This window comes from Ursus arctos, chromosome X (assembly GCF_023065955.2).
Source record: "Ursus arctos isolate Adak ecotype North America chromosome X, UrsArc2.0, whole genome shotgun sequence".
NCBI classification, from domain to species: Eukaryota; Metazoa; Chordata; class Mammalia; order Carnivora; family Ursidae; genus Ursus; species Ursus arctos.
The window spans coordinates 32,190,383-32,249,691 of NC_079873.1; the positions used below are offsets into that span (position 1 = coordinate 32,190,383).

Sequence of the window (59,309 nt, forward strand, 5' to 3'; positions counted from 1 at the left end):
GTCAGTAAAAATGGCCAAAGCAAATTTATTATATAAAGGAGAGGGGAATTCACAGAAAAGATAATGAAGATGAATAGTTTGGGGATTAAGATAAATCATTCCACTTTCTATTAAAGCTAAGGTTATCAGAAAATAGAAATCCTTTTATTTTTGAAACTAGTATAAATTGATCATTCTATTCCATTCTATCAATGATCTTTTCTGGCTTCTTTTTAAGAGTTTGTTTTTTGTTTAAGTTTAGTGTCCACTAATCTCCTTTCCATCCAGTTAGGAAACTCAGGTTTTTCAGTTGCCCTAAGAGCTCCAGTTGAGAATGCAGTCATTCCCCATTTGCTTCCTTGTACCCCCCTGTAACTGTGACTCTGTTCTTAGTTTCCGGCATGATATCTACCACATAGGAAGTGCTCGGTTAGTATTTCTTCAAAGTAAAAGCCAGGTATGAAACTGTGTTTAGGAAACAAATGTAACACAAGCATTTACAGCCCATGGGCAGACAACTTTACAGTGCTTTTATGCAGTTTTTTTTTAAGTATTTACTCATACTACTAAAATTGACTCTTGGTGTTGATATTCTCTACCAACCACCTTATTTAAGTCTGATCTGCCTTGAGGCCTCTGAGAAAGCAGGGGGACCCCGTCCGTTTGTTATGCCTGTCTCATGTCCACCTCTTCCAAGTGCTCTGACTGCACCCTTTCTCTGGTCTGTAACCTGTCCCATTCTTTTCAGTAATCAGCCCAACGACTGGTATGGTGGGTAGGCTCTAAGATGGCCCCCATGACCCTTACCTCCTGGTCTCCACGCTGTCATCCTGAGTATGAGTAGACCCTGTGACTCGCTTCTAACCAACAGAATGTGTCGAAGGGGACAAAATACCACTTCCATGATTATGCTACCTAAGACTGTGATCCCTGTCTTGCTAGCAGCCCCCATTAACTCTTTTGCTGTGTCTGATGGAGGAAGCCACCATACGGAAAGGCCTTTCGTCAGAATAAGAGTGCTATTAGTTTCTATCGCTACATAACAAATTATCATAAACTTAGTGGATTAAAACTACATATATTTATTATCTCGTAATTTTCATGGGTCAGAAGCGTGGGCAGTGCTGAGCCTGCGTCCTCTGCTTGGGGCCTCACAAGTCTGCAGTCAAGGTGTTAGCCAGAGCTATGGTTTAATCTGAGGATTGGGTTCCTCTTCCAGCCTCACTCGTTATTTGCAGAATTCAGTGCCTTGCAGTTGGAGGACCGAGGCCCGCACATCCTAGAGGTTTCCCACAATTCCCTGGGCATGGCCCTCTCTGTAATAGGGCAGTTTGCGCTTCTTCAAAGCCAAAAGGAGAGCATCTCAACTACTCTGAATTGCTCTGACTTCTTCCATGTCTGACCTCTAGAGCCTCTTTGAAAGGGCTCACCTGATTAGGTCAGACCCATCTAGGATTATTTCCCTTTTGCTTAGAAGTTAACTGATTTGGAATTTTAATTACATCTGCAAAATGTCTCACCTTTCCCATGTAATGGAACCTAAGCAAAAGAGTGGTATTTCATCATCCTCACTGCTCCTGCTGATACTCAAGGGGAAAGGAGTATTCAGGGCAGGCATACCCACCGACGGGAACCATGGGGGCCATCTTAGAATTCTGCCTACCACAACTGGCATGTCTCAGTACTATCTGCGAGCTGCATTTCCACTTGGCTCCTATAGCTTACATTTCGGCAAGGTATTCTGTAATACTGTACTACTACTATAACGGCAACAGCAAAATTAAAGTCCCCCTCAAGGTAATATTCACACAGGAAACTATTTTGTAAGACTTCAAGATCATATCTCCTCTAGACTAACACCCCCTTGCGTGAAACACAAGAATGGAGTTTCTTTTCCTGTCCTCAAATGGGGCAATGGCCACGGTGATTGAAGAATACGTGTGTTAGGAGCTATAATGGTGAAAATGAAGGTGGCTTGCTCCACTGAATGACCGGTACCTGTGAGCATGGGGCAGCAATGTTTCTGCCTGAGGAGACATAACAGCTTTACCCTCCTTATTCCCTGTGGCAGAGCACTGTGTGATGGAGCCAACCTTGCTCATCACGGCCAGTGCCACAGACAGCTGGAGCGAGCAAGCCCGGCTCCGTTTGGCTGTGCTACGGTGGCGACCGGTGGCAGGTGAAACACTCCAGATCAGCCCACAGAATCTGACCTGTTTCCGTGCCACGTCGCCTCCCTAAAGAAAAGTGTGGGAGGCAAAGAAATTTCGACAGTTTCTCCATGAAGACGTACTGTTTACACAGTGGCCCTGATATTTTCCCTACTCGGAGGTAAATGAGGTTTGTGTCTCACAATATTTTAAACATAAACAGATTTTTCTGGCCCCCATTCTGTCAACTGATAGAGAACTCCAAGTACCTCTACATTTTATTCAGACTCATACATTTAAACAGTGGAAACGACCAGATATAGTTTATTAAAATGTTCATTAAAAACAATTTTGACTCAGTTCTTTAAAATTGCAAATACATTAAAAACCGTCACAGTGTCATGAGATTGTAAATATTGCCTTATGAAGTTATAAAGAAGTTGTTTAGTAAAAACTATGAAATGTTTTAATTTAAACTTCACATATAAAAATATATATTTTATTGCAACACTGAACAGTTAAGGCCACAACACTTGAAGGAGAGTTTGAGATACGCATATTTTGAAATTGTTTGTCAAAAATATTAGCATAAATAAATACCAAAACTGGTCGTAACAGTCAAACCAAATAAAACTTATTATTAACTTATATCTTTAGAAGTTTGTTATCAGAAACTTTCCTTCAGAAGTCATAATGTTTTCAAGTATAAATTACAATGTGCTTGGTGACCACGGAAACATAAATATATATTTATAGTATTATACAAGATTTTGACCTTCTCTCCATATTTGGGGGTGAAGTATCCTGATGATTTTGCCCCATGTGGTTCTGGTTGGCATCTTTCTTACTGCTTTTAAAAGCTATTTGATCTCCTATTGGTTTTATCTCTGGGAGTGGCTCATTATTACTCTGCATACTTTTCTGACTCGTCAATGACATCCTTTTAAAGAGGAAAATCTAGAAAAAAACCCACACACACAAAGAATTCATTTCAGTAAGTGAATAGTCACTTAATAGTATTTAGGGGGTATAATTTTCAACTAGTCTTAACATTATTCCATCACATCTTTACGGGGCACCATGTGTACAGATGTACATTCTCAGTGTCCTTCCGCCTCTTCTTTTACCAATGGCAATCATGATTCCTCCCTGAAATGAGACCTTTCAGGGTTTAACTTTCAACACTGTCAGTGCCTTGGTAATACATTATCATTTTTCTTTAAAGAGCAAATTGAGTATTTCAGTTTGTTGTGTCGTTGAGAGAAAAAAAGATGAAAACCAGGACATTCTGGAGGAGGACATACTTCCCATTCCTACAGATCAGAACCTCTGGCAAAATGTTAGCGCCGCCAGATGATGCATTTGGGAGCCCCAGGGGTCTGAGTGGGCAGGTGGGTATATGGATCTGCTGCCAAGGCTATGCATAGGCAGACAACAGCCAGAGGGAGGAGAGTCGACGCCACAATCCAGGGACGGCAGGCAGGCAGAAAGGAGAACAGAAGAAAAGAGACTGAGGAAGAGCCAAGTGTGAGATGCAGGCAGAGGAAGAGGAGCCAGCACTGGGGACAGAGCTTTGTAGAAACAAGATCAGGAAAGAGAGGCACCTCAGGATTGAGGGAGGAAAATGTATCAAGAAGGGAGTGCCCAATAAGGCAAATACAGAAGAAATTGAGGAAGACGGCAATGGAAAAGTCTCATGGGATTTAAGCCCTTTGAGGATGTGGCCAGAGAAAATAAGATTTCTGAAGAGTGATAACACATACATTGGTTTTGACAAGATGCCAAAAACAAAAAACAGGTGAGGACTTGGCTTCTTTGGAAACCAAAATGATGTGAATAATAGCTGGCCTTTAGTCTTAAAGAACGGAGGAACTAAAGTGAAAAGTGGCGACCCAAAAAGTCAGAGGCTACAAAAAGGGTCTGTGGACTAAGATGGGGGAACTCCTGTTTCGTTTCTGCTACTGTGGAGGAATCCATATCTTGAAAAATTCTGCTACTACAAAATACCAAGAAATGCTGAGTAAGTGCAAAAAACATAATTTCATAATGTGTAAGTAAGTTGACAAAACAAAATGAAGGGAGATCCCCATGGGCCAAAAAATGAAGAGGGAGCAGGAAACCTCAGAGGTGAGGGAGCAATGAAATGGAATTTATTGATCTCACAACTTAGACTCATTCTGTTAACGTATATTTGATCTCACAAAATGTGGACACTTGGAACTGAGACCCCTCCACAAAGTAGGGACCCTCCAAGAACTATGCCCTTAATGTAAGCCCACCTACAAACATTGGGAGATGACAGAATAACATGGCTCTCCTGGTTTAGGCTTTGAGTGAAGGAGAACCATGTTTTCCTAATGAGAGGCTGAGGTTCCCATTTACTTTACTGGTGGTATAGGTGGGAAAGCCCTAACTGAGAAGTTAACTGAAAGCGGTACTGGAATGGTAAGACCCAGGGGAGCTAACAGAGGCTAATACAAATTCTCTATGGATGGATTTGCCTTAATGTAAGTCTTAAAGGGGTTCCACAAAAAGTCCCAGTTGAACATGAACTCACAATCCGAATTTCAAAACACATAAGGAAACAAGATAGTACTAGCAAGTTAACCAAAGCAACAAACAGATTTAGATTCCTAAGGATGTCTGACATTGGAATAACTAAATATACAATATAAAATAAGTATGCTTAAATTATTTAAAGGACTAGAATAAAAAAACATGAGCACAAAACAAGATACTAGCTTTTAAAAATGATTGATCTGAAAAAGAATCAAGATAGAATTTCATTTTGAAATGTGAAAAATATAATCACTGAAATAAAAACGCAATAGGTGGGTTGAAAAGATTAGTCCCAGCTGTAAGGAAACTATGGAATCAAAGAGCTCTGAGATATGAAAGCTCTGAAATTCCCCCAAAATATTACTTAGACATGGACAACGGGAAAGTAACACTGAAAGACACGGACAAAAGAATGAAAAGTTTTGTATGGGAATTCCAAAGAGGAAAGAGGAAATATTCAAAGATATAATGGATGATAATTTTCTTAAAATGATGAATAACTTGAATTCTCAGATTCAAGAGTCATAATGAATTAGAAGAAAGTTAAAGCAAAAAAATTCCCACCCAGGCATCTCATAGTGAACTGAAGTACATCAAAGATAAACAATGTAAAAAACCAGGCAGGGAGAAATGATATACGAAGTTATCAGCAATTATACTAAAGCAAATTTCTTAATAGGAACAATGGGAGCAGATATCAAAAGAAAATAACTGCCAACCAGCCATATGATCATTCATTTGCAAGTGAACAGAAACTAAAAAAGTTAACTACAAAAAGAAATCTATGACAGGAACTTCCAAAGGATTTCTTCAGGGAGAAGAAAAAGAACCCCAAGAAGGATATCTGAGATGTAAAACAGAACAGTGAGGAAGAAAATGGTATAACAAAAAATAGTAACGTTTGACTGGTGAGGCCAAAAAACTAAAATATGGGATACAATAACATTTGAAATGGGAAGGAAGCGGTGATAGGAGAGAAAAACTCTTCTAAGATCTTGGTATTATTTGGGGAAAAGACAGGAACATTAACTAGCTTTAGATTTTAGGTATGTATGCTAAAAAATTTAAAGGCAAAATCCAGCTTATAGGCCCTTTACAAGAGACTCATCTAAAACACAAGTAAAAGACTGAAGAAAGATGTATCAAAGTGCTAACCAAAGGAAAGCTAGTACAGCTCTATTAATAACAGGTAAACTTCAGCATCTTTTTAGAGATAGGGAAGGGAAGAATACAAATAGTAAGATGATAGACTTAAAGGTAACTGCATTAATGATCAGGTTAAATATAAATGGGCTAAATGCTCCAATTAAAAGACAGGGATTTTCGGGTTAGATAAAAAAGCAAAACCCATCTACATGCTGCCTAAATCAAATGCACTTCAAATATAAAATCACAAATGAGTTAAAAGTAAAAGGATGGAAAGAGATATAACATGATAACTCTAATAAAAAGAAAGCTAGAGTGGCTATGTAATATCAGACCAAGCAGATTTCAGAGCAAATTTTATCAGGGATAAAGAAGTCATTTCATGATAAAGGGGTCAATTAAGAGACTATAACAATCCTAAATGTTACAGAACCTAATAAGAGCTTTAAAATACATAAAGCAAAAACTAATAGAAGTACAAGGAGAAATAGAAAAATCCACAATTGTATTTAGGGATTTTAATACCCTCTCTCAATAATAGATACTACAAGTAGACAGAAAATCAGGAAGGATAGTAAATACTTAACAATATCAACCAACTTGATGCAACTGACATTGATATGACACTCTACCCAACAACAGCATGCTTCTCAACCTTCTCAAGTGCACATGGAACACTAACCGAGACAGACCTGATTCTGGGCCATAAAACAGGTCTCAATAAATTTAAAAGGACTCAGGTCATCCTAAGTATGTTTTCCAATCACAATGTAATTAAATTAGAAATTAATATCAGAAACTGCAACGGAAAATACCCAAGTATGTTGAAATTAAATAACCCATGAGTCAAAGAAGAAATCAGAAAATATTTTGAACTGAATAAAAATGAAAACACAACATATCAAGTACTTCAGAGAAAATTTATAGCACAAAAAGCCTGTATTAAAAAATAAGAAAAGTCTCAAATCAGTGATCTCAACTTCCATGTTAAGAAACTAGAAAAAGAAGAGCAAATTAACCCAAAGAAAGTAGAAGAAAGGAAATAATAAAGATTTGAGTGCACATAAAATATAAAACAATACAGAAAAATTGATGAAACCAAAAACTAGTTCTTTGAAAAGATCAATAAAACTGATAAACTTCTAACCAGTTAATCAGGGAATAAAAAACAGAAGACATAAAATAAACCTGACGAAATCCGTGCAAGACCTGTACACTAAAAACTACAAACATTGCTAAGAAAAATATAAGACTTCCATAAATGGAGAAAAATCTTCATGAGTTAGGAGACTTAATATTGTTAAGATGTTAATTCTTCCCAAATTCATCTGTAGGTTCCAAGCAATCCTAATCAACATCCCAGCAGGCATTTTTCCCCAGTAATTGACAAACTGATTTTAAAAATTCATATGGAAATGCAAAGGGCCTAGAATAGCCTAAACAAGTTTGAAAAATAACAAAGTTGACGGAGTAACACTTCCTGATTTCAAGACTTATGAAGGTGCAGTAATCAAGATAATATGGGACTGGCACAAGATAAACAGATTGTAGGAACAGAATACAGACTCCAGAAATGTGCCCACACATGGAAAAGTTAACTGATTTCTGTGAAGGCAATTCAGTAGAGAAAAGGCAGTCTTTTTTCAACACATGGTGCCAGAACAATCGATGTCTATATAAAAAAAAAAAGAACTTCAATTCATACCCTCACCATATAAAAAATTAACTCAGAATACTACTCAGCAATATAAAGGAATGAACTATTGATACATGCACGGATGGATTTCAGAACAATTATGCTGAACAAAGGAAGCCAAACAAAAAGAGTAGATAGTGTAGGATTTCACTTATATAAAAATCTAGAACTTACAAAATAACGTATTATGATAGGAGGAAGACCAGTGGTTTGCTGAGGATAGCAGGGGGGCAGGGGGAAACGACAGGGATCACAAACAGGCACAAAGAAACCTCTGCCAATCATGGCACTGTTTACTCTCGGGTGATTATGGTTTCACAGGTGTATGCATATGTCACAAGTAATCAAACTACAGACTTTCAATATGTGTCATTTATTATATGTCAATTATACCTCAATAAAGCTCTTTTTAAAAAGCAGGGGAGTCATTATTGGGTGACCTGAGAGAGACTGTCTGAGGTTTTAAGCTTGGGAAAAACACAGCGAATGACAGAAGACCGTAGGCATCATCTACCTCAAACTGTCCTCACACGAGAGCCTAGCTAACAGCGTACTTGAGGCGAGCGCGCTCATCTGTAGCTTGCAGTGGGGACAAAGCACACCGTCAGAGAAAAGGTAGAAACTAGGAAAGGCAAGAATTCACAAGCATACTTTTTTGGTGGAGACATGCTCATCTCAGCGTCTTTTATTTATGGTAGTGACAGTGAATAAAAAATCTATTGACTGTGAACTGGCATGGGGAACTATCCAGGGAGTCTGCCATGTTGCAGCTAGTTTCTGAGGGAAGGCACTGGATCTTTAACCTCTGTATCTGCAGTCTCTGGCCTTGTGCCTGGCACATTAAGAGATAACTGATTAGTATATGCTAAATAAATACATGAATAAACTAACTCTATAATGTATAGAAATTATTTTTAATAGCTAAAAAGTTTATTACTTTTTTTCATTAGCTACCTTAGGTAGAAATGAAGCCAATGCCACATTCTTCCCAGTGGCTAACTGTGGGTCCAAATAATCGGCAGTGGCTACTGTTTGGAAAAGTAGTATTTGGTAATTTCTAGATATAATAATCACCTACCAAAAAGATGGCCGCCGCCAGTTAAAAGCATAGGTCCTAATCTGTCTATCTGAAACATTTAAAATCACCAAAACAAAATTCAGTGGTGAATTCTGTTTTGCAGATGCCAAGAGTACAACTCTTTCTTTTCTTTTTTTGGGGGGGATTATCTTTGCAGTGTCTGTCTAAATACCCAGGGGGTGGGGGGATGAGAATGAAAAATCTCAAACATGTTTCTTTTGATATGAGTTAATGCATCATTTACTTTCCAAGCCTTAAAAACAGTTTGATTTGTTTGGCTTGGATGGTATAAATAGTTTAGAAACACTCGAGATTAAAAAAGGTCGTGTGGGATTGACTAAAAGAAAATCTCACCTAAATCATCTATTTCCTTTTTAAAATATGTAGAATAACACAAGGACATGTACATTTACTGAAGTACATTTTCCCATTAGATATAATTGGGAATTTGAGCAGAATCCCAGTTTAAGACCACATTCTTCAGCCTGGCACCTGCAGCCTGCTGTATCCTGGCCTGACCTCACCTTTGTCCTGTCCACTGGGCCAGTGCTTGGGCCCCTGCCTGGCCTGCTCTTACTGGAGCATGCCACTCTGCTTCCCACATGGCATTTCTCCCCTGGCTCAGCCCTCTCTCCTAGTCCTGTGGATCCAAGTCCTCTCACTGATGGGCAACACTATGCTAAAAACTGGACAGCCTGAAAAAGCCCCGAAACTTGATCATGTGTTCTAGAACACGCGTTTTCCTTCGCTCTGAGTTATGTTTTGAATTTTTTCTTCTTCTGCTTCCCTTCATTTTTTCCTCTTAGGTTCTTCTGTCTCCTGACTCCTTTACTTTTCATCTCCCTCCCTCATATATGACTTTCTTTTCCAGAGTCTTTCCCTAAGCTCTTATAATTGGAAGAAAGTCTTCGTAGGATCGCTATGAAGCATAGTAGAGTATCTGTTAAAAGTTCTTTTCTACTAGACAGAGAATCTGTTCCTAACACTTAATGATACATGTTATAATTCTAAGGAGAGTAATTCTGAGAGTACCTTTCGAGCCAGGTCACAGATATCTCTAAACATAAAGGCATTTTTTAATAAAGATAAGAATACTCACGAAGTAATTTTTAGTGAAAGATAACAACGGGGGACCTGTGCCAAAATTTTAGCTTGAAATTTCTGAAGTAATTCTAAAAGGAATTTCAGAGTCGCTGAAGACAGGCTGTTTACTACTCTAAAGGCTGGTCCTGGTTTTACCCTCTCCTGTCCTCTTTCTTACCTCCTTATGTTTTATAGCTCATCATCAACCAGAAATATTTACTAAGCATTTACCATGGCCCATGTACCAGGGGCTGTGCTACCTGCTAAGGATCCATTGGAAAGCAAAACAGAAAATAGTTTCTGTCCCATAGAGCTGAAAGCCAGTGGAGAGAGAGAGTCATAAAGCAAATAAATGTACACTTCGCTATGAAATTGCCAATTACAATAAATACAAAGAAGGATGAGAAAAGGGTGTTACATGACAGAATAGTAATGGGACATAATTTATCTAAGTGCAGCTGGTCACAAAAGGCCTCTAGGTAGAAATAACTACTTTAAGCCAAAACCTGAAGGCTGAATAGGAATTAACAAGGCCTTTCATTGATCTTTTCCTCCACATTTCCTCCTAACACTTCTACCTGGAAATGTCCTCTCATGATTACAGAAAGTTCTCCTGGAAATGGAAAGAGTAACTTCCAAGAAGAAGAAACGTATCTCTCAGACTATTAACAACTCCAAAACAGGTATTCGGCAGGAAAGGCTGACGTAGCGCGTGGTCTCTCTTCCTAAGCATGGACATCCCTATTTTTGCATTCATCTTGTTTCTTGGTTTTGCCTTACTTTCTTCTAGACTCTTATGATGATTATACTCTTATAATTTAAGCAGAAAGTTCTTTTGTGTACCTTCTCCTGTAAGTTGAAGCAGCGTAAATGGGATTATTGAAAGGAACATGCTATTAAGTTCTGGCAGGGCAACCTGACTCCATCTAAAGTCCAGTAAATAAATAGTTATGTTAAAATGTGAAACATCACTTGAGATTCTTCACATGTTTTGGGACCATAAAAGCTCATATTAGGGAGGTAAATTATGTGCATCACTATACGAAAAGTAAAAGTAGCAATTCGATACTTTGGTCTTAACACTAAAATGAAAAATAAATTTCACTTACCTTCTTTGATTTTTTGATGTCTTTACTTGATGTTGATTCACTATCTTCCAGGACTTCTGAAGCACTGCTCCTTGCACGGTCATGCATGTTTCCTACAACAGAATATATTTAGAAATATGTTTTTCTAAGTAATGAGAAAAAGAGAAGTCCTGATGCCCTCAGTGCAACTCTATCAAGCCTGACTTATGGGGTCATACTAAAGAGAGCGTACTACCACCACTGGAGCAGTAGACAAGGTCTACACTGCATAGTTCCTAAAAGGCCGAGTTAAGACAAAAAGCCCAGAATGACCTGACCAATGCTGGAGATGTTTGCATGACCAGTACCCAAACGCAGCTACAAAGGTAACAGTAAGTGTTGGGAAAGACTTCCGTAAAATATAAATTACCCTTTTGAATTAACTTAGTTATAATTAAATTCTTTGTACTCAAATGGACATGTTACTTTTTGATGTTTTGAACGGATCCACATGTTATATAACTGAATAATAATCTTTAAAGTATACTCATGAAGCATATGCATTCTTATAATTTTATATTATCAACTTACATCTTACTTTTAATTAGTTGTTAAGAATACTTACAGATAATAAATAATTAACATTTTGCTTAAAATATTCTAAAACTTACTACTCTGTTGAAGTTAGAAGGAAAAAAGTATGAAGGGAACTATTCCTCCTCCTGCCTAAGTTCAGATATCTACTACTATGAATGGTTATTTTTAATGAGAACACAGCAAAAAGCACACTTTGATGTGATGGTATGGAAACATAATATGAGGGTTGTACAGCAAAAAAACCCCAGATGATTTGGCTGTAGAAAATGTAGGTCTCAAGGGTAATCATAGTCCCCTCTATTCTGTGGCACCTGTTCTCTGACACCAACAGCTAGGCCTGGGAAAGGACCTGTCTTAAATGTCCACGATAAGATCAAAGACACAGGTCTGAGCCCTGGGGGAAATAATGGGATGTCCAGCCTTGGCTCCAGGCCAGCCTGGTCTTTAGCAATGGGGTCTTGCAATGCCCACCAGAGATGTAAATTGAGATGTGGGACAAAAGCCCAACTGAATACCACTGGTTGAAAAGAAAAAAAAAAGGCAGAGAAAAGGCTGTCCTGAACCACTTAACACTGATACGTGAGTGGCCGTGAGCGATGTGAATATTTTATATGAAGCTGTGGTGGTGATTAATGAGAACAAGTATGCCTGTGTCACGTATTTCATCGCTTGTTGTGAGGCTCACGTGACAGTACAGAGTAGGAAATAGAATACATGTGTGCAAGCTCTAATGCTTCAAGTGTAGCACACGCGTGCGGACGTATGCATGCACGCATGTGTGTATGTGAAGGTATCTGGCCTTTTGAAGTCAAATGTGTTCACACCTTTTGGATTTTCATTGTATTCACAAATAGCCCGTTCCTCTTGGTTGGTTTTCTTGTCCTATAAACAATAAAGAAACAATATAATAAAAAACATAATTGTGATGGGCCGGAAAATGTCATCTAGGTTTTAGGCAAGGGCTCTGGAGTCAGCCTCTAGCCAACAACATAAACACGTGACTACTGCTTCGTGCTGGGCTTTTGCCTCAGATGCTGAGTGACTGCTAATGTCCCTTCTAGCTTCAAGTTTTTTCATTCCAAAAAGTTGTATGATTTAAGAATTCGACTCAAAGAAGATTCAGGAACGTTAGCTGGTATATGAATTGGCTCAACATTTTACACTGTCAAACTGAAGTTTTAAGAATTCTATATTAAAGAATTTCAGGGACCACCCAAACTGGAACTCATAAATATTCCTTATAAATCTTTCCCTCCTTCTGAAAGAAAACACTAACTGCTAGAAACTTTTTTTTTCTTCTCAGTGAGAGGAGAGAGTCTTCAGAAAGAAATTAAGGAAGAAAATGATCTTGATAGCACATCCCCATTTTGTAAATTAAAAATACATGCACATGAAACAACACAGGTTTACAAGTACACATTCAAATAAAAGGACAAACATGTTTCAGTGGTTGGCTGTGTTATGGAAAAGGAGAACTAAAAGGGAATCAATTTAAATAAAGAGGAGCCTTGCATAGACCAAAGATGCAAGTGATTTATCGACAAGAAGGTATGATTAACTCAGTGCTCTGTGCAAGAGGTACAAAAACTGAAAATGAAAATGAATTGACATAGTGTCATTCAGTTTGGGTTTCTGAATTCCACAGCTGTGAAATTAACCCAGAGCAGCGCTAGCAAATGAATGATTTCAAACCCACCAACTGTCTTCTAGCAGTGTCCCTCTTGGACAAAACTGCCAAATGGAAGAGATGTTTCTGGAATTCCTAGCTCCACTTTTAGGATGACTTCCTCTTCCTCAGTAATAGCTCCTCCTTTTCCTCCTTTAATTCCTTTCTTCCTCACCACATCTACACAGAACTGATCCCAGCCTCAAACACTGCTGTGAACAGCTTTCATGTGTCCACATACATGTACATATACACATGTATTTATGTGCACACACTCGCCCCATTTCTGCCACAGTATAGGGCTCCTAACTTTCTAATTTCATCATTTCAAGGACCCAGTGCTGAACTTCTCAGTTAATTTCTCAACAGTATATTGTACTGGCCCGTATCAGTTCATTTCCACTCAAGTGGGAAACAGAACGCTACCAAGAAGTGTGGAAAGGATGTTAGAAACAAAGTGTGCCTGATTCATAAATCTGCCAAAGCTTTTCCTACAGCACACGAGCCATATTATTCAGAGTATTTCTGCTCCCAAAGGAAGGTGGAGTCTGCCCTCTGCAGGAACCACGGAACCCATATGACCGCTCTTAGACAGGATCTCAGGATTTAAGCACATATCATCATACCTTTTTGGTGGTGTCAATCAATACCTTTTCAACTGAGTTGTCATTGGCTTCATCCACTGGTATGTTCTTCTTGCCTTCCGGATATTCATCAATTTCCTCATCCAGGTCCTCTAGTTCTTCATCTTCCGAAAATTCGTGATCCTGTGTCGAAATTGATAATCAGGGAAGAGATAAGATTTTCTTTTTGTAAAAAAAAAAACAGATTTGATATTGCGGTCATAAATAATTTATACCATCTCAAAGAACACATAGAATATGAATTCAAATACTGAAGGCAAAGAAATAAAATGCTGCATAACCTATCGTGCATATCGAGTTACTATATTACCAAGGCTTTTCTGCACATTGATCTATTTCAACATTTTCAATGACTAGGATTCCCAAAATTCTATTAGTGTCTACTGCAAGGTTAAAACGGAAAAAAATTAAATATGCTTTCTGAGCTGTCTCAAAAGAATGCTTTTAACTTTAGAGAAGTTAAAAAGCTTTCTACTGTAGCATTATAACATAATCATATCTATATATTATGTTCATTTTCCAAAACATAGGGATTTAAAATCACTTCAGAAGTACAATTCACTGATACTCATGAGAAAGAACTAAGTATAATTACTTACATTCTAGGAAGAAGATAAAGGGACACAGGCAGTTTAAATGGTTTGCTCTTGGTTATTTAAAGCAGAGGGAAAACCAGAGGCAGAACTTAAGTCTATCTGGCTCCTGCCCAACTAATCCAAATTAGAAGACAGCCTGTCTATGGATTTAATAGAGTAAATCATGTACTACTAAGTATAGGCAGAAAATATTAGTTATAGTCTTTATTCTTTTTTTTAAAGATTTTATTTATTTATCTGACAGAGAGAGACAGCCAGCGAGAGAGGGAACACAAGCAGGGGAAGTGGGAGAGGAAGAAGCAGGCTCCCAGCAGAGGAGCCTGATGTGGGGTCGATCCCAGAACGCCGGGATCACGCCCTGAGCCGAAGGCAGACGCTTAATGACTGCGCCACCCAGGCGCCCCAGTTATAGTCTTTATTCTATCCTGAGATTTTTTTTTTTTTTGCAGTTTCATGTTTTGGGTGGAATACTGCTTATTTTTTGTCATTAAGAGATCAGGCTCCTTATTGGACTTTTTTTCTTATGCTTTTCATTTTTGCTCTTCACTAGTGGCCCCTAAAATAGGTGAGAAAGTAAGTAATTAGTGTCCTTTACTCCCCTGAAGAATGTTTTTACAAAGTTCACCTCGGCCGTACTTGCTTCACACAATATACACCCTTTATATCCCTTCAACACAGTAACTAGCTTCTCATGGTCACCTTCCTAGTTGCTGTTTGGCTAAGGATGAGCTGGACACCCAAAAGAATCTTTAGTGGGTGGTTTGACAATAATACCTCTCATAATTAACTCACCCTTCTTCTGGCAAAAGAGTTCAGGCTAGGGAGAGGATACGTTTATATTTCACACCTTTGTAACAGATGTAAGTGGCATCCTCAGGCCAATAGCACCAAGGGTGTGCCTTAATAGCATTTTCACTAAGGACAAGCAATCCAGAAGTGAAGCCTGGAGATTTAAGAGTTTCGGCAGTTACGCTGGGAGGGCTTGACTTAGGTTAAGCAAAGGTCATGAGGCAGTGCATGCAGGAAGGGAATGCAAGAGAGGAAATCAGGGTACCAGGGTAGATAGCTGCACGTTTAGGTTGGGTAGGGTTAACTATGAGGTAGTTACCATTTACCAATAATTTCTAAAGCTTTCTTTTTTTTCTGCATAATTTCCCCTCTAAGTGACTTATATTGTATATTATACCTAGCCAGAGGCATATATGAGAAAGTAAAATGATCAGAGACTACTCTGGAGGGGAATGGGAAGCAAGATTACTAGATTTAAGATTTATGGCTGATAGATAGATGTATTCATGAATGTATATAAACGAAGGCCAATTGGAAAGAACAGTGTTCCCAAAACAGAGAATTTCAGACTCTGTCAGTCTGTCTCCCATAGGGAGGGGTCAGTGAGCTGTGTTCCAGCAAAATCCTCTTCTCTTGGAGAATTCTGCTACTTTACCACCTGGGTCAACTCCAATCGTGCTAGTTAACTAAGATATTAATGTAATCATAGGACAATATCGTGCTATGATAAAAAGGAACATGACATTTTATCTTATTTTAGGAATAACCAAAACACCCATCTCTTTTTATAATGACCTATAAATTTACTTAAAACTTTACGAAAATCAGTAACAATGAATAACTGCTGGAATGGTATCATTTTCTAAATTTGAGAAAGCTCTTAGAAAACATTTTCACTAGAAATCACATCAATTGTAGAACTTTGCACATAAGCACATTTAGAATTAATCTAGTCACATCTGGACAACTACTTTAAATCACAGTACTTACCTTCAAACCGAAACAATTTAGGAGAGATTGGCAGAATACTGTCATTTTACAAAGAGAAAGGGCAAAGTTTAAATACATTCTTGGCACCAGAACCACATAAGACGTTAAGTAGTCTAGAATGGTCAATGGAAACACATCTTGTGTTGGAACCACAGAACGAAGTGAATGAGCCTGGCTCTCACAAAGGGACCGTTGTCTCACCGGTCAAGCATAGCACAGGGAGCTGCAGTCTTGGGTCTGGCCCAGGGCCACGTTTCTTATGGGAAATATCAAGAGACCAAACATTCTTGAGGTTTCAGTTTGCTTGAGAATACGACTACATTGCATACTTGAAAAACGAGAGGTTGCTCTCAGAAATTGGCATCGCGGTCACCCGGGGGGGGGGGGTGGACGGGAAATACCTGGAAGAGGGTTTGAAGGGAAGCCCCTGGGGAGTGCCCTACCTTGACCTGGGTGTTGACTGCGTGGGCGTGTTCACTTTGTGGAAAATCCACTGAGCTATACACGCACAAGATACACTCTTTTCTAGATGTATTATATTTCAATAGTTGTAAACAAGTTTTTAAAAGGGACTATAAAGTGTAAAATTTTGTGCTACAATTCTCAATTTGAGATACCTCAACGTTTAAAATCTCAATTTCAAGGTTTTTTAGGGTAAGAAGGGTTAACAGGGAAGTTCATGTTTATACTATCCTAGAACTCACTGAGGCAGGAGAGAGTGGGAAGGACATTGAATACAGAGACCGAAGTACTGCTTTCCAAGCTTTGCACCATCAGTCACAGCCTGAGCAAGGTGCCTCATAATATTACTTTACAGTCTCTCTGTAAAATGGGAAAACGACAACAGCAATACCTACCTTGGAGGGTTTGTATCAAAATTAAAAAGATTATTTACAGAGAAAACAATGCAAGCAAACAATGCGCATCTGTATTCAAATATAAGTGACTTTAAGACTCCCTAGTATACACTGAGGACCATCAAAAAACAAGATGCTCGGACACCTTTTGGCTGTAATGTCCCAGATCTTATCACTAGAAAACAGTTGATTTAAAGTGTTTGCTTATTTGTTCTCCCCTCTTGCACAGCGCCCTTTACTCTCTGCCAGGAGCCCAGCAGCTAGAGCAAGCATGGGAAGAAGGCAGGGCCGTCAGGAGCAGCCTAGGACGACAGCGAAGTGGAGGGGCGCCTTGGCTGCACTGGGGGCCAGTGCTGCCTCAGGGCCAAGTCCAGCCTGGAAAACACTGTTACAGTATAAAGTTTCCCAGTATTTCAATGTTGGCAACGGATTCAAATGTTGCAAAAATCACTGTGTATACCAAAGTGAGTCTGCAAGCCAGGTTGCAACTAAGGGCTCCCAGTTTGACCTCCAAATAATTGCCTTCTAATGTCACCTCGAACTTATAACTTAATGTCACTTGTAACCTCTAATCTTCTTCTCCTTTCTATGCACCAGTCCCTCCTAATCTGGTATTTTTGCCACCAAATCCATTCCAGTTTGACTCTGACCAAGCAGGCCTGCAAAAGTGGCTATGATGCTGAGAAACAGAACTTCTTGCTGATAGGCAGTTTTACTCTTTATGTGTGAGTTATTTTTTAATCTATTTTGATAAAAACATTAGGACACGGGGAAGTTTGTTGTCCCATACCATCAGCCTTTCAATATGCTTCAAACGTTGAGAGGCAGTACTGGACCCACATATGGCGTGCACTTTCGCTCCACCCCGTATTTAAGGGGGTTATCATTATGGTTACTTACTTCGTTCCCACACATCTACCAATTTGAGGGGGAGTAGCTATGTTGTAGTTAAACATCAGGTTCACAGGCTAGACTCACGCACATGTCAGTGACCTGGGGATTCCGGAGGGTAGTTTCGCATCTGACTTGATGTGGTCAGAGGGGATAATTAGAGGGACACAGGTTACATTTGCTGAGTACCCCTAACATGTTTCGTGTGTTAACTAAACTATCCAAAGACCCCTCCCTTTATAAAAAACAAATAAGTAAGAGTCAGGTTAAAAAAAAAAGAAAAGCTTTTCCAGGTGTCCACACAGCTAATCCGTGAAAGGCTGGGGTTTGAATCCAGGCCTCCTGGGCGCCAGTGCCCAGCTCTGCTCAAATATGTGAAGACCAGAACAGCTGCCCTCAGAGTTGTCCCCTCTACATGCTGAAACTGAGAGCACTGTTGATAAGCTCACTTCGACAACACCCTGTGTGTACGTATCCTTGTATATAGTCATAGCAAGGGCAAGTCTCAGGTGTTTTTATCCCAGGGCACCAGAGGCCCTGACTCTAAGGTGGGCTTCCTGCAGCACCCTTTGCTGGCCATGTGGGCTCTGGCCAGCCTTCTGCCGGGCCTCTCCAGACCTCTCTGCAGCCCGTCACCACGCCTTCCTTGGCTTGGGCGGCACCTCTCTTGCCTAGAAAGTGTCCCTACCCCACCTCCTTCTCAGACTTCCCTTTCTCAACCTTCCCATTACCTACTGAGGTTTCCTCAAACTCTGTCTTCAGTTCTCCTCTTCTCATACTGTGAGAGCTGCCTCTCACTCAACTCCACGGTTTTAACAACCCAGAAAAGCTGGCGATACCCAGCAATCTCCCCGGAGCTCCAGGCCCAGATATGTACCTGTCCCCTGAACATCTGGATCCACAAGCCCCAAGCAGGCTCCTAAACCCGCGCCTACTCCTCTGTTCTCAGCCTTGGCCACTGGAACCCTCTCCACCAGGTTCTTCACACAGACGCAAGAAAAGCTTGGTCTTTTCCCTCCCCCCAGGTTACATCTCTTTACTAAGCCCTCCAATTCTATCCCTAAAGCTCTCGAGAACACATGTCCCCAACTCTCTGTCCACACTGTCCTAGTCCCTTCTTCTGTCTCTGCCTGCTCTCCTCGAGCTGCCTTCTAACTGGCACCTCTGGCTCTGGTCTTGTTGCTCTCCAACCCACTCTCCATATTGCTGCCAGACCGTTACAAAAGCCCAAGTGTGATCACCTTACTCTTGCTGTTTAATTTCTTTCACAAACACATACGGTGCTTTGCCTCTCTATCCCGAACCAAAAGGTACTCTAAGTTGCAGTCACACTGAAATACTCTCATGACTCCCATCAACCGGGAAAGCCCTGCCTCTGCTGCTTGCATGGTTAGCTTTTACTTCTCACGACTCAGTTGACATTTCCCCAGTGCTCCCCGGAAGCCCTTTCCTAGCCTGTCTCTGTGGCTGCTGTAGTACCACTCCTGAAATGCTCTATTATATGGGTAAGGTTTCTGGTCAGCTGATAGAAACAGCCGAGAGTTCCCTGAGATCAGGAACTGTATCTTACTCTCGGCATACTCAAGGCATAAAACCACTGTCGTCTTCTTAATTAAGGGACTTCATGAAGGACAGCCATAGATTTGTTTTCAGATCGTATTTTTATCTTCGGGTAGCCCTGGCTAAAAAGAACACGGAAGGCGGCGGGGAGGAAGGTCAGGTAACGAAAGGGCATTGTTAAGCCATAGTTCAAGTCGGGGCCACGGGAACTCCTTTTACCTGCTGTTCTTTCAAGACATCTGTACCTACCTAATGTCTGACTGTACGCAGCCCTCATTTCTTGAGCTCTCCCTGATTTGGGAAAGCTTACATTCCCTTTTGGGTGCTTGGTACCCGCCTATTTGTTGAATGAATGGTATGTACGAAATATTAAGTGACAGGTCAGGTACAACGGAAGGAATGAAGGAAGAAGGAATTACAGCACCCTCCTCTATGGTAGCATTTTATCTATGTGTAGCGCAAGTTTACCTCTATGATGAAATTACAGAAAACATTTCATTGCACTCACCTCAAGGGCGGCTTTCGGCAGCAGCCAATGTCTCTGTGACACTCCTTTGTAGCTCACCGGAAAATATTTTTCTGCCAGAGTCCTCATTTGAAACTGTAACTCAACGGATTCTACACACACCTCACACCGGCCTCAGTAATAACCAGTGAGAAACTACAATAAAAGCTTAACCAACCGGCAGATGGGGACAATAAAAAGGGAACCAGTTATTCCAATCTGTTGACCCAAGTACTAATTCACATCTCAAAATGACGAGGCCTGGTGCTCCTGACCAGAACACTATGCCTGCCCGAGCTACCGCCTCGAAAAGAGCACACAACACTTTTTTTGGCCAGGGAAATGTGAAGAAATGGGTAGGAAATGCTGTTTAAAAGTGGCTCTCTACACCAGTTCAAATACTGAGGCGGGCACATGTTCAGAACACCATTTCAGTACTTCTGGCTGGGGAGGTCTCACCTTTGACATTAACAACTTGAGGGTTATTGTTTCTTTTCTCCCTGAAGGCTTTTTCTTTATGAACTCCATTCTATCATTCATCTCAGTTAATCATTTTAAGTCAACTTTTAAAATAACCATGTTGGGCCCTAGCATTAACAACACAGTGCCCACACTTTATCAAAGTACCAATTCCATTTCACTGACACTCACTGAATGTGGTAGAATTTGGTAGAACCCTGCAATGCCAAATTAGCGTGCTTGGTTAGTTAGGGGAAGCGACCCGAGATCCCTGCAGCTAAAACAAAATCTACGGTTGCTCCTAGAGTTTCCTCTAGTGTCTCCCCTCATATTCTTTCTCACAGAGAATCAAATGTGCAAAGGATCCGACTACACGAAATTCACAGGACGTTTACCATGGAGATCCTCCTTGCTAAAAGTATAAGAAATCCCTCATGCCCAAGATATGGAAGGGACTGGGGTGGGAAATCAGTTGAAAAGGAAGCTGTGAATAAAGAGCAATCAAACGATCTAGCTGTATGTTAAATACTGAAAATTTTAAGGGAAGATCGAATTTACGCTAATAGAAATCTAGCCTCTCGAAAATTCAATACCTAATGTTAGTTTCTCTTTCCACAAACGATTACTGCAGACGTTTACATTTTATTTTACTTGAAACATTCTGACAAGCAACAAACAGAATTACAGAATAGGCAATGAAGAACACGCAGAGGGTACATAATAGACGCTGGGAATGAGGATTCTGATAGTACAGTTAAAGCTCAGAAGTTATAGTTTAGAAATACAGAATGATAGAAGACAAGAGACATTAAAGCTCTTCCTAAGTTTTTAAGAGTAAAGAACAATATATAATTTAGAGAAAACTCAACTAATTTTAAAGTGCAATTTTTCTTCCTTAAAAAACTTTTATGCAAATGACAAACACGATGGGAGTAAATCAGCCTGTTCGCAGGAAAGAATCCGAGAGTCGGGAGGGACTATAGTTCTGGCATCTAATCCGCTCCATTTTATATGTGAGGAAACAGTCCACGAGGAGCTCTGCCTGGCCAATAAATACTTACAAGTTTTACACACTTCCCGAATGTATGTTTAGGTTCACCTCCATTTCATGAGATATAATGCCATTTGTGCAGACAGTAACTAAAAGACGTCACATTAAGATCTAAGCTCTGAATCCGGCTGTCACTTGGTTGCAAAAAGGACACATAAAAGGTGAAAAAAGAGCACTACTTCTTTAAAATGTGAATTCTTCATTTTAGCTTTACAATACCATCCATCTTATAAAACTATTCTATGTAGTAGGCAAATTATAATCAGAGAGCAAAGGAATTCATAAGAAATGTTTTTACAGCCCTGAAGGATTTGTGCCATCTTTAAAGGGACCAGTTTGTATATACAAAAGCAACATTCTTACAGTACACTCCTTATTTCCTAAATCTGACTTTAATGAGGAATATAGAATGTTAATTATCTGCTATGACCTTTTGATATTTTCTAGTGACAGATTTATAAATTTGGGGGGGGAATATAACAAAATATTAGTTTAAGAGGAGCCAAATTTACCAGTGCTTTCTGTCGCCTTTATCAGTCGTACTGTACCACACATAAAGTAACTGCGGCAAACAAGCAATTAAATGCCTATTACATGTAAGATGCTCAGACTGTGGGCCGGCCAACAGCTTTAACGTTTGTTAAATTTAAAACTGAAATTTTTAAAAATTTAAAAAGGTTGACAAACTTTGAAATTTAAAGTCTGTTACTTCAATTCTAAATAATGTGGTAATACATTATTCCAGAATTTTTTGGAACCCAGCGGCCCATTTTCTAAAAGTTGTTTTGACTGCACTGGCATTTTGAACCTCTGAACCTCACGCTTGTTCCCCTTTCCCTCTGTGTTAGTAACCAACTTTTGGGGATATGCCTTATCTCTGTCATATTTCACAGATCCTCTCATTTTGCTTGCTTTGTTGGACTCTTTTCCTTCACCCGGTCTTCCCTGCTTTTCACTCTCTCCATCTCCTGTCTCCTCGTATTTCCCCTCTTCTTCCTCCATGTCCTCCTCTTCCCTCTCCCTCACTCCCCACTCTGCTTCTTCCCCCTCCCCCTCCTCTTCCCCCTCCCCTTCTTTCTCCTCCTCCTCTCTTTCCTCCTCCTCCTCTCCTTCCTCCTCTTCCCCCTCTCCTTCCTCCTCACCCTCCCATTCTTCCTCTTCCTCCACCACCTCATCTTCTCCCTCTCCTTCCTCTTCTCCCTCCCCCTCTCCTTCCTCTCCTGCTTCCCCCTCTTCTTCCTTTTCCCCTTCCCCTGCTTCTCCTTCTTCTTCCCCTTCTCCTTCCTCCTCCCCCTGTCCCTCTCCTTCCTCTTCCCCCTCTCCTTCCCCCTTCCCCTCCCATTCTTCCTCTTCTTCCCCTAACTCCTCTTCTCCCTCTCCTTCCTCTTCTCCCTCCCCCTCTCCTTCCTCTTCTCCCTCCCCCTCTCCTTCCTCTTCTCCCTCCCCTTCTCCTTCCTCCCCCTCTCCTTCCTCTTCTCCCTCCCCCTCTCCTTCCTCCCCTCCTTCCCCCTCTTCTTCCTCCCCTTCCACTGCTTCTCCTTCTTCTTCCCCCTCTCCTTCTTCCTCTCCTTCACTTTCTCCTTCCTTCCCTTCCCACTCTCCTTCCTCCTCTGCTTCCTCCTCTCCTTTCTCTGCTTCTCCCTCTTCCTCCTCCTCCCCTTCACCTTCTCTTTTCTTCCCTTCCCCCTCTCTTTCCTCCTCCATTTCCCACTCTCCTTCCTCCACCCCTTCCCCCTCTCCTTCCTCCCCTTCTCCCTCTCCTTCCTCTTCTGCTTCCTCCTCTTTCTCTGCTTCTCCCTCTCTTTCCCCCTCCCCTTCACCTTCTCTTTTCTTCCCTTCTTCCTCTCCTTCTTCCTCCACTCCCCCCTCTCCTTCTTCTTCCTCCTCTGCTTCCCCCTCTTCTTCCTTTCCTTCCCCCTCTCCTTCCTCCTCCTCTCCTTCTTCTTCCCTCTCTCCCTGTCCTTCCTCTTGTCCTTCTTCCTCTTTCCTTTCTCCCTCCTCCTTGCCTTCTTCCTCCTCCTCTTCCTCTTCCCTGTCTTCTTCCCCTCCTCTCCCCCCATCCCCTTCCTTCTCATTGTCATCTCTTTGCTCCTCCCCTTCCCCTTCCTCCATCCCTTTGTTTCTTTCTTCCTGATGGCCTCCTTCCCCCTCCTCTTGCACCTGGCCTTCCTCCTCTTCTAGGTCCTTCTCTCCCTTACCCAGGCCCCCCATTTCTCCTCCTCCCTTTTCTCCCTCCTCTTCCCCCTCCTCACTTTGTCTCTGTTCCACTCCTGAATTACCCTCCCGCTGGATTCCCTCACCTCCACCTCCTGCCTTTCCCTTGCCTTCACTCACCTCTGCTCTGTCTGTCAGGTCCGCTGACAGGATCTCTACTTCTTCCTGTTTTCCTGCAGGCACCTTCACATTTTCCTCACTTGCCTCTACCTCTTGCTCGTCTATGCCACTTCCTTCTGAATCCTCCTCTCCTTCCTGCTCTTCGGGGATCTCTGACAAGTGGTCACACTTAAAATCATATTTTGCCATGAATTTGGACATTTTGTGTTCCATCTCTTCCACATGTCCTTGTTCGAAAAATTTTCTGCTATACCACAAGTTTTGCTCGGTTTCCACTTCGTCATCCTCTTTCTCACCACTACTAAATTCTACTGACTCGGGCTGCTCGAAGCCATCAATGGTACCTTGCTGACTTGCACTTTCGCCTTCCAAGTCTGGCTCCTCTATAGAATCTCTTTCACTGTCAAAGATCATATCTTGCTTGTTCCTCTTACTGTCCTTAACAAAATCTTTACTGTCTTCATCCTCAATATTCACGTCTCTATTTGGTAAGCTGTCAAAGAACATATTAATATTTCTTAAATTCTCTTCACTTTGTCTCCTAGCCTTCAGACCTGCCACTTCCGCCAGCTCAGTTTCCTTCTCAGAGATTGTTTCTTCTGTGTCTGGATCGTTCTGCCTTTGGCCTCCATCACATGCCTTTGCTATCGCCTTACTGTCAGGTGGATAAATACTATGCTTACTTTCACGTCTAAATAGCTCTCTTTGCATGCGCTCTGCACGGGTGTCAGGCCGAGGCCCAGGCTGGCCTGAGTCATTACCTACGTCCTCATCTGAAAATGCTTCCATAGTCAGAGCTGCTTGCATCGCGTACATTCCTTTTGCCAAAAGTTGTTTATAGGCTTTCCCCTCTTTCACTGTTTTGGACATCTCTTCACTTGCAAATCCTTTACTATCATCATTTTCAGAGTGAGCTGTACGCTGCTTCAGTTTCTCAATTGTTTCTTGTTTCTGTAAATTTTTGAAGTAATCGTCATACTACTATTAGTGGACAAAGGTAACTTATCTACTACAAAACACTGCCAAGATTTTGCATTACTCTAAGTTTCGCTAGCAGAATAAAAATGTCCAGTTTTACCAGACAGTTTGCTCAGATTTGGCTTTGGCTGGAGATAACTGAGGCCACTCTCTACATCTGTAGTGCATCGGATTCTGACGTGGCACACGTGTCCGCATCTAACACACACATGCTCACTACCTGCTCTCATGTTGCCACCACTCACACAGGACCATCAGTATGTCTTCTCTACCCCTTTTCTTAATCTGAATCGAGTCTTAAATAGAATACATTTCCAGACTAATTCTGGAAAATACTGGTAAAAAAATGTACACTTCTCTTGCATACGGTCAGGTTCAGTTTCTTTTTTTCCTACCTTCCCTATTATTTTAATTGTCAACTTTTGATTGGTCTTTTAATTCCGTGAAATTCACAGAATTAAAGAAAATAAATGAAAATATGGAATTGTTAAATATTAGAAAAAAATGAATAGCTTACTTCTAGAAGAAAAATCTGAAAACTACACATGAAATCTTTTTATCGGCATACTAACAGGTTTCTTTTCAAAACAAATCTTTGAGTTTTCAAATTTTTGACCCTCTTCCTTTTATCTATTGTATTCTTTAATTATAATAACTTGCACACATGAAACTAACCACCATGTGGAAAAAATACCTAGGGTAAAATGTAAGATTTTTATAAAAACTATGAAATTAAACAATGCGATTTGAATGATACATTAAGAATATGCAATTTATTTCCTGTTGGACGAAATAAGGCAAAAATCAAATTGTTGACCTAAATTCTATAAGCTAATAAATTGAAATATTTGATGAATCTGGGTCTGTGGAGAGTAAAACCTCACTAAATCAAGTGTTATAAACTGTCGTGAGTGCTAGGCCTAGGAAGAGGTCATTTTTTGCCAAAAAAAAAAAATTAACAGCATAATTTAAACATTAATATATGGAAATACTGTAATAAATCTTTTTTTCATTCAAGTCTGGTTGGGCCTCTACTTAAGAGGACTATGTGAAGTATAAAATATATATCTGTTTAAAAGGAAGTGCTTTCCTTCTATTTGTTCTAGGTCCTATTCTTTAAAAAGTCACAATTCTTTCAAGAGCGCTAAAGTGAGGCAGAGGCCCAGTTGCCAGAAATGAGTTCTAAATGTATGTGTCTTTATTTCCCTAGCACAATCAAATAGCACAGAAGCAGCAGAGCTCCGAGTCTAAGAGAAGAGGAAGGAGAGACACAGGAAAGATGTCTTCTTGGAAGTGTAGTCAGTCAATAAAGTCAGTCAACCTTCGCTGAGTTTCTACACGGGTTAGGACAACAGTTCTCCCATATTCAAAAGGAATGCTGTAACTCACCACGCCTCTCAGTAAAACAGAGATAAAACTAACAAAGACTGGCACTAAATTTTTATAATTCAGCAAGATTCTCTTGCATTTCAGTGACTTCGACTTTAAGGATTTTTAGCTTAATAACGTGGCAAAGGCACTGGAAGTATAAATAAAATATTGTCTATAAGCCTTCTTCCTTCAATTTATATTTCTCCAAGTTAGTTTTCTAATCCCCAAACCCCTCCTTCCTTTCACCCCACTTGTCCTTAAAGCCAGGAGAAGCAAAGGATTTCAGGGCAGGCCTTTATCTCTCTAGGGTTGTGAAAACCACCAACTATTCCTTCCTCTTGCTATTCATTAAAAGTCTCTCTTTATCACCCATGCCTGGTTTCTGATTAATTTCCAAATGCTTAATTTTGTTTTTATGCTACTGATTCTGTGATAGATTAAAGCCCATTCCACACACTGAAAAAGCAATTATCAAATATTTTCACTAAAACCATCATATTATAGAGCTAAAAAAGATGTTAATATCATCTTTGAGGACAACATGGTAACTCAACCAAAGTCATGCTCAACCTAGGTCTGAGAACCATTCTGATAAACAGTAGCCTCTTCTAATACTTACAAACTGCCATAATAGTCCTTTGCTCTGATGGTAAGAAATTCGGCTACTATGACTTGTTAGTGACGTCAAAAAGCAAATTCCAGCAATGAAATCCCTTTATATATCCGAGATACATACCAACAGAACCGACCCAAGCTGAGGCTATCTACAATGTATTCCTCCTTTAAAATCTAAAGAAAATGAATACTTCTCTCTCATGTATTCTTTCCAGAAAACTTTCAAGAAAAAATATAAACCATTCTCACCTACCATAATGAAAATAACTCTCTATATTATACCTTTTGTTTTTGAATTGGTGATAATTTTAACGACTTCTCATTGGAATTCAGGCTCATCATATGTGTCTGCAATAAATAAAAAATATATGCTCTAAAAAGAATAAAGACTATATATCAGATTATATATTTATTCATTCTTATATATAAAATGAACACAAAACAGTTCAGACAGTATATAATCTACTCTCAACTGCACACTAATGATACAGGGCTCAAAATTAATTGTATGTAATCTATACTTCAATAAAATAATAAACATATAATATATAAAAATAACAAACATAATGACACCAAAACCTTTTTTTAATGCAAGTAACAGCACAGGATGTACACATATATGAATACATGAGGAACTGAAATCCAAACATATCTATATAGATAAATAAGAAAACCATTACCATATTTAAGACATCAGTAGTTTCTCCAAGGCTTTCTGAATCTGCTGCTGAAGAATTGTCTGTCTCTTTCCCTTTGGCCATTTTTTCCTGAAAATAATCTGAGTAAAAGGGAAAAGAGAAAACCAGCTTTCAATGGAAAATTGAAAGACAACTAGAGAATAAATTATTCTGTAATATAAAGTGCAGGCATAATTTTACTAAAGTCCTTTAACCTCATGTTAAGGGAATTGAACAGAATTCATTCATAGTGATAAGAGGTTTTAAAGTCTCTTTCTGCAAGTTTAAAGACTTCAGTCCTGATGACACAGCACCTGCTTCCTTCATACGAACAGGCAAACACTATTCCTTTGGGAGAAATATTACCCAGGTGTCAAGCACTGTAACAGTCCGTCCCCAAAAAGGGCCCAGGTGACCCACATCCTCCTGATATGGGTCCCCTTGTGTCGTTCCCTTCCACATTTTACCAGGTTGTTCTGTATGGCCAACAAAACAAAGCAGCCATAATTGTGACCTTACCGCAGTTTATATCTCGGTCCCCCTACTCTGTCTTTCTTGCATCACTTTCTCCAGGGGAAGCCATGCTAGGAGCATTCCTAGGGAGAAGTCCACACACTGAGGAAGTAAAACGTCCTGCCAATGGCCACGCAAGTGAGCGTGGAAGACCATCCATCCTTCAGCCCCAGTGGAGCCTTCAGGTGACTACAGTACCATCTGACAGCATGATTGCAACTGCATGAGGCACTCTGAGCCAGAACCCCTCAGCTAGGCTGCTCCTGGGTTCTTGACCCTCACAAACTCTGTGAGATGAGTTTTAAGGCCACTTATGTGAAAAATCAGATAACTAGTACAAGCACCTAGAAACTTTCATGGGAAACTGCAAGGTTATTATGTCATCGAGCAGGTAACTAAAGCTTACAAGCTCTACTTGACCTTACATTTTTCTCAATTACTACACCCTCATTTAGTACCCACGTGTTTATTTGAGAGGAGATCCTCAACGAAGTCCTCGCTAAAAATGCCAGCCTCACTGATCTTGCCCTTGTAAATTCATTCAATTCAAAGGAGCAAGTAATCAGTTTGTGTTTATTTCATGTGAGGTGCTATGTGCAAGATAATCAACTTAATTAATGGCTCATTCTTAATGAACTTATCATCTAAAGGGAATATAAAATATAGGATATATTGGCATGCGAAATCACACCCGAATGTTGGAAATCAGGAAATGTTTCACTCAAGGGGTACGGGGAAGAGTGAGTAGATTTTTGAGAGGTAGAGGTGAATGGAGAAGAAAGTGAAGCCCAGTGCTAACAGAAGCAGCAGAATGGCTTGTACTGAAGACTGACCATGTGCAGGGAACACATCCTCTCACATGTGTCGAGTTACCTCCATGACAACAAGAGAGGTAAGCAGCGTAACCCCACTTCACAAACGAATAAGTAAAGTGCCAAGTGTCGGTCTCAGGTTTGTCTTGACTTCACAGCCTTTTCCACGAAGTCTGACTGTGAAGAGCTCAGTTTGATCAGAATTAAGAGTTGGGAAACTTTCTCTGTAAAAGGCCATCTAGTAAACATTTTAGGCTTTGTGGCCATATATAGTCTCCGCCCTAATGACTCAAACTCTGCCACTATCGTGTAAAAGCAGCCATAGGCAATACATAAAGGAATGGCATGACTAGGTTCCAATAAAACTTAATTTACAAAAACAAGTGGCTGGCTAGATATGACTCATGAGCCGTACTTTACAGACCTGTGACCTGCATTAAGGTTATAAGAAAAAGATTACTGAGAGATGAAGCTACAAAAGCAGGTGAGAGTTACATGGGGAAACTTACACTTACTTTCACAAATATTAGGGATTCTCAGAAGCCACTGGAGCAGATGGGAACTAGAACTGTGCCTGAGGAAGATTAATGAAGAAAGTGCTAAAGGGGACAGACAGAAGAGGGCAGAGAATGGAGGTTTGGAAAAATAGATAGCAGACCATGGAAGCTCATGGCCTTGCCTTACACTTGACTGAGAAAATAGAAGTCATCAGACCTGATCTGCCTTATCTTCCCCCCAACAAATGTACACATTTACCTCCATTTTCCTGTTGAAATATAGGATTTGTCTTTCCTCTTACCAAAGACTGCTCTGTATGCCAGCCTCGCCTCTCCTCTCCAGAGCTTTGCACCTTTGGTGATGCTCTCTCTCTCGTGTGCTACCAGTCTGTCTGGGACTACAGGCTTATGTCCGTTAGCATACAAAAATGCTCTACTATTTCCCATTGACCCCGCATCTCCCTCTAGCTGCCAGCCCTTTTCTCCACTCTTCATGACCAAAATATGCAAAAGAATTCTCTACACACCCTATGTCCTCTTCACTTCCTCATTTCCCATTCATGCCTCAACTCTTAGCCCTCTGGTTTCTGCTCTCTTCTTCTCCTGAAGCTACTCTTGTCAAGATCGCGGGTACACCCCACGATGCCAAATCCATGGGCTGCTTCTTTGGGCTTTCTCTTTGACCTCTGAGCAGTCCTTTGAACTCATGACCCTACTCTTCTGATACCGCTCCTCTTGCCCTACTAGCTGACAGGGCTGAGGAAAGCTGCTTTGCTGGCTCTTCCTCCCTTACCCTCTAAACGTTAGATGTTCTTCGGGCCGAATCCTGGGCTCTTTTCTCTTGCTACTCTGCTTTCTAACACGTGATTTCACCAAGTCCCATGGATTGTCAATACCAACTCTGTGTTATCAGGTTCCAAACGTATCTCCCTAGCTCAGACCTCTCTTCCAAACTTCAAGCTTGCATCTTCAACTGCCTGCTGCATATTTCTGCTTGGATGTCTCGCAGGTATCTCAAGTTTGATTTTTTTCTTCCTCAAGCTTGTCAACCATCCTCTTGCCTAGGAATCATCCTTGATTCTTCCCTTTCCTTCACCTCTATGTGTAAATCCAGTTAGTTCTAGGTCTCAAATGCACTTCCAATCTGCCCCCTTCTCTCCATCTCCACAGCAAACACCCTGGACTACACACCATCATCTCTTGCAAAGGGCTCTTAAGTATTCTTCCTACCTTTAGTCTTTCCTCCCTACAGTCCACACAGAGGCAAAAGTAAGCATCTTAAAATGTAAATTGGATTGGAGCACATCACTCCACAGATTCAAACCCTTTAATGACTTAAGAAAAACACTCGAATCAAATAGGCTTCTCACAGCCTATAAAATCATGAATATGTTTTCACTCTTTTCTCCAACGTCTTATCTAGCCTTTTCCCGTACTCTCTAGCTCCAATGGTCTTCTTTCCTTTTCTTACAAACTGCCTCCAAACCTTTGCCTGTATTATTTTCTTTGCCTAGAACGCATATAACCTCTCTCTTCATGTGGCTGTCTTTCTTATCCTTTGTGTTTTAGCTTAAATATCACCTTCTCAGCAAGGTCTTCCCTGACCTTCCTCCCTCCACAATAAACACTAGTCTGCAAATAATTTAGAAAAAGTCATGTTATATGTTAGATATAACTTTCAGAATACTTTTAAGACAGTTTTAGTAAACAGTCACAAAAAGATAAGGAATAGCTTTTCCTTTGGCTCTAGCTACAAAACTCTGTATATGATCACATTCAAATCTCTTGAAGTAGGAAACAACTTCCCCCAAACCATAAACCTCTCTTTTCCTTGTACACAGTTGTCAGACTCCACTTTTTCCATGTACAGGCCTGAAGAGTGTTAGTGATGCTTATCTCAAAAGGAAACATACAAAAGTTCTGTGTGAGATGCAAGAAACCGGCTCATTATCAGGGATCAGGGGCGTCTGGGTGACTCAGTCAGTGAAATGTCTGACTCTTGATTTTGGTTCAGGTCATGATTTGGGGGTCCTGAGAGGAGGCTCTGCATTCAGCATGAAGCGTGCTTGAGATCCTCTCCCTCTGCCCCTCCCCCCCACTCACATTCTCTCTCTAAAATAAATAAAATAAACCTTTGGGAAAAAAATACAGTTAAGAAACCAGCTTATGATCAAGGTCCTAGTTATAGGTAATATTCTATTCCCATGGCCCACAAGTCTTGCTTTTACTACCTCAAATCTTGCCTGGGTTCTTGATCCCAAAGATACTAAAAATTATCTGTGCCATGATTCTTAACCCCAGGTACCCAAATGATCTTAATTCTAAACCTACTGTTTACTCGGATCTCTTGATCCTGGCTTCTTGTCCTACCCCTACTATTCAAGCATGTGCCCTGCAGTAACATATACACACTCCTAAGATACACAAATGCCTATAAATAAAATTATTTACAAGAGGTGTATAATAACCAAAGAGCTGGGATTACATTTTAAAATATAATGCATATCTAAAAGGCGCTGAGGTAGAAGTGTGACTAATAACCATGACTGTAACTATAAAGAGGTTCCTAGAGGTGCTACGCTCAATGCTAAGTATTTTATATACCCTATCTCATGTAATCTCAGTCACTCTAAAGAAGTATTATTAAACTCATTTCAAAGATAGGAAAACTGAGGGTTAGAGAAATTAAGTAACTTTTCCAAAGTCAGTCACACAGTTAATAAATGTCAGAGCTGGCATCTGACCCCAGATCAACTTAACTCCATACCCCATGCTCTTTTTTTCTTTTTTCTTTTCTTTTTCTTGAGAGAGAGAGAGAGAATGCATGAGAGTGGTGGGGGGAGGGGGAGCATTGGGTGAGGAGCAGAGGGAGAGGGAGAGAGAAAATCTTAAGAGGGCTCCACACTGGGCAGTGCTAGATCCCACAACCCTGAGATCATGACCTGAGCCAAAATCAAGAGTTAGACACTTAACTGACTGAGCCACCCAGGTGCCCGCATACCCCATGTTCTTGACCCCTACTGTATCCTGTCTAAATGCAAGACTTCACATAGGTCCAGAAGATCTGCATTCAAATCCGGCTTTCCTCATTTATAAGCTGAGTAACCTTGGCCAAGTCAGTCTCTTCAAGCCTTGCTTCTCTCATCTATCAAAATGAAGAGTTTAGAATTCCCACCTATTTCATGGAGTTGCTTCAGGGGTTAAAGGAGATAATGTAAGAGAAGGTATTACATATGTTATACATTGCTCTATAAAAATACGCTGCTATTGTTACATGGAATTTTTAGGGTCACTGATGATGCTTTGTATTTGTTGTAAGAGTATTCCTGGACTTGAACTCAAATGAGAGATGTCAGCCTCCAACTAGGAAGAAAACAATTCAATTGTCAAGAACATCCTAAGATAAACATGACACCAATAGGAATAAAGGGTCCACTTTTCCTATGAGCAGGCAGAGTATCAACTGTTACCTGGTTCTGCTGGCTGCACGGGGTCCTCCTTTTCAAGTACCATTCTCCCTGGCCAATTACTTGCAGACATATAGAAAGGAAGTGGGCTGGGGGAAAAGCAGACAGGTGGCACAGAAGTCCCTTCAATTGGAGGTAGTGTTCGTGTCATTTGAAAAGAATCGGGTGATTTCTCCTTTAAAATAAACAGGTTAAATAAACTGTTACATGATGTTATATGTTTAGTATTGATAGAAACTACCCCCCAGTTGCTAAAAATATTTAAGAGAGAGACTTCAAAGTTGCCCACCATCCCACATTCATTTTTAAATTACCCCCAAGGACTCAAAGATGTTTTGTTCTGTTATCTCTGTATCTAAGTTGCTCTAAATTGTTAATTTAGAAGCCTGTTTTTAACATGACAGGAGAAAGTGTATGTGTATTCTCTCTGCTTTCCTTAGGAAACAAAAAATTAGTCAGGAGACCTAAACAAACAATAACTACAAAATGCTGCTTTTTCTCAGTCTTTCCATATATACTTTTCATAACAAAAAGCCAAACTTAACCTTTTAACTTCAGAGAGAATATGTTTTGGAACTTAAAGTAACTTATTAAAAAAAAGGAAGGTCTCCTTTAAACATTACTTGGCATTTTCTTTTTGTTTTTTTAAACATTAAGTGTCACTGAAGTAATAATTTAAAAGCACAATGAGAACCTCTAAATTTAAATGAGAAAGAACATTCCCTATCTCGAACTGAAGTCCTTATTTCTCTGTTTCCTACATTTCATTGTTTATAGTGTATAACCTTTCACGGCTCATGATGTGTAACTAAAAGATAAAAAGAAAAGTAAAAGTCAATCCATATAGAGTTGAGAAAATCATTCAGCATTCAATCTGAAGTACGAAGATAGGCCTCTACAAGGACGCTTTGTGTCTTTGCTTTGTATCCACTCTCTATTAACTCAAGGTTATCCATGATTATTTGAATTTTCTCATTTGTGTGTTTAACAGCTTAACCCTGAATTTGCTTTAAGTTTATAACCCTGCAACTCTAACCATTTTATTTAGTATATCTATCTTAAAAGACCCTTCTTTGATTTAAAAAGAACATGAATTTTTTTCCATTTTCTTTGCAGTGCCATGATATAGAACTGGCCACGACTCCATACCCTCTCTCTTCGCCGCACACGTGCTGATAGAGTTCTGTGCAGTACATTTCCTGAGCTCAGATCGCTGATGGGCAGAGAAGGCACTGCAGGGTAGTAGGAATTGTTTATTTCTTCTAACTCCGTTCCTTCTGTCCCACCGAGTCGTGGAGTGGCAAAAACCAGTGTGTGGCATCCACCACAAGCCACCTGCAGCAGAAAACCTCAGATTGATTAATCAACATTGGTTTCAAACACAAATGGGCTTTTAACAGTTTTTGGCTACAAAACATTTACTTAATGGTAGACTTCCTAGGTAGTCAGTCAGTCTGTCTCTCCCCCACTCCCAAATACACACACATATGAATTTTAATACGTATTCTTTAAACACCACAATTGAAAATTAGAACAAGTTTAACACACCATTTTACTTCCAATTTATCTGGTACATTAGGCTTCTCCTCACAAGTTAGAAAATGTTATTTTAATCTGAGAGTAACACAAACACCTTGAAAAAATTATCCAGAGAAGTTCTACTTGGAAAAAAGTGATCCAAGAAGAAATCATGCTCTTCGGATAATTATGTCTCCAAAACTTTTTCTTTACATGAACACTTTTGAAGTTCAATGCTTAAAAGTCCTTAGAGCAAAATGTAAGCATGCACAATGGTGGAACTGTGAAAATGAAACCAACATTCAAAGGATTTTGAGAAATAACTGATTTTCACATTAAAATGCCTAAAAAACCACTGTGTGGTATTTGTAATACACAGATTTTTTAGCAACTTTATAGTGTTCTACACGGTGGTTCTAAGAATAGCATACTCTGAACCTTTCCTTCATAATGTAAATAAATCTCAGAAATATCTAATTCAACAAATATTTATAGGTGATCGTCAGACATCCTGCCGGCTGCTGGAGGAGACATCCAAGTTTCCAGGCATGGCACGGTTCTGGCTCTCAAGAGACACCGGAGAACGAAGCAAGAGAGTCAAGACTAGGGTTAAAAGGATGACGCTCAAAGGAGAGGAATTAGGAAACAGACAGACTTTCTGAGTGGCATGATGTCTGACATTTGGCTTTTAGGAAGTGAGTATACTGATTTGATATAGCCATGATAGTCTTTCAAACAAACATAAAATTACCTATTTTCTATGAAATACTGCAGGACTCGTATATAGGAATATGAACATGTGAACAGGGAAATATGATGTCCTTACCAATTGAACTATAAACCTCAAAAAATTAGAGCACAAAGTGGGAGTGAACTGATTGGTAAAATTCTCCAATCCAAGTCCTAATTTTCCATGTCGACCATCTCCAAAAGTATACATGAGACCTAAATCTAAAATGCAAAAAAAGAGAGAATTACAAAATCCTTACTTGTATAGATCTATTTGTAAATAGACAAACATATTTACTTACATTGCAATTACAATTTCCCCCTCAAATGCTGCAATGAATTTACTCTGATCCGTTGATATTTCCACGCTCTCTACGGTCTCTGTGGTCCTGCACGTAACATTAGGCAGCAGGTACTCTGAGAATAAATCACTAAGCTGTTGGTGGCTTGTGACTTTGAAGCCCAGCTGTGTGAGGCACTGTGTGGAACAGCAGTACCCCAGCGTGAGCTGCCTCTTGATACACACCATCCTCTCAAGGGGAAGGAGATTTTTGGATTCTGACACCCTATGCTCCAATACGATCTACTTTTTTTTCCCACTCAAGTTTCTCAACCTTGGCACTCCTGACATTTGGTGCCAGATAATTCTCGGTTGTGTGGGTCTGTCCTGTGCACTGTAGGATGTTCGGCAGAATCCTTGGCTTCTACCTACTAAATGTCCATAGAACACCCTGCCTCCACAGTTGGGACAATCAAAAACATCTGCAGACACTGTCATGTGTCCCTGGGCAACAAAATGGCCACTGGTGGAAAACTACCGGCTTAGATCAATCCAACTGTCTCTTTTACTAATTCAGCTCCTGGGTTGTGGAACGCCGCTGAGGGAAGTGTCATAAACCAACCATGCTGACTAGTCCCTAGAGCAATGGCGAGGGCCCCCCTGTGGCCCACGATAATGATAAGTAGTCTGGCTGTTGCTCTCCAGTTAATCCTTCTGCCCACTGCCAGAACAGCTATTCTGAACCTTCACTCCTCTTCTCAAGCCCTCCTTCACACCCTCTCTCTCAGGGGGTGGAAAGTGCCATGGAAGCAGAAGGAAAGGCAAGGGGGCCAGGACGGGTGCAGAAGAGGGGGATTTCCTTCTAGTCTGGGGATTAGGGAAGGCTTTTAAACAGACCTGAAGGATGATTAGGGTTTCAACTGCAAGAAAACACATATGAAGGCTTTGAATCAAGAGAAAACATAACACAGTCAAGAGACTGAAAGGCAACCAATGTGCCTGGAGCACAAAGGGGCCAGGGGTATGAGATGAGTCTGAAGAGGTAGGAAGGAACCACACCACAGAGGACCCTGTCGGTTCATAATAAGAATTTCTGAATTCTACCTTAATGGCAATAAATTGAATGAATGGTTTTAAGTCAGGAAATGATAAGATCACATCTGGGAACTTCTAGTTTAAGACGGCAAAGTAATCTCATACTAAGAAAATCCAAAAGAACTTAAGGAAAAATGATGAGAAATAATAACATAATTCAGTGAAGTGTCAAGCTCAAAAATTAATACAGAGGAGCAACTGTGTGGTGCAGTCGGTTAAGCGTTTTACTCTTGGTTTAAGTTCAGGTCGTGATCTCAGGGTCATGAGATTATGCCCTGCGTCCGGCTCTGTGCTCAGCACAGAGTCTGCTTCAGATTTTTTCTCCCTCTCCCTCTGCGCCTCTTGCTTGTGTGCTTGTGCTTTCTCTCTCCCTCACTCATTCTTTCTCAAATAAATCTTTAAACAAATAGAAAATAGATCCCCTATTAATAAGCAATAACCAGTATTTAAACCCCAAACTTAGACGCTTACAATTCTTACTATTAGCCACTTATTTCCTTTCTTTACGTATACTCCTATTCTCTTTATCATCCTTTTCCCTTCTTCTTCCTTCTTCTTTTGACCCTTGATTTCTTTACCCAAAGTGCTTTTTAGGCTTTGTGTTTTAACTTGATTATCTTTAGCCAGAAAAGATAAACTCTGATCCAAGCTACCTGATTGTACTTCCAACCTGAAAGCTTTTTTAAACCATGAACCACCGGCTGACATAATGGGGAACTGGCAAGAACTTACAGATAACTTACTACACACCTCTTGTTAGTCCTGGAAGAAAAAAAATTCATAACACCGGTCCCCTGAGGAAGCTTGATGAGCAAAAAGCAAACAAAGTTAATGTTCAATTATTTGTGCTATAACTTCTTTCATCAGGGGGAAGGTAGTATGAAAGTTTAACCAAATAATCTAATTGTGTGTTAGATGATCCATAAAAAGTATGCATTTCCCATCAATGGCAATTTAGGGTTGATGAAAAACAGCAGTAAGGACAGTGAAATTGACACTAGGACCCTGCAGTAAGGGATACATATCAACAACTGTTCTGGGACTATGAATGAATGATAATTCTTTACATTTTATATAGTTCTATTTCACACCACATTAACAAGGACATTGACACTTGAAAATGGGCAGGTAGTTCTCTCTGAAAGGCTCTTTGGGGAAGAAGGAACAGTGTATGGTAGTATACGTTGTATTTGTGGATTACTAGTTGCCCCAACTAGATACCATCAGATGAGCTCCATTTAGCAGTAGCTTTTTTAGAAAGAAGGAAACAAATGTAGAAATACCAGTATCTGGTTTATTTCAAAATACTGTACGATTTCTGCCTTTTTAATGCTTTACTTCATTTTTAGATAGAAACGTGGGCTAGAAATAGTGAAATTACAGGGGTATTGTTCCAAAGCAATTACAATTGTAGAGTATATCAATTACCTACAGGTAAATGAGTTATTTCTAGGGGAGAATCTTTATTGAGTCCATATTAGCAGCACCTAGTTTTTGAGGTTGAGAAGTAGACCCAAAGCAGTATCTCCCTGGATAAAGGAGAAAGTACAGAGCAAAGGGTCTAGAGGAGCCTGGTATCTGCCTAGTGGCCTCTGAGGTGCCTTTCTGTCACTGTGGAGAAAGTAGCAAAGAATCACTCCTGAAAACGCCTCCTAGCGGCAAAAGCTTCAAAGGCATTTATTCAGCCTGTATGTAGCTGTGTCAGACTAAACATGGAGAACATTTTAAAGTTCTTTCTTCTACGACTTTTCCCTCTGGCCTGAGCAGAGTTAAGAGCCTTCAAACTAATGTAATTTCAAAAGGATTCCAGCTTTCTGCCAAAGTATAATACTATGATATTACCTCTGACACCACTGACTTGTTTTGAGGTTCTAAATCTTTGGATCATTTACACTGATTTGAAATTGAATTGAAATATTAAAAAAGAGTTTACAACTTTACACTTTGGCATATTAAACAAGAACTTTTCTTGATTAAAATTTTTCAGTTATTGGTTTTCTCAGTTATTGATTCCTTTGCTTAGATACATTCATTTCACACAGTTTGTATTTTGTTGTAAAACATACCCCGTTCTAGAAATACGTAGCAGAAATTCTCATCTTTACCTGTTATCAGAGCTGTGTGATTTTCTCCACAGAAAATAGAACTTATTTTCAGATCCTTAATATGCTCAATGACTTTGGGTACTGAAGTTTCAAAAAGAAAGGTACCAAGACCCAGCTGACCAAACTGTCCCAGCCCAAAGGTATACACAGCTTTCTCTGAAAGGGAATGAACAAATACAAGAAAAAGATTGCAGGGAAGCAGACACTGTCACCAGTATATCTAGAAAACTGTGACATTCAAACTTTTGTGATGAAAGTTAAATGCCCCTAAAATATACATGTAAGAATACCTAATACTTAGGTATACATTCTCAGTGATGAAGGAGGGGAAAAATGACAAGGCAGACGATTGTAAAAGTTATGGCATGGGCCTGATTTTACCTTTTACATATAACCATAAAAAGAATTGCTAAAGACACATCAGTCAGTGAACTACCTAACATGTACCTATTATTACCACTCGGCTCTTTAAAAATGGCATCAATTGTCATTAAGCTAATTCCTTTCGTTGCCTTAAAAAAAAATGAGCAGTGTTTCCTACAGAAAAACTCCTTACTTCTCAAAAATAGTTTATCAGAATAACCTACTTTGTAAAACAATTTCAGAGGACAATTTGCATGAGAATTGAAACTCACCGTAGATATGCTTGATTTACTCACAGGTAAAGTTCCTTTCCTAGGAAGTGTAATAATAATGAAAGGAGGGACAAAAGCTTTTCCTTTATATTAATATTTTTTAAGCAACTCCAAAGGACCTCCGATAACTTAGTAAACATTAGCTCATACGTTCTCAAGAAATGGAAAAGCACAAAAACAGGATAAATGAGTGGTGACAAAAGGGTCCCTTTAGACACACAACTCTGGCTGGCCCTGAGTCAGGAAGCATGGTCTCCTCCAAAGTCCCACGCGTTGCCTCTCCATGTTACAGGAGGAAGAGCAAGAGCTTTGGATTCGGGCAGGAGTCCAAACCTCCGTTATTACTAGCTGTGGCAAGCAGGCCAGTTATCCAAATTCTCTGATGTTATAATTCCTCTCTAATAGAGTTGCTGTGAGGCTTGCATGAGAAAACATTCAGACAGATTTTAAGACACACTAGGACATTCCATTTTAAGAACATTTTTCTAAAAAGTAGCTAATCAACTCATCTTATTTCTGACAGTGGAGGATCCTGATGAACACATAATTATCTAGTGTCATATGGTTTTACATTTTTCCTAATAATGCTTTCTTCATAAATAAGACAGAGGGATAACACCTCTTAAAGAAAATATGCTGTGTCAACGAGATGAAGCCACACTGAGGCTATGGCAAAACATCCTTATTTTAACGTAAAAAATACCATCTCTTAGTTTAATTAATAATCGCAGAGCATGTCACCAGTTCTGAATGTTGGGTTAAATTATGTGGGCTGTCTGAGATGAGCCTGTGAAATGAGGACATTTAGGCCACCTGAATTACGTGACAAAAGTTTTGCTCCTTACCCTGTTCGGTTCACTTTCAGGTACTTGGCTGATTAGCAGTGATGACAGTTTCAACTTAAAAAAAAAATGACCTAAGACTCTTCTTTTTTTTTTAACCTAAGGACATTACATATAACAATGAATATAATTTTAACCTAAGGACATTACATATAACAATGAATATAATTTTTGGTCTTATCACCTTTGTAACATTTAACAACGTAATTCGATGCTGACAAATGATACCCTATTAGGAAAACGGTTTTTATTAGGTGGCTTCATATGAATATTATTCTGATTTCCCAGAATACATTTGATTTCATGACTAGTAACTTGTTGCCCTGTAGAGATCCTGAGTTTGTCCAAATATAATCTAGAGAAGTTAAGTTCTTATTTTTCCTTGGAATCCAGACTTTATTGTGGACCCCATTTTATAACCAGGACTTTCTTGGCTTTTGCTAATGCTGGTGATGACATACCAGATTACATCTATCACTCTGTCTCACTTAGTGTATCCCAAGTTCCAAGCTGACACTTTCTCAGCAGTTCACTGTTTCCCTGATTCGAAGAAGAAACTAATCATACCATCGCCACAACCAGTAGTTGTATTTTCTAACCTCTTAAGGTCACGTGGAGTATTATGTTTTAAATAAATTCATCAGCAATGAATTAATTTAAATTATCTTTAAAGTATTTTAATGAAAGGTACCCAAACAGATTTTAAGATCAGAATTACAGACAAAAGGAAAAACAATGCTAGGGAGGGCCCCCATAGAATCATCTAATCCAATTCCTTTCCTTTGGTGAAGGGAATGATCTAGAACAGATGGTTAGCTATTCTTTCCTTTAAGGTCTTCAAAGTATTCTATAACTCTTAGGTATTCAATTTAGTACTTAGTCAAGATAATCAACATGGGCTTCACGTCCGTTTCTTCATCAGTTAGGACTATTTCTGTCCACACTGTATTCTGAAACACAGGTTTCTCACCAGGGCTGGCTCATCATAAAGTTCTCACAGGTCCGTGGAGAAATGTGAAAAATAGGCAAAGCAGTAAATTTTCCATACAGATAAGTGTATATAATTTAAGAGGGTGTCTTTTACAATAAAATTGAGAGCTTTTTAATTTTGGTTTTGAAATGCCCCCTTATTTATGATACAGTGGTGAAAAGGTTGCATTTTTTCTGCAATGCCCATATTTAGCCAAATGCAAATCAGAAGATCGCAACCATCTGTTGGTCTTCCTATTCTTGTCACAAAATTAAAAACTTAAAATACAAAAACTTTCCTGGTGTGTGAGATCCCGAAGTCTGCAAAAATCTAGAGAGAATAATTTCTGGCAACATAGTTTTTAACCTCAAAATTAAGTCCACAGAAAGCTAAATGTCTATAATATTGCAAGAAAATATCACACTTAGGTGCATTTTTAAATTTTAAGTATAATTAAAAGTATCATGGATTATCTGGATGCTCATTTAATGTAATGATATTTTATAATATATAGTTGAATGATGTTATTTTATATAATCAACATTTGTGTCCTTTAGAATAACCTTCAATCACCTAATAAATTCTATAATGTTTGTTTAAACTAGAGAAATTGCAGAACACATAAAGAATAAGTTGAATTTCTACCTATAGAATACATTTTCAGATAATTTATAAAGATTAATTTCTAAGTTTAATTCCTAAAATAAATATTCTTAAAAATATATGAAAATCCATTTTGTTAGCAGAAATTCAAAGAAATCTTACACCTCTTTATTATTATTATTATTTCCAAATATAGAATGGAGGCCTTGAAAAAAATTATTTCTAACTTGGAAACAGATTCCATCTGGGAATTACCATTCTGGGAAACCAGCGCTTAATAAGCATGACTTGGACTAGAACAAAAAGTCAAGGAAAAGTGATGTAAGAGAGGAAAGTCTAAAGATAAAATATCACTCAATCACCTTGCAACATTAAGCAAATCATCTGAGAATGGGGTATTATTCAAAATTTCCCTACAACACTGCTAACTTTGGGTTACTGAAGATTAAGCGGTGACTTCAGAAACTGTTAATTTCTTTTTGACCAAAAAATGTAATATTTCACTAGCTGTATTACCTGTACACTACCCAAATAAATCTAATGCTGAACAAATTTGGAGGCAGCAATTTAGTAAGCACAGTATCAAGTAGTATGTATATTGTACCGTATTGACTGGAATCCTGAAAAATGACATGTCATACCAAATATAAAATTCAGAAGCCAAAATTGACATTGCTATTAAGGTTCTAACTTTATTATCTGTAATTTAGAATCTTAACACTTTTTGATGAATTACTATAATAGAACATAAAAATCACAAAGAAAATACCAAGTTTTACATTGTGAATATTACGAAGAAAAGAATTATTAATGACATGTAGAAAATAGCATGAACAGGGAAAAGAAGGTATTTCAGGAAAAATGATATCAATTTTAGATAAATATAGAATACACACACACACAAGGAAAACAGTTTGTCGTTGAAAGCAAGCTAAAAACAATGTTATCTGCTGCCATTAAAGGTGTTAAGATCATGAAAATGTCCATTATGTTAGCAAAAACAATTCCACAAGATTCATTTTTTTCTACTTACAATTTTCTTCCATAGGCCAAAAATATGTATTAACTATGGAAATCAAAGATGGGGGTCTTAATGAAAAAAGATGCAAGGCCAGCTTGTATGAGGTGTCTAATAAAGTCAAGCTCACAGAAGCACAGACTAGGATGATGGCTGCCAGAGGCTGGGAGGGGGAAAGGGCTGCAGCTAATTAATGGGTATAAAGTTTCAACTATGCAAGGTAAGGTCTAGAGATCTGCTGTGCAACACTGTGCCCATAGATAACAATTACTGTATTATAGACTTGAAAATCTATGAAAAGAGTGGATCAGATGTTAAGTGTTTTTATCACAATAGAAGAAAATGAGTGTATTTTTAAAAAATTATTATTAGCCATCTCAGAAAGCAGGGAACAGAGGGTGGGCTCCACACATACCTGTGAGAACCACAGTGTGCCCTCCACCACAAGCTACTTGCACCACCTTCTCAGGAATTCCAGGCACCGGCTGGGGCATTCTGTGATTGACCAGCAGCTGATTGGGAAGACCTAACTTTCCACACTCCGGTTCTCCAAATGTATACAGTTCTCCCTCCGCTATTGAAGGAAAAGTACAACGATCAAAGATGACAGAATTATGGACAAAATAATAGTCTTTGAGGGTACACATTCTCATGTTCGACAAAAAATTCAGAAAATGATAACTTGATTAATTTACCCTTTCTTGAGATATTTTTACTGTATGGTAAGGAAATAAAGCTAAGATTTTCTTTTCTCCTTGATTATGCTAATCCAAAGTCTTTATGAATTCATGACATCACTATTAGTGAACTAGAAAACGATTTTAGCTGTTTCACATAGAGACCATCTTATTTCTTCTACTTCCTTTTATAGTAAAGCAAAATGACTAGACATTAAGCCCCCATTAGGACATGGATTTTGTCTTGTTCACTTTGGTATTCCAAGAACCTAGCAGCGTCTGGTATATGAAATATTCAATGAATACTTGTTAAACAAATGAATAATTGCTTTTATGAAACTTGTTTCATAAAATGCACTTATGTGTGAAGTAAATATGATGAGTGAGTCTTAAGACAGCAGATTTTGCTCAGTTAGATGGCACTTCCTTCAGAAAGATTCTCTTATCAAGGAACTTGTGACATTTAATCACTGTCTTGTCCATACTAACACTACTAACCTGCTTCTCTTATTATAGTTATCACACTATGAGTTTCTTGAAAGCAGAACTTTTTAGAATTCATTTCTATGCACTGAACTGAGTTCTATAAGACAGGAATTTAAAAACCTTTGTAGATACATAATCTAATTTGACACAGAACATATCACCATTCATGTCAGGAGAGAGGTAACACAGTGTATCTGGTTGTTTATTATTTGCATGTCTCCAAGAGAACCATGATTGAGCACTGACCAACCCCTGGGAATGTGGCCCTTGGAGTGTTCTTTCTGCTAGTGACTGATGATTTTGTTTTGTAACCCAAACAATGAATTATGCCAGCTTGGGTTCTTAGGGTTATTTGCACAACCATCGACATTGATGAGGTATGCTTGGTTTCATTGTGGAGGGATCGGAGCTTCGGTTGCTATGACTACTTGCTAGCAGGGTATGCCCAGACAATCAGCACCCCCACATAAAAGCCAAAGACCCTGAGAATAGAGTGGGCTTCTCTGGGCAGGGACATTACACACACACATCTGTAGTTGAAAGCATGTCCTGTGCAGCAAAGAGGAAGGACTAGGAAGTGTATGCTAGATTTCTCTGGAGGACACATATCTCCTTCCAGCTGTTTTTGTCTGTATCCTTTGCTGTAATAAATCTTAGCTGTGAGAATAACTCTCAAGCTACTGAGGCTTGAGAGTCCTTCTAGCAAAACAGAACTTGGGGAAGTTGTGGGACATCCAACACACATAGTATGCACCACTTAAAACTTGGTCAAATACTACAAACCCAGCTCTACTGATTTTCTGGGTTGATCTGCACAGAAAATGAAATTTTCTAAACTACAGCTTTCTATAAAGTATTTAGCAAGCACTGGCACAGAACTGCTCTGTTGGTTCCCGTCCTCTTTTTCCCATGCCTCTCGCCTCTCATATGAAAGGAGTTACTAAGTCCAAATGAGGTTCTTTCCACTTCTATGTGTAAATTCCTGCTGCTCCTTGCACCTTAACATGGGTGAATTGTATGGTATGTGAGCTATATGTCAATAAAGCTGGTTTTGTGTATGTTCTTTGACTTTCTTTTTTTTAATTTTTAAAATTTTAATTCCAGTTGGTTGACACAGTGTTAATATTAGTTTCAGGTGCACTACCATACACCACCTCGTGCTCATCACAAGTGCCCTCCTTAATCCTTCACCTATTTCATCCATCCCACTTACCTCCCCCCCCAACCATCAGATTGTTCTCTATAGCTAAGAGTCTGTTTCTTAATTTGTCTTTTCCCCCCTTTGCTCATTTGTCTTGTTTCTTAAATTCCACCCAATAAAACTGTTTTTTTAAAAGGCATAAATATAAACAAAACAAAAAAGTTCAATGTAATGCCTATTGGCTACAATGAGCAATTCCTTGTTTTCCTATTGGCTAAAGTAGAGTTTAGTCATAAAATTGATTTGGCAGTTTTATTAAAATCTAAGTATAAGACAATGCTTTTGCTTGGGATTTTTGTTTGTTTTTCCATTTGTGTTTTGTTTGTTTGTCTTATAAACAAAGTGAGCACAGACTATACCAACCCCAGGAGCCGGAAAGTTGCCGATAAGTTGGTAGGTAGCATTGCCCCAAAGTACACAGTTAATTGTTCATTCATTTACTCCCTCATTTGAGGATATTTACTATTAGTTTGTTCAAGATACAAGCTGATAGAGTGGTGAACAATGGCAGCTGAGTTGGAGTTTGCCCTCTCTTGGTACCATGGTGCTACCAATTCATTGGTAAATCTGAGGGCCACCGGAATGGGTCAATCAGCACTTTCTAAATCTGAGGTGCATAGAAAAAGGAGTAAATGTAAAACAAAGACTTAGAGATATCTAAGAGGGGCCACAGAACTATTTCCTCTAGGTGTTTTTGCTGTTAGAAAAACCACCAATAGGATGGAATGATCATACTTCTATCACTCCCTGTGTAGATACAGACTATAACATTTTGAATATTTAACTAAGGCAGAAAAGGTTGCCAGGGAGCCCCAGAAAGGGAGAGATTGGGGATGCTAAGCAAAGTTCCAGCAAAGGAAATCCTATCACATACTGAGCAATCTTCCTTTTCCGTCTATTCTACATCCCTGCTCTCACAATGAAAGTCTATGACTCCATTACTAAACAATAAAAGCAAATTATCAGGACAAGAGTAGAGTAGGTCTAGGTAGAGAGGCAAGTGCACCCAAGGGAAGGTGGCCCATAGATCTCATTTCCAATGCCAAGGAATCCAAGAAGTTTGAGAATCAATGTTTAGAAGTCTCTAACATACACACTGTTTTTCTAATATTTTCTAATATTCACTAAAAAAAGATAACAGGTCAGAGTGAGTTTGAAATTATAAACTCTCATTATTAAAATGGAGAGACACTGTGACCCAAAACAGACTACAATCATTTCATTATACAGACTGCCATCGCATTATTTCCACAGAACTATAGAATGTTAGATTTTATCATTAACTGAGTAAATAGTTAGAAATAAGAGGTAACATGATGAATCCAAAATGTTCTGTCTTACTTGTTACAAAAGCTGAATGGTAATATCCACAAGAGATCCAGGAGATAGGTTTCCCAACGGTCACTTGTTGAGGGACACACACATTAGTTATATTTTTTAAACCAATTTGCCCTTCAGAATTGTCACCCCACATAAAAAGCTCTCCATCCTCTATAAAGAAAACACAAGGAGGAAAAAAAAGGTTTTAAGAGGTAGCAAGGCTATCAAGTTATTATATTTCCAACACAGCATTTATTTTTTTAATTTAGAAAAACTATGTGTCTTGATAGAAAAGTGCTACTAAGACATTCACACCAGCTTGCTGCATAAGAGTTCAATTTATAGTATGAAAGGCTTCTATGATGATAAAGGACAGAGAATAACATGATGCAAATCGTGTCCATATTTTTATCTCAACAGCAAAGACAGAATGTTCTTCCCTATAACAACCTTTTCTTAGTCTACTGTCTGAACAGCAAATGTTTCTTCCTTTCAAGCAGTCGGCCTGCAACTGAACTGAACGACAGCATGGGTTCTGTCGCCAAGTCCCAGGTCAAAAGGGCCTGGAGGACCTTGCTCTTGAGAACACTGTAAAAACGAAGTTTTAAGGAAAGACAAAAAAGAAAAAGAAATGCATTTCATTTTTTTTTTACAATTTATACTTGAAAACACATACCACAGCTTCAGAGATTGAGATACGTGAGCAGACAGAACATCTCCAAAACACATTAGCTTGTGTTCTGATTAGGGTTCCAACGGAAGAAAAAGTGAAGCTAGGCAAAATACTTTAGAAAGGAAACTATCAAGACTTACATCTTTTAATTAATTTAAAATTTTTAAATCTTTGATTTGAAGTGGTTTAATAATAAGGGAAATCAAGAGAAACTGAAAGAACCACAAGGACACCGAGAAGCTAGTGGACGGTGGACGGTACTGCAGGCACGGCGCTGCAGATGGTACTCCAGCCCTCCTGGCAGCTGGAGCAGCACTGTGGGCCACACAGCCCCCCCCCCCACTGGAGCAGAGAAGCCCACCGGCAGCTTCTTCACAGACACCACGTGGATCTTGGCTTCCATCTTGAGGACATTTTTCACATGGGCTTTGAGAGGGAGGGCAGAGAGATACAATGACCAATACAGACCATATTTAATTTTATTTTTTAAAGTTTATTTAAGTAATCTCCACACCCAAGGTGGGGCTCGAACTCACAACCCCAAGAGTCACGTGCTCTTCCGACTGAGCCAGCCAGGCGCCCCCAGACCGTGTTCTGTTAACACATATCCAATAGATTTCTATGTTTCTGATAGCAACTTTATTATAGCTGCAAATATAATGCTCAAAACACATGATGAATATTTAATTTCTATAGGAGTAGATGGAAGCATGGCAGCTATGTGTGTGTTTCCGTCTAACTCTAAATAAGCGCAAAACTGGACTATATGTCATGATTCAAAGTTCAATTTTTATGTCTTCTGAAAACACAAAGTTAATGAAAGAAAATGAAACAGCAATGCTGGGGTCAGATGACTCAGTCGGTATATCCTGGTCTAAACGAAAGGGATGGATCCCAGCCTCAAGTGGGACAAAATCTCACCAGTTAGTGCAGCTGAAGTATTGGATCCAGCAGAGAGCTGTTTAATCTTACGCTGGCAAGTAAAAAAACTAATTAGATGAAAAGAGTTTCTCTCGTCAGTGTCACCAAGTCCCAGCTGTCCTTCATTATTTCCTCCAGCTGCGTATACTTTGCCTCCTTCTGCACATGGAAAAAGAAACATTGATATGCTATAGTCACCATCTTTACGAGACAGGCCAGTTACCAGATATTTCCTCTATTAACAGTTAAGAAAGCTAAAAGCTGACATTATCCTACCATTTGGCGAACAACTTCAATCTGTTGTCAAAAATCAAGCAAAACAAGCAGGGTTATATTTTGTGAAATTTTCTAAATTGGTCTAGAGCTTAAGTAGCAATTGAAATGCACAGAATGTGTGGAATGTATTTTCCTGCTAATGCAGCACTTTATTAAATCAGAGCAAAAAGAGGAAAGTAATTTCCAAATTAGCTTATAATCCAAATCGAACTATTTTAAAAGAGATGTGGTTCATTAATTTTAACTTCCATACCCATTAAAGATATAATATGTAATGAGTAAAATGAGGCAAATCCAAAAAGAATATAATTAGAAACATGAAAATTCTATGTGTATTTAAATTTTCTAGCTAAGTAGAAATGCAGTATAGTATTGTGTTTAGGAGAAAGGACTGGAGAGCCAGATTTCCTGGGTGCAAATGCTGGCTTGCCACTCATCAGCTGTGTGACCTAGGGCAAGCTGTACTTAACTTCTCAGTGGCTCATTTGCCTCATCTGCAAAACAGGGATAAGAATACCCTTTAAAAAAATACTGCCTACTTCACAGAGTTATTTATAAATATCAAATCAGCTGACATTTATAAAATTCTTAGAATGGTGTTTGGCTTGTACACTCTATATAAATGTGTTAGTTGCTTTATTAATTAAATATGAAGTGTACCGTGCCTAGATAATAAAAATTGCCCATAAGCTTAAAAATAATGAAGATTTTTAAAAACATACACATATTAAAAATTAGTTATATCTGTCATACAAATGCACATGAAGTTAAATTAAATTACAGGGGAAACTGAGGGCAAAATCTGCCTCAATCAGTAAAAACTTAAAGTTAGATATTATTTTAGAAAAAGATGAAACCTAATTGAGGAACCAAGACTAGCTTTCCAACGGAACATACGGAACAAGGCCACACAATTTAACATATATGGCATAAACCAGAGTTCGTGCAATGCTAAAGCAGTTCAAAGCACCATGAGTCAAAGTTGAAGAGCCACAGAAAGCTCCATGAAAGAAGACTTATACTGGATCTTAAAAGATAAGGATGTGAATAAGAGAAAGTCATTTTAGCAAGGAAAAAGTATGAATGAGGGCAGGGGCTAAGGAGGAGCCGGAGGCGGTGAGAATAACCTGAACACAGAAGAGGCTGTGGGGGGGCGGTTAGGAAAGGCTGTTCAGTGACCAGCGCCTGGATGTCCATTTGTTCCAGCAGCATTTGTTGAAAAGACTACCTTTTCTCCATTGAATTGCCTTGGCACTTTTGCCAAATGTTAGTTGGGCATATACGTGTGGGTCTACTTTTGGATTCTGTTTTGTTCTGATAATCTTTGCCTCTCTTTTTGCAAATAGCCCAGTGTCTTGATTACTGTGGCTTTATAGGTCGTGAAATCAGTAGTGCTACTCCTCCGATTTTGTTCTTTTCAAAACTGTTTTGGCTATTCTAGGTCCTGTGCTTTTCCATATAAACTTCAGAATCACCTTGTCAGTTTCTACACACAAACATACACAACCCATTTGGATTTTGATTGGAATTGTGCTCATATCAATAGTCTTTTGGGGTGGCTTCCACTCACCCTCAGAAAAGAGGAAAGAGCAAGATCAGGAGCAAGTGGCTCCTGAGGTGTGCACATAGGTAAAGATGGGCTGCCCCTTGACATAATCCAAGAAAAGAAGATTTATTTACGTATTTTCAAAGGCAAACAAGTGTGCTAACCATTTACATTTGAAAAAATCTTAACCTTACTATTGCCAAGGTACCACTTCTCTTAATTTTACAAAGCTACAAATGTTACTGGAGTAAGAACTCGGTCCTCAAATTGGGCAGGAAGTCATACAGATTGAATACTACACCTGTTGAAACTAGGGTGTGGTTCCGTCCACAGGCAGCAAATTTCACTTTTTCAGGTTTTAAAGCTAAAAAAATGACAAAAGATTTTATGGTTATAAAAATGACAAATAACACAGGTCAAATCGTAACTAAGCAGTAGAAATGAGATTTAAACCCAGGCCCATCTGTCTCCAAAGTTGATGTTCTTAACTAATAAGCCAAAAGTTTGCAGAACTAGCCGGGCATTATAATAACCAGCGGAGCTTCGAGAAAAATAGATAGCTCGGCCCCAGCCCTGGAGAATCCGAGTCAGTGGGTCTGAGGTAAGGCCTAGGCATCCATACATTTTTTAAATCTCCACAGGTAATGAGTATGTGCTGAGATTCGTGGCACTGTTACGTTGCCTCTTCACCAATCTGCTCTATTCCCTCATCTGCTATCACCATCGTCAAGCTCACCTTCTACCTCACACAGTGAGGTACAAACACTACAAGTCCAATGGTCACAGGCATAACCTATGTTAAAGCTCTGAGTCATTCACTTGCATGTTCAAAAAAGATTTACAGAACATCTCCTAAATGCTTAGCACAGAGGCTGCAAAGATCACTAAGACAGAGTCCCCGGTGTCAAAGATCTCATCGTCTAGACAATCCCGTGTTACTTCATCTATTAGATATTTGAGAGTAAAGATCTTGTGAATAAACACAGGGTTTAAAAAAAAATAACAAACAACCCAGGGTTTAGTAGACTGTGTTCAATAAACACTTTTTGACCAAGTGGAATACTTTGAAAATTCCGTAACATTATCTATAAAAAATAACATGGATATGCTAAATTACAATGACATTTTGAGCTGAAATTAAAAATTTGGCTAAGATCGGAAACCGGGGATATACTGTATGGTGACTAACATAATATAATAAAAAATCATTATAAAAAAAAATTTGGCTAAGAAGATTAAGATTACCGCTCTTGTCACATCACCACTCAAGCTTAGTTGATGTTCACAGTTATGTTCACAGTTTGATGTTCTTTGTATATACAATAACAGTAATATTTAAGCAGGTTAACAAACAGGCAAAATAAAAGGATATTCAAGTGCAATACAGAAGAATCATTACTTCCTTTGTGTTCTCTGAGTTTAAAAGCAATGTGATTTTTATTTATTTTTAAAGTTTTTTTAGCAATGTGATTTTTAGACTCTAACATAAAATAGTTCTGGTTATCATATAAAAATGAAGTTAAACACCAATAATAGTCAAGTAAATAATGGAAAATAAAGAACTAAGGCTTTATTATTCCTAATATGATATTAAAGAACATCACAATCAATATAAAAGTACTTTATGTAATTTAAATATTTAAAGCAATAAAGAAGAAAAGACCCCAAACCTTTGACACATGTTGGCTTGTTAACAGTTGACTTTGATCCTAATCCTAACTGGCCCCAGTTGTTACTGCCAAACATGTAAAGTTTATTATTTCCTGGTGGGAAGGAAAAAGACATAAGAAATTGAAACATTTTCAACATAAAGTGATGTGAGATGAACTCATCACAAAGCAATAAAAAAGCTACACTTAAAACTTGTATTGCTTTTGTGTGTTGAAACAGGTTACCTTGCCCAGGTTAAAGTGAATTTAACTGTCCATCTATAGGTTACCAGATTCTGTTAGGTGTAAAAAGTTTCTAAGATTATTCAGTAATCATTTTTGATTATATAGATATATTTAAATTTATTCCAAGAAAGTAGTGTGTATACAAAATCATATTTTAATATACCAAGGGAATTTAAAATTTAAAACACTTTCTGGATGAATCAAATTGTCAAGAATTCTCTGGTAAAAGAAAGAAAAAACACTATTCTGGTAAAGGAAAGTATATATTCAACATGTCTGAAACATGGCACATCTATAATATTGAGGATTCTCTAAGGATTACCATCCTCATTTAGGATTTCAATACTAACCTGTAACAATAGCAGTATGTTCATCTCCACATGAAAGAAATGTAGGTATATCATTTTTAAACCAAAATTTGCTGGGAATATTTTCAGCAAATTTAGTTTTTCCAAATGTAAACACAGCACCCGAACCTGCAAAGATACGATAGTTTCTATTTTACAACTTTTACTATGTTGCCTGTTACTAAAATATTTTTTCAGTGACTTATCTATACACATTCCTTGTCTCATGGCAGCTCTGCTTCCACTCTGGCACTGTTGACATCCTCCTTCTACCTTAATTCAGTCTTACTCCTCAGACTTTATTCTGGTTTTATTTATGAAATCTACTAAATATCTATTATTCATTTACTGCTGGAAAGTAAAAAAAAAAAAAGTAAGGCAGTCCTCCGTTACTAAAAGTCTTGTTGTCCCCTGGAATGAGCTGATTGATACAACCTGTGCCCTATTAACACGGGTTAACACATCATGGTCTAGTCCCTGATTGAAGGCTTTTCTCCACACATGGGAATAGGACAGTACTGAATTTCATCATTAGCATCATGTAGATAGAGGATGTTGAGATTTAACACTCTTAAATTAAGTCATTAAATACTACCTGATCTAAGTAGTATTCACAGACTACTTTGGTCCAGTACCATTTTAGAGAGAGACCAAAAATCCCTACCAGTTTTCAATAACCATTTAAACACACACACACACACACACACACACACACACACACACACGGCCAGATCCAGCTTCTGAGGAAATCTCAAGGAGAATAATCACACAGAAAGAAACTAATGGGTACCATAAACATAGGGAACATAAGTATTAATAATAAATGATAATGTACAAGGGACTAGCTACTATGAAAAACCCTTTGAGAAAAATTGTGAGGCATGTCAATTCAAACTGATAATTGAGATTGGAGAGGCCAGGTTCTAGAACACACTCTGGCTTTTTCTAGAATGAAGAATTCTGTTTTGTCCTATTCTGGCTTCCCAGATAGCCTGCCCTGATACCCTCACCCCAAGCCAGGATTTGGTGGCTCTGCTCTGTCCCCTGGTATCTATTGTGAAGTGGTACTGTCATTTTGTTTACTTCCTAGTATCTCTCACTAGGCTGTGAACTCCAGGTGGTGAACGTGTTAGAGCCAAGAGCATGGCAGAAAACGTGCGCGCTCTCTCTTTATACATATCGTTATATACATGTGTGTATGTGTATACACACACACACACTTGATTCTGCTGTAATCCAGTGTTTTGTTTTTGTTTTTTTTTTTTCAAACTGTTCGTCTTGATCCATTAGTGGGTCAGAAAAAAAATTTAGTGGGTCACGATTATCATTTTTAAAGGAATGATCTTTATAGTAAAGATCTGAGAGCATACTAAGTGGTTAGAGTAAGCACCACTTCATGAAACGTCTACTTCTGTTACACTATACATGTGGTACAACGTCACAATGTCAAATGTACTTCTGGGGGCGCCTGGGTGGCACAGCGGTTAAGCGTCTGCCTTTGGCTCAGGGCGTGATCCCGGCCTTACGGGATTGAGCCCCACATCAGGCTCTTCCGCTGTGAGCCTGCTTCTTCCTCCTCCACTCCCCCTGCTTGTGTTCCCTCTCTCGCTGGCTGTCTCTATCTCTGTCGAATAAATAAAATCTTTAAAAAAAAATGTACTTCTGGAGCGCAGGGGAAAAGTCTTAGAAGAGCACTCGTTAATGGCTCCCTCCGCACCCTCTTTCTCTAAGTCGTTTTCCCCCTCCTCTTTTACCCCACGCCCCCTAATCACCCACTCTTTAGTGCATTCGATACATAACTGGGTCTTGGGGACCTCGAAGGAGGTACTTTGGGGAAGTTTATAGGCAGGTAAAAATTGCCCCTGCGTTCAAGAAACTCATCGAAAGCTTATTTTAAAAGAAAGAGAAGCAAGCACAAGCACCCCCTTCCCCGTGCTTCCCGCCCCCCACCCTTCCTTTCCGCTCGTCTCAGGCTTTCGCGGAGGCGCGGCCCGAGCTCCACAGTCCGGCCGCCGCCGCCTGGGCCTTTTCTCCGACGGGGCGGCCCGGAGGCGGGACCTGGCCGCCAGCCCGCCCGCCCGCCCGCGGACCCTCCCTCCCGGCCCTCCGCCACCACGACCGCGGACGCGACTCACCGGGCACCACCTCCTCGGGTTCCCCCATGCCGACGGTGGTGCGGGGAACCTGGGGCTGAGCCGGAAAGGTGGCGGGGGCGATTCGGTGGGTCCTATGGCAGCGCCTCAGTCCCGAAGCGGGCCGCGGAAGCCCCCCGGGCCCCCATAGCGACACCCCGGACATCGGCTACTATCGCGTCCCCGGAAGTCAACAAACAGCCGCTAGGGGCAACGGAGGCGGAACGTTAGGGCGCGAGGCGGGGCCGGCGCCGGGGGGAGGGGAGCGGAGGGCCGGGCGGCCGGCGCGGCGCAGGCGCAGGCGCAGACGCAGCGGGCGGGGCGGTAGAGGCCGCGCGCCCTCTGGTGGCCGGGAGGGGAGGGGCGGCCACGCCGCGCAGAGATGCTTCTGAGCCCGCACGCTGATGTTGGTGGTTTATATAGGCCCCGTAAGCATAGGGACAAACGTCACAAATATCACATGGTCTGTCACTCAGGCTGTGTGACACAGGCAAACGTCGACACATAAGTGTAATAATGCTAGCAATAACTGACCGACTCTAACTAAATGGAATAGGGACTCTGCTAAACATCCGAAACGCATTTGTATTTCCAGCATGTAACCTGAGACCTTCCCTATACTAGATGCTCATTAAATCTTTATCGAATGAATGAGCCCTACCGCAGTCCTATAAGGTGGTTCACGTTACTCCCTCATAGATGTGTTGATTACACAATGGAGGAGAGCTAGGGTCTAGCTTAGTCAGCCCAACCTGTCCTTTGAACATCTCCCTCTGTCCTCCCCCAGAAGGCTGAGGTGTGCCATCCACTACTGACAGGAAATGCGCAAAGAGATTCACCAATAGCAGAACACCATTGCTTTAGAATTCCTCCAGAGACGTTTTTCTATAGTCAAACTTCAGTTTCCCATACACCATGAAACAAAGAGGCAAAAAGCCATCTTCCAGGATGAGGAAATGTATGTACATGTAGTTGTGGGCACACGCTCTAGAATCAAAGCTGGATTCGAGGACTTTGTGCGTATGAGAGCGTGTTATTGATTTCCTCAGGGAGTTTCATTAAAACCGGAAGGAGAGATTAAACAAGGAAATACACAAATAATCATTTACTTACAAAGCAAGTGTTTAATGGGGAGCACTGTCCTGGTGTGAGAGGTTAAGAATTGCTTATCTGAAGAAACATCATCAAATCTAAGAACTGAAGAAGGAGGAGCTGGGAGAGGTGAGAGAGCTCTGGGCAGAAAGTAAATCGTGGGCAAAGGCTCATAAAAAACAGAGCTCTTTCCAGGAGCTCAAAGAGGTAACACTAGCTCATGGTAAAGTGGCAGGGTCGTGAGCCGGTTAAGGATCTGAGATTTCATCCTAAGGACAACAGGAAGCCATTGAGGGGTTTTAGGCGGTGGAGTGAAAGGATCAGCTATGTGTATTCCTGGAATCATTCTGCCTGGCTGATTTGTGGGGAATAAATTGGAGCAAGGAGGAGGGCTCGAGGGCTATTGCAGATATACCGATAACCAGTCACTATGGTTTAGAACATGGTGTATTGGCTGATCTGGAGCAAGCCGACCTCAAAATGTCTTAGGAGGTAGAATCAACAGGAAATGGTATCTGACTATTGACTCTTAGGCAGTGCAGGACTACCAAATAGCTCTTAGAACAACGGCAAAGAAGAGCCCTAAATTATTTTGGGAAAAATGAGATATTCTTCATGAAAGCATCATAATAGTCACTATGGGAAAATAAGAATTTTTAAAGACTTCCTTTAGTTGGTTTTTTTCAAAGATTTTGTCTATTTATTTGAGGTAGAGAGAGAGCTAGAGAGCAGGAACAGGGGAGGAGAGGGAGAGGGAGAAGCAGACTCCGAGCAGCGAGCCTGATGTGGAACTCGATCCCAGGACCCCGGGATCATGACCTGAGTCGAAGGCAGACACTTAACCGACTGAGCCACCCAAGCGCCCCAAGTTTTTTTTTTTTTTTAATTTCAAAAAGAGAAAGCACATTTTGCTGTTGAGCATTCCAGAAGGTATTAATGCAGCTCTACTCCGGGGTTTCCAACATAAGCAAATAGGGGAAGGGTGGTGCCATTCATTAAAATGGGTAACACTGAGGAAAGAGAAGGAGGGGTGGAGTTAGGTGGCGGGGTGCTTCAGCTTTGAGCGCACTAAGGCATCAAAGAGGAGGTGCTAAGCTAGGCAGCCAATTGGCAAATAGGAGCCCCAGATGGAGGCACATATTTGGGGTTGCCTGGGTCTAGGTAGCCTCGGGAAAGACTGGAAAGTGACTATAGAATGAAAAGAAAAGAGAGGCTAGGATGAGTGGTGCTGAAGGCCAACATTTAGCAGCCCAGCAAGAGAAGATGAAGCTGAGAAGTAGGGAGGAGCCACGGAGGGAGAGCCAACAGAATAGGGCTTCGACAGGAGGGTGTGGTCAGTTGTGTCACGTGATGCTGAGAAATGAAGTAAGGCGAAAACGGCTCCCTGAAGTTCGCGATGCAGGCATCACGACTAGCGCTGAAAAGAGGTGTTTGGTAGAGTGATGGAGGAAGAAACAACACGGGAGCTGAGAGAAACAAGTGAGGGTGAACACTTAAGACATCAGGGACTGAAATGGGATAGGAGGGGACAGGAGATAGTATTTGGAGGGGGAAGGGAGGTGGTTGGAGGGCATCTGTTAAGTTTGGAGAGACTTTAGAATGGGGGGGGTGGGCAAAGCAAATAGGAGAGAAAACACAGATTCAGGAGCGTGAAGGAATAACCAATAATATAAGGGAGGAAGAGATGGCATCCAGATCTCCTGTGGAGAGACTAGTCTTAGCTAGAAGGAGAGATACTACTTTAGCCTAACAAGAGGAAAGGAAGAAAACCTCCTTGCACAATATACCACTGAGATACACACACACACACACACACACACACACACACACACACGATGGTATCTACATAAAATTGATACATACGACACAGATACATATCCCATATGTCATGTAATATACGATAATACTATTGTCTATCCCAGAAGGTGAGGTACTAGATCATGCATGTGGAAATTAGAGCATGGTGCCTGGGCTACAGAGAAGCACTCAACAGTGTTAGGTCTCATTAATAAGGCAGAGTCAGCTATGTTCCCTGTATCCATGTAACCCAGGCTATGCTGCATCGCAAGCAACACTCAAATCTCAGTGGCTTAACACAAACGAAAGTGTTTTTTCCCTCACTCATGCTACATGTCCATTGTGGGTCAGCAGGTGTGGGAGGGTCTGCTTTACCTGATCACTCAGGGGCCAGACGACTGATGGAGGTTCAGCGATCTTGTAGCTGCACCGTTTGTGACTCCTGACCTCTTTGGTCACCGTGGCAGGTCTAGAGAGAGAGAGAGGAAGCAGGAAATGAAATGTTTCAGGCCAGAGGTAACACGTTTCTGCTTCTTACCACTCCCTGGCCAGATCCAGTACCCTGTGCCCCTGCACACTACAGGCAGGCGGGCAAGGTGGGAGCATCCATGACATTGAGTAAGTAGTATGTATCTCCATAGCCAGATGGTTTCAACCTACGGAGTCATTTCCCTCATGTTGGTGAAGGCAGGGAGTTCTAAGGTATAATATTAGGACTCTCGGCTGCAGTCCTGTGCTCTCGCCATGAGCGCTCCCTTCCTAGCTGGCCAACGTCAGGAAATCATGTTGATATAGAGAAGTCGTCCCATGTCTGACAACATGCACAACTCTTGGCAATTTCCCCTATTAATTCTAGTTGTTATTCCTTTCTGGAGCATTCTGTGTCAACTTAAAAATAGAGGCATGTACAAACAAGGAAGACATTTGATGGATTACGCTTCCTCACTGAACTAGTTCCTTTCTTGGCAGCATTCAACAAAACCTCCAAGCCTTGCATTTTGAATTGCATTACAATGCAGCTGCCAATACTGTTTCTTTCTTGGGAATCAGAAAAACAGGTGTATCTCCACTTTGAAAACCATACTATGAAATCCCCAAAACATCTAGACTTACAAATCAGATTCTTTTTTTTTTTTTTAGTATTTAAGATGTATTTATCTGAGAGAGAGAGAGAGAGAGTGCACGTGCACACTGGGGGGTGAGGGGAGGCAGAGGGAGAGAGAATCTTAAGCAGACTCTGTGCTGAGTGCAGAGCCTGATGCAGGGCTCAGTCTCATGACCCCGAGATCAATAAATCAGATTCTAATAGTTTCTTTGATTTCTGAAATTTTATGGTGCAGCTCCAGGATATATGAACTGCAGACATATAGGACCAAAGCCAGGTAATTTCACATATGAAAAAGCAGCAGAAGGCAGGTGGGGATTACTATTACCCCAAGGAAGAAAATTTGCACAGTTCTTTTCTTTTTCTTTTTAAGATTTTATTTATTTATTTGACAGAGAGAGAGACAGCCAGCAAGAGAGGGAACACAAGCAGGGGGAGTGGGAGAGGTAGAAGCAGGCTCCCAGTGAGCAGGGAGCCCGATGCGGGGCTCAATCCCAGGACCCTGGGATCACACCCTGGGCCGAAGGCAGACGCCCAAAAACTGAGCCACCCAGACACCCCGAAAATTTGCATGTTTCTTAATCATTTAATCCAGTATTTAAAAATCTTTAATGCACCTACAAATCATCTAGTGGTCTTGTTAAAAATCAGATCCTGATTTAGCAGATCTCGGGTGGGCCCTAGGAATCTGCATTTTTAACAAATTCCCAGCTGATGCTAATGCTCCTGGTCCATGGATCACACTTCATGTAGCAAGAGTTTTTTTTTTTTAATGATTTTTTATTATATTATGTTAGTCACCATACAGTACATCCCCGGTTTCCGATGTAAGGCTCGATGATTCATTAGTTGTGTATAACACCCAGTGCACCATGCAATACGTGCCCTCCTTACTACCCATCACCGGTCTATCCCCTTCCCCCACCCCCCTCCCCTCTGAAGTCCTCAGTTTGTTTCTCATAGTCCATAGTCTCTCATGTTTCATTCCCCCTTCTGATTACCCCCCCTTTCTTTATCCCTTTCTTCCCCTACCGATCATCTTAGTTCTTATGTTCCACAGATGAGAGAAATCATATGATAGTTGTCTTTCTCCATGTAGCAAGAGTTTAACTCACAGAAAAGCTTAAGAAGTACTTACTAGAAGCAATAAATGAACAGGCTGGTAAATGTGACTATAGATAATTTGTTGGATAAAGGATCTAGTATTCAGAATACATATAGAACACTAATGAGTCAATAAGAAAAAGACAAAAATATAAGAAATATAAAATAATCAAAGGATATTGCATCCACAGAGATAAAAATCCACATGGCCAATAAACATATAAAAAGGTATTTAACCTCACTGGAAATAATGAAAATGTAAAATAAGTAATCATGAGATAACGTTTTATCTCATATTATTGGCAAAAATAATAA

The 59,309-nt window shown here is 39.9% G+C and overlaps 1 protein-coding gene across 6 annotated transcripts; it reads right to left on the reverse strand.

Annotated features, from left to right (window-relative positions):
- Positions 1-2,424: 2,424 nt before the first annotated feature.
- RPGR (retinitis pigmentosa GTPase regulator) lies at positions 2,425-57,362 on the reverse strand. Of its 6 annotated transcripts, XM_026513293.4 has the most exons (19): positions 57,161-57,362; positions 53,900-54,100; positions 51,768-51,893; positions 51,193-51,285; positions 49,824-49,886; positions 47,701-47,859; positions 46,128-46,277; positions 42,838-42,996; positions 38,355-38,510; positions 34,972-35,096; positions 33,777-33,962; positions 32,631-32,802; positions 27,342-27,439; positions 26,944-27,009; positions 23,698-24,648; positions 13,672-13,788; positions 12,180-12,237; positions 10,801-10,892; positions 2,425-3,086 (listed from the first exon to the last, which is right to left on the reverse strand). In XM_026513293.4, the coding sequence occupies exons 2-19, from the start codon at positions 54,060-54,062 to the stop codon at positions 2,880-2,882; spliced, it is 3,141 nt and encodes a 1,046-aa protein (XP_026369078.1). In that variant the 5' UTR covers positions 54,063-54,100; positions 57,161-57,362; the 3' UTR covers positions 2,425-2,879. The 6 variants fall into 6 exon arrangements, with proteins under 6 accessions (XP_026369078.1, XP_057166748.1, XP_044245297.1 ...); XM_057310765.1 differs by lacking the exon at positions 23,698-24,648 and having other exon boundaries at positions 57,161-57,249; XM_057310759.1 differs by lacking the exons at positions 2,425-3,086; positions 57,161-57,362 and adding an exon at positions 7,726-8,362 and having other exon boundaries at positions 53,900-54,129.
- Positions 57,363-59,309: the final 1,947 nt, after the last annotated feature.

Coding starts and splice junctions, on each gene's coding strand:
- RPGR (XM_044389361.3), bottom strand. CDS start 54,062: ATGTCCGGGGTGTCGCTATGGGGGCCCGGGGGGCTTCCGCGGCCCGCT. Junction 51,894..53,899: donor ACCCGAGGAGGTGGTGCCCG/GTGAGTCGCGTC, acceptor GTATCTTTGCAG/GTTCGGGTGCTGTGTTTACA. Junction 27,440..32,630: donor CGTGCAGCCAGCAGAACCAG/GTAACAGTTGAT, acceptor CCTTTTACTCAG/ATTATTTTCAGGAAAAAATG.